Source organism: Akebia trifoliata, chromosome 3 (genome assembly GCF_017979445.1).
Source record: "Akebia trifoliata isolate Shusen 1 chromosome 3, ASM1797944v1, whole genome shotgun sequence".
NCBI lineage: Eukaryota > Viridiplantae > Streptophyta > Magnoliopsida > Ranunculales > Lardizabalaceae > Akebia > Akebia trifoliata.
In genome coordinates, this window is record NC_141377.1 from 52270098 (window position 1) to 52342186 (window position 72089).

At 34.3% G+C, this 72089-nt stretch overlaps 6 protein-coding genes across 11 annotated transcripts in view; 4 read left to right on the plus strand and 2 right to left on the minus strand.

Moving 5' to 3' along the window:
* Positions 1–2613: 2613 nt before the first annotated feature.
* On the minus strand, positions 2614–6167 carry LOC147407869 (metal-nicotianamine transporter YSL3-like). 2 transcript variants are annotated; one of them, XM_086436635.1, is made up of 6 exons: positions 6127–6167; positions 5006–5102; positions 4771–4905; positions 4488–4677; positions 4261–4375; positions 2614–3771 (listed from the first exon to the last, which is right to left on the minus strand). In XM_086436635.1, the coding sequence occupies exons 2-6, from the start codon at positions 5011–5013 to the stop codon at positions 2846–2848; spliced, it is 1374 nt and encodes a 457-aa protein (XP_086292761.1). In that variant the 5' UTR covers positions 5014–5102; positions 6127–6167; the 3' UTR covers positions 2614–2845. The 2 variants fall into 2 exon arrangements, with proteins under 2 accessions (XP_086292761.1, XP_086292760.1); XM_086436634.1 differs by lacking the exons at positions 5006–5102; positions 6127–6167.
* A 13610-nt stretch (positions 6168–19777) lies between these two features.
* Positions 19778–29717, plus strand: LOC147407870 (uncharacterized). 2 transcript variants are annotated; one of them, XM_086436637.1, is made up of 6 exons: positions 19778–20203; positions 23980–24280; positions 25081–25239; positions 27565–27860; positions 29102–29227; positions 29407–29717. In XM_086436637.1, exons 1-6 carry the CDS (start codon positions 20006–20008, stop codon positions 29413–29415), a joined length of 1089 nt encoding a protein of 362 aa, XP_086292763.1. In that variant the 5' UTR covers positions 19778–20005; the 3' UTR covers positions 29416–29717. The 2 variants fall into 2 exon arrangements, with proteins under 2 accessions (XP_086292763.1, XP_086292762.1); XM_086436636.1 differs by having other exon boundaries at positions 29102–29717.
* A 2394-nt stretch (positions 29718–32111) lies between these two features.
* Positions 32112–34407, plus strand: LOC147407871 (uncharacterized). Its single transcript, XM_086436638.1, has one exon. It carries the CDS (start codon positions 32344–32346, stop codon positions 34363–34365), a length of 2022 nt encoding a protein of 673 aa, XP_086292764.1. The 5' UTR covers positions 32112–32343; the 3' UTR covers positions 34366–34407.
* Positions 34408–36905: 2498 nt separating this feature from the next.
* Positions 36906–39402, minus strand: LOC147407872 (homer protein). 2 transcript variants are annotated; one of them, XM_086436639.1, is made up of 3 exons: positions 38957–39402; positions 37342–37708; positions 36906–37242 (listed from the first exon to the last, which is right to left on the minus strand). In XM_086436639.1, exons 1-3 carry the CDS (start codon positions 39314–39316, stop codon positions 37052–37054), a joined length of 918 nt encoding a protein of 305 aa, XP_086292765.1. In that variant the 5' UTR covers positions 39317–39402; the 3' UTR covers positions 36906–37051. The 2 variants fall into 2 exon arrangements, with proteins under 2 accessions (XP_086292765.1, XP_086292767.1); XM_086436641.1 differs by lacking the exon at positions 38957–39402 and adding an exon at positions 38122–38393 and having other exon boundaries at positions 37342–37701.
* Positions 39403–49409: 10007 nt separating this feature from the next.
* LOC147407873 (AAA-ATPase At2g46620-like) lies at positions 49410–51377 on the plus strand. Its single transcript, XM_086436642.1, has one exon. It carries the CDS (start codon positions 49631–49633, stop codon positions 51062–51064), a length of 1434 nt encoding a protein of 477 aa, XP_086292768.1. The 5' UTR covers positions 49410–49630; the 3' UTR covers positions 51065–51377.
* Positions 51378–65698: 14321 nt separating this feature from the next.
* Positions 65699–72089, plus strand: part of LOC147407874 (vacuolar protein sorting-associated protein 26A-like) — an 8051-nt gene continuing 1660 nt past the window's right edge. The window contains exons 1-11 of one of the 3 annotated variants that reach the window (XM_086436644.1): positions 65699–65884; positions 65990–66028; positions 66134–66181; positions 66736–66787; positions 66908–66982; positions 67257–67331; positions 67466–67538; positions 69697–69741; positions 70051–70162; positions 70750–70816; positions 71941–71985. In XM_086436644.1, coding sequence (XP_086292770.1) covers positions 66785–66787; positions 66908–66982; positions 67257–67331; positions 67466–67538; positions 69697–69741; positions 70051–70162; positions 70750–70816; positions 71941–71985 — 495 coding nt within the window. In that variant the 5' untranslated portion in view covers positions 65699–65884; positions 65990–66028; positions 66134–66181; positions 66736–66784. The remainder of the gene's footprint in view (positions 65885–65989; positions 66029–66133; positions 66182–66735; positions 66788–66907; positions 66983–67256; positions 67332–67465; positions 67539–69696; positions 69742–70050; positions 70163–70749; positions 70817–71940; positions 71986–72089) is intronic. The other 2 variants (XM_086436643.1, XM_086436645.1) reach the window with 2 other exon arrangements.

Consider the following 72089-nt stretch of genomic DNA (forward strand, 5'->3'; position numbering starts at 1 on the left):
TCAACTGTAAAAGTCATATATGTAGAAAGAAAAATAATTATTCTATTGTTGGCTATTGTATAAAATATAAAATATAAATATTGAAAAAACATTTTCTTTGATTGCCAATTGTATAACCATGGAGATAGAAGATGGGGTGGGGGGGGAATATTTTAAAACCGTTCGGGTTAGGTTTTGGGCTTAATTTCAATTTGGTCCAGGTTCGATCCAGTTTTACAGGGGTAAAACCCGACTCAAACGATTTATTTCAATTTCAGTTTGATCTAAACCCAATCAGGTTCAATCAACTTTTTCGATTCTACTTTCAGTCCAAGTAACGGGTTTTGGGTAAAATGCACATCCCTATGTATAAATACTTTTTGTTCCTTTGTTATTGAAAGTTCCACCATGGATGAAATTCCAAAGAAACAAAAGTGGGAAGTTAATGGCTACAAATGTTGTGTTCATACCCTCCACTCATTTATAGATTCTACCTTTCCTGTCTAGCAATCAACAAAGAAATTACCAAAAAAAAAAAAAAAAAAAACATCGGAAAACGTTGGAAAGGAAATGCCGAAAGGACAATACGTGATATCAATCATATTTTGTAATTAATTTTTTAAATTTTCATATGATAAATGGTAAAATGATATCGGACCAAGTCCACGACCTTCAAACAGATCTGGCTCAATACAAGTTGAGGCCTAAGGCGAAATCTGAAAAGGAGGATTTTTTAATATGTAATACATTAATATAAATAATTATAATTACATATTTAAATAATAAAAAATATTTAAATTTTATCTTTCTTTTTTTTTTAGATGCAAAATTACTATTAAAATTTTATATGCAAGTTTTCATAAGCAAGAGATCCTACTCAAAATCATTATGACGTAATGTGTTACTAAAAATCTAATCAAAATAAGAATCGAAGTAAGTACGAATGTGCTGTTAGGAAATTTGATGAACCAATAGTATGACGCCAAGTGTATTGGAAATTACTAAATATGCAAACTCCTAACCTCTAAGAAATTATCGCTCAATCAATCCATCACATTTGCTTTTCCAATATACCATGCCATTGGTTCATGAGCTTGGCACAGAAAAAAAAAAAAAAAATTATTATTATTATTATTTTCTAATTTTAATTTGAGTCATGCCAAAGTAACATTGTGGGGATATTTCTGACGTGGATGTGTGTAGGAATCATAGATGCTTTTCATCAAATTACAAAGGAGAGATAAGGATATAATGGTTTATATATATATATATATATATATATAGGTAGCGTTCGACAGCCAACATTGGGAGCCAAAAAAATTTCTATATGGGTTAAAAGTTTCGAATTGAGCTAATATTTTATGAGGACATCCATTAAATTGTAAATCACTTTTGATGTGGTAAGAAGTTTCAGGTTGGACTAATTTTTTGTGAGAGGTTATCCGCACTAAAAATCAACCTAATCCTAAACTTTTAACCCATATAAGACAAACGTGTTGGCTCCTTAATGTTGACTACCGATATATATATATGGAATTCGGCTCACATTCTTAGGTTCATAAAATTTTTGTCTTACGTGGCTTAAAAGTTTCAGTTAGGCTGATTTTTGTGAGGGTGATATCTATGGTGAGGAGATCATTCTCACAAAAAATCAGACAAATTTGAAATTTTTAAGTCCAATAAAACTAGTTTAGAATTGTGAATCGTTGATTATTTAAAAAGCATCTATGATTCTGACACACATCCACGTTAGAAATGCTCCCCGCAGTGTACATTTTAATATTACTTAAAATAAACATTTTTGGATTTTGTTAGTCAAGTGTCACAACTGATGGCTGGCGTTCCATCAAATAGACGGTAGAAAAAAGAGCAAATATAAAATTTTCTGATAGATCAGTTATTATTTTCTAGAGATTAATCTAAATTTTTAGACACATTTTCCTTAGAATCCCTAGCATCTCAACTGTCTGATGGAGAGTGTTTTTCAAATGAAAAATGCTAGACAGACTCACTACAACACTGCCTTCAGCACTGTGCTGACGTAGTGGTGTGCACATAAACATAGATACTTTTCCTTAAGATGTACACTGGAGGGAAAACGATGATTCTCTGCACACAGTGCTGAAGACAATGTAGCACAGCTCTTTTCAAATGATGTCGTGCTAAAAAAACAAAATCATTGATTGGCTAAGCTATTTGTAAGATTACAAGTAGTTGAAAAGCACCCAACAAGTTGATGACTTGTTGGGTGATGATGGGAGAGGGACTTCTCCCACATAGGGCTAGGATGGTGAAGGTGCCCTTTCAGTCCAACTCACCCTTGTCCTCAACCTTCCTTCTAGAATTAGAGGACCACTAGTGTTGACAAATTATAAGCAAAGATGAAAGGTCATAAGTCTTCTCTTGATCAAATCTCAAGCGTCTATTTTTTTTCTTTCAGATACTCCATTTTGTTAATAAAAATTTCAGGAGACGAATAGGAAAAACAGTAAATCGTTTACCCTTTTTTGTGTTCCTGGCATTCCTCATTCTTTCTTTTGGTTTTTTTTTTTTTTTTTCCAAGTAAAATTTTAGTCATAAAAGTTAGACAAAAGTCTAACATAATTTGGATGATTCAAGCTAAACAAATGAAAATTAGACAATGGCTATCTGAATCATTGATCATAAAACAATTCTCCGCTTTATGTCTATTACAAAATCGAATTGTTCCTATATCCATCAAAAACCATTCCTTTCTTCCACCTGAGCTCCTCCGGAATCAATACTACATCGATTTTAATAAGATTTATTTAATTACAATGCTGCAATATTATTTCCGATATAAAGCCTTGTTATTCTTTAGTTTTCTTTTGAGAAAACTTTCATTCTATGTAGCCAAGAATCTCATGCATATGGGAGGATTAACCTTAGCCAAAGCAAGAATCGACGAAGGGAGGATCCACAACCCATCCCCACATATTAAACCCGAAGCAACCGCTGGAATCATCAAATTAGCCTTCTTCTTGTTGAGTTTGTGCCACACAAATACAACCAAGCTCCCAATACACATGTCAATTGCAAAGTTGGCACCAACTAGGAAGGGCACTGCCATAGCCATGGGCAGAGGTACCCATTTACCGATCTTTGGTGGGGAGACATCCCTCAGCAAGTTTGCCGCAACCGCAAAAGAGAAGAAGCCATAACAAAGCTGCAAACAATGATGGGGCAGGGCAGAGAAGCCTTCGACACCCAAAATTGCCATGTTTCGGTAGATTATAGCATACGGGGCCTTGAATTCTCCATTTGGGTTTCCTATGTCGAACGCCTTGTAGAATAAAAAGAAGGTGAAAGGAGCTACCACGCAACCCATGGCCGTCCCAACAGCTTGGCTCAATAGCATTGAGCGAGGAGAAGTTAGAGTTAAATGGGCAGACTTGAAGTCGTGCATTAGATCGGAGGAGATTGAAACGATGGATTTAATCAAGCCACATCCGACAAGCCCCGCAACCACACCATTGTCTTTCCCAGTTAAAGCGGCAAGCACAAAGAGGGCTACTTTCCCATAGTTATATGCCATGTTCATGTCAGTTAAACCTGCTCCATAAGCATTGCAGAAGCCTAGAGACGGGGCTAGAGTGTAGGCTACGACAACATAGTACCATTTCAGCTGAGGAAACATGAGTGGGATCACAATGATGGAAACTATGGAGAAGAGGGCGTATCCAATACATGCAAGCCACATTGGAATGCTTTCTTTCATGAACAGCTCATTTCGATGAAGTTCGTCTAAAGGATAATTCTGATCGTCAGCCACTGCAGAAAAGAAAACATGTTAATCTTGAACCATCGAGACTGTCTCAACCAAAACATTCCAAGACATTTTGAAAATTTAGGGAGCATTTTTTGTTTGGATTCTAGAATTCGATCCTTGGCCATAATCTGACTCTAGAGTCCAGAGTTGCACCAGATAATTAAAATCAGTAATCAGATAAAATCACAAATGGTGCAGGACCCGTTCTTTCAAATTCTAGAATCTGTTTCTTGCATTTTTTTTGTTTTGGACTAATGCGACTTTCGTGCGATTAGATATAGAATATTTCTTAATAACAACTATAGAAACAGGGATGGCAAAAGAAGTGTATGATTTCTAGATTCTAAATTCGGTTTTCTAAAACATTTAGATTCTGACAATTGGAATCATAATCCAACAATCCGAAGCAAATGCCTCAAGGTTTTGGGGTCAATGCTTCATTAATGTCTTGGCCGAAACATTCTAAGATGATACTAAACTTGCTAGTTTACCTTTGTTGAGGTTCTTAACTTTAAATCTGACATGAATACTTTTAGTTGTATAAAACAATATCTTGAGAAAATTGTAGAGTCCATCTCCGAGGATAAGAGCAATGGAGATAAAGACCTGTTCAACACGAGCAATTGAGAAGATGATGGTTTTTGCTAAGTTACCAAGAAATTATAATAGAACAAGGATATCAAAATATAAAAGAAATATCTATTTCACATTTACAGACCTTGTATCCGGTCAAACTTTTCATACTGCTTTCAGATAAATTTGTGGGATACCAATCTCCTTTAAGCCCGTGTATCAATGGCCACATTATCCCCCATGAAAGCACGGCCCCTAGAAGCAAAGACAAGTTCACAAGATGGGAACAAATCATCCCTGCTCCAATGTAAGTCATGCTGAAATCGAAGTAAAATCTGTAAAAACCCAATAATTTGAGTTAACATTCATGAAAAGATCGATCAATGCGAAATATTTTAAAAAAGGAAAAAATAAAAAACCATACGGACGTTTGCTTCCAAGCTTTCAACCCAAAAGTTGGGAATTGTGAGAAACCACATTGGTCTCCTCCAGAGTAAAACCATTGGAAGAAACCCCAAAGAAAACTGAATGAAAAGAACTTTGCAAACCCACGGACTTGCTTCCTGCGAGAATGATCAAGATCATTAAGACCCAACCCAAATTCAAGTAGCAATTATTATAAAGAATTAGAGAAGAAATATAAGAACCAGAAGGAGTACTTACTTGGCCATCTCATCTCCTCGAGGTGTGTGGAAACCATTTATGAGAACTGCAGTTGCGGTGCCGCTTGGGTAAGTTAATTGTAGTCTATGATCATAATCTGTGTAACAATAGAGATTCCATGAGCAAACCACCTCTAGGGAGGTAATCAAATTACAGTATATTACCATGGTTATCTAGAACAAATCAGACACCACTAGAATAGAAATCTATACCCATAACCTTTGCAAATTGATGTAGAACATTCAGATCACAAGATCCAAGCTAAATAAACTTGAAAACCAATAATTACCTTGGTTGATAAAAAATGAAACCGATCACCATTCAAGAAGCCCAATAGAATGATCAGTATAACCAATCTAGTTTACTATAATCTAATCCACAGCTGATTAACCCTTTATAAACCCAACAACGACAACAAATTATATGAGCAAACTGTTGTGTAAATGTCTTGTATTCTTGTTGTACTATGCAGAGCTGCAGGGGTGCAGGGGGCAGCACTCCTGCCGGGGGTCTCGCTGACTGCTCAGTGGGTGGGGTTGAAGGGGGCAGAACCCCAGGTCCAATTTTTTTTAAGGGGTACAAAAGGGGCAATCATGTAATATTTTCTTAGTTTTCTATTTTTTAGGGGTTTCTGTTTTGGGGAATTTTACATGTTTTGGTAACTCTCGATTTTATAAATAGAGATCTCTAGGGCTGTAAAACTTATGAGAAAATAGTGATTGTTCTTGTTCTGTTCCGTGGGCGTAGGCACGCTGCCAAACCACGTAAATCCTTGTGTTTTGTGCAATTGTGTTATCTTTGCTATTCCGTTTCTATCACACAAACCACCACCAAGAAGATAATTGCAGCAAAATTACAGAAAAATTATCATGGTAATTTTTTGCAAATTGAAGAAGAACATTAAAATCACTAGATCCAAACTAAATCAACTTGAAAGCCAATTTAAATCCCTGGCTAAGCACCATTTGAAAATAAAACCAATATCTATTCAAGAAGCCTATAAAATGTCCATTATAACCAATCCAGACCAATAGTAGAATCTAATCCACAACTGATTAACCCATCTCCAAATCATTATACATTCAAATCAACAAGAATAACAAAAGGGTAAGAAAGGTTACCTTCCTAAGAGGAACTAAAGCCAAAAGCCCAACAAAACTTGTAACAAAAAGAAAACCAGTCATCCAACCAATCCCAGGTTCCTTGTAACTCCCTGGAGTGTTCCCCTCTGTATCAATCCCTACTTGTTCATATGTCTTCTTATTCAATCCCAATAGATAAGACCCAAAACCACCTACAATCCAATAGACATAATAAAGATAAATAAGAAAACCCCAAGATCAAAATAAAATTAAAAAAACTTTTCTGAAAAATTTACAAGAATTAGATCTTCCAACCTCCAACAGCAATACTATAACAAGCTACCGCGCACGTCTGAATTACAGTGTTCTCTTGCCGAGTGAATGGAGTTGAGATAATTCCGGCCTTTCGAAGCAACTTTGTCCACGACCGGATGAACACGAATGCGAGAAGCGCAGCGGAGACGTTGAGATTGGGAACGAGACCAGTTGTGAGATTGAGCTTCATTACAATCACACTGTAAATGACCCCAATAAAAAAACTTGCAATAAGTCCCCTTATAGTGATCTGTTCCTTCCATGGAGGAATTTTCTTTGAGTAATCCTCCTGTTCTTGTACTTGATCTTCCAAGTCTGCTCTCTCAATTTCTTTGCTCTCTTCAATGCTCATAACTCCCAATTCAATAGTCCACGACGTCGTTGTCTTCGATCTCTCTTTCTTCATTCAACAGAGGAAACTCCAAAGTAAGTAAAAAAATTGATAAAAAAAAAAAAAAAAAATTTAAGATTTTATCTATATAATCTTACTTGGGTGTTATAGAAAAACAGAGAAAAATCCACAAAGCCTCTGATCGGTGTGTGTTCAAACCTCCAAGAATACTCTCAAATCCTCGAATGGGTTTTTGTTGTCTTCTAAAATGTACTCACCAGAGCCCCCAAAGATCAATCAAAATCTCACAAAACCTCAAATGGGTCTTTCCTCTTCTTCTTTCAGCTACAGATTCAAACCCCAAACAAAAAACATGAAAAAACACAGATTCTCAAATGGGTATTTCTCTTCTTCAAGATTGTCAATAAAACCCCCACAGAAAAATCACAAATGGGTGTCTCAGAAATTCTTAAATATACTCATCTGATATTCCACACTATACAAATTAAGCTCTACAATCTATCCTATATAATACTATAGACAGAGTAAAATACTTATCTAACAAGAGGAAAGATCCAACTTGAGACCTTCACATGTACTGCGGGAAGTACAATTTACGAGTTGTACTACATTAAATACTGCCAATTATTACTCCACAAGAAATTTATAAGAGCTTCGAATGATATTAACCGTCTAATTTGACTCTTTTTCTTTCTTCTTTAATCTGCTCTGTCAAATACCAATCCATCTCTCTTTATCTTTTATTATTTGTCGATGGATGGTGAGTGAAGCATGAAGATTGGACGGGATTGATCGATTCCTCCTTTTAAAAAGTCTTCTGCGTTGGCGTGTGGCGTAAACACGACTCCTCGAAAGAAGATACTTACTTTCTTGAAGCAAGAGAGAGCCAGAGAGGATTGAAACATTAATGGAAAGTTTCGACCATAGAAGTTGACGAAATGGCTAATTTTCAGTGGGAAATTTATGAGCTTGTTGTTTTTGTTTTAGAGTCTTGCTACACTAACTTAATTCAACACAGTGTGAAACTGGTAATCATGGATTTCTTTTCTTCGAGATACCAGTTAAAAATCATTTTTTTTGCACTGCCACGTTGGTAAAGTGTTGAATGCAGTGTCAAAGGAAGTCAGTGCAGCATTTTTCTTTGTTTCAAGGAAACGATGTCTTTTTTTGGGGTGATTGAGATCCTGTATTCCAGGAGTTGGGTAATTGTATCCAACTCTAAAAGCATTACATGACATTTGGCACATTTTTTTTTTACTTTCTTGTGAATCCCTTAATGTTTTGCTAATCCATTTCCTACCTTTCCTAAATCTAAATCCTGAATATCAGATTTGTTAGTGTGAGAGAAGAAAAAGTCAATGAAATCTAGATCAAACATATAAAATCTCGATATATATATAAAACTAGACAAATTTCAATGATCTCGAATGTAATCTTTACACGAGCCAACAATCTCTGCTTACACTTGAGTTCGAAATCAATTTTTAAAAATTTAGTCAATTCTAGAGAATACATGTGTACAAGAACAAAAATAGTTTCACAACCAAATGTGATTTCAGTTATCCAATCTCGATTCCAAAAGTTTCAGTACATGAGCTTGATTAGGGATAGAATCAAGATTTTGCCCCACATAAGAGCAATTAAGTATGGATAAACTTTTGTATAGACAAATAAGAGGGAGAAAATTTTTGTAGGGACAATAGTGGTGGATTTTTTTATCTATCGTGTAAGATGATAGATGCATCGTATTATGATGCATGAGAGACATTGTATCATTATTGATGAATCTCAACACAAAAGGAAAGTAGTAATGGAGAATAAAATATTTAGTAATATCTATTAAGATATTTTATATTAGGAATTATTATAGATAATTGGTATCTCCATATTAGGCTATTTTCTATATTTCGGTTGATGTAATATCTATAAATATCCTAATATTAAGGGTGCAACTTAGTTTGATTTGAGGTCAAATTGGAATCGAAACGACATAGGTCGATTCCACTACATAAGAACCAAAACCAACCCAAACTGAATTAAAGTCAGTTTGGATCGATTCGATTCTACGGATTGCCAATATTCTATAAATTGTAAATAATATTTTTTAATGAAAAAACAAACATAAAATTACATATAATAAATGACAAATCTATTCATAAAAATTCATTAGTTTATTCATAAAAGATCACTAATCTATGTCTTGACTCCTAAAATAATTCATAATAATAATTATTATATATATAGGGAAATGTTCAACACCAAACATTTTGGCAAAACATTTTTCAAAACATGGGTTAGAAGTTTTGGAATGGGTTGATTTTTTGTGAGGATGATCTCTATGGTAAGGAGATGATCATCACCGAAAATCAGTCAATTCCAAAACTTCTAACAAAAAAAAAAAAAAAATGGTTTACAAAAAATGGACGTCCATTTTTACAAGTTGAAAAATCGTGGACCGTCCACTTTTTGTAAACCATTTTTAATGGGGTTAGAAGTTTTGGAATTGGCTGATTTTTGGTGAGGAGGAGATATATATATATATATATATATATATATATATATATATGGGTCCCATTCAGCACCAAACATTTTAGCCAACCATTTTTGTCTTACATGGGTTAGAATTTTGGGAATGGGCTGATTTTTGGTAAGGATGATCTCTACGGTGAGGAGATCATCCTCACAAAAAATCAGCCCATTCCAAAACTTCTAGCCCTATGTTTACAAGTTGAAAAATCGTGGACCGTCTACTTTTTGTAAACCATTTTTGATGGGGTTAGAAGTTTTGGAATGGGCTGATTTTTGGTGAGGATGATCTCTTCGGTGAGGAGATCATCCTCACAAAAAATCAGTCCATTCCAAAACTTTTAACTCATGTTTTGAAAAATGTTTTGCCAAAATATTTGGTGCTAAACATTTCCCATATTATATATATATATATGAGTCATGTTCGCCACCCTAAGCTTTACCCTACACTTTAACAAAAGTGTTTTGTCCTACATGGGTTAGAAGTTTTGGAATAGGTTGATTTTTGGTGAGGAGATCATCCTCATCAAAAATCAGCCCATTCCAAAACTTCTAACCCCATAAAAAATGGTTTACAAAAAATGGACGGTCCACAATTTTTCAACTTGTAAACATGGGGCTACAAATTTTGAAATGGGTTAATTTTTGGTGATGATGATCTTCTAATCATAGAGATCATCCTCATAAAAAATCAGTTCATTCCAAAACTTCTAACCCATGTAGGACAAAACATGTTTGTTAAAGTGTAGGGTAAAGCTTAGCGTGTTGAACATTTCCATATATATATAGGATGGCGTTATTACGACCCCCTTTGCGACACACCATTTTGTCTTATATGAGCAAAATTTTTGGAATGGGCTGATTTTTTGTGAGGATGATCTCTGTGATGAGGGGATCATCCTGGCAAAAAATCATCCCATTCCAAAACTTCTAACCCCATCAAAATTGATTTACAAAAATTGAACGGTCTAAAATTTTTCAACTTGTAAACATGGGGCTAGAAGTTTCATAATGAACTGATTTTTGACAAGGATGATCTACTCACCATAGAGATCATCCTCACAAAAAATCAGTTCATTCCAAACATTTTTGCCCATATAAGATAAAATGGTATGTCGCAAAGGGGGTCGTAATAATCCGACCCATATATATATGAGAGCCATTCAGCAGCCCCATTATAGTGCCCCACATGGTAACACACATTTTTCAATACATGGGTTACAAGCTTTGGAATGAGCTGATTTTTTGTGAGGATGATCTCTATGATGAGGAGATTATCCTTACCAAAAATCAGCCTATTCCAAAACTTCTAACCCCATCAAAAGTGATTTATAAAAATTGGATGGTCCACAATTCTTCAACTTGTAAACTTGGGTTAGAAGTTTCAAAATGAGCTGATTTTTTGTGAGGATGATCTCTTCACCGTAGAGATCATCCTCACAAAAAATAGCCTATTCCAAAACTTGTAACCCATCAAAAGTAATTTACAAAAATGCATGGCACCATAAGGGGCTACTGAACCGGTCCTATATATATAATATATATATATATATATATATATATTTATTACTTTGGGGTTTGGTTTAGTTCTATGCAAGCTTGATCCAAGAATCAAACCAAATTGATTAGTTCTCCATTTTCATAACTCGGAATCGAATAACAACTTGTTCTAAATCGAACCAAACCACCCCAACGCTATCGGTTTGGACCGGAACAAGTTACACCCCTACCTAGTATGGTTCATATAATGATCAGCCAAGAATTCTCCATAAAATATCAAATTTCTACATATTACAATAGCTCATAATTCCTATATAGTTTCAAATTTCTTGTAGGGATAAGTGTCCCCTCGATAAATCTGCTCGTGGGTTTGATTCCATAGACACTCACCCTTTAGTATGGAAGATCACTAACTCCCAATTCTAATGATTGCATAGATGGAAGAAATCCCAACTCAAAACATACAACTTTGGAGAGAAAGCATGATCGACCACTGGCATGATAAAGAAGAGTGACAACTCGCAAATTAAACAATTCACCAATTCCTCGATTTAATCATGCATATTTTTTTCTTTGTCCCAACCTATCCAATGTATTGTAAAAACTAAAAAGGAGTAGGTGAGTCTGTAAATTGATTTTATTGATCAAGTAATTAACATCGTACTTGTTAATTTCATCCAACGTTCAATCTATAAAGTACAATTGATCTTATGAGCCAATCTAATGGCTAGAAATCACAAGGCCTGCCATTCTGGGTGTACTAAAATTCAGTAGTAAGTGAATAGGGAGTGTAAAATGAAAATTAGGCAAGAAGTCGTATAACTACGTAACTACCAGGAGTACAAGATCTCTATTAAGTACACAGGGAGTGTTATGCATAGGGAGTGTTATAACTACTAACTACCAGGAGTACAAGATCTATAGTAAGTGCATAGGGAGTGTTATAACTACCTAACTACCAGGAGTGCGAGATCTCTAGTAAGTAGTAACTGCATGGGGAGTGTAAAATGAAAATGGGACGAGAAGTTGTATAACTACCCAACTACCAGGAGTAGGAGATCTCTATTGTTTCAGATTCTATTTTGCGTCTCGAAGTAGAAAGTGAAAAAGAGTTGGAAACCTGGGTTAAAACTTAAAAGGTGTTGGGTTGCCACTTTATCTACATTCCCTTTACCTGCCACGTGCCAATATATATATATATATATATATGACTATATAATATAAAGAGAGATACCCGACGTAGGTAATTGTTGCATTTTTATAAAACTTGTGGGAACCTTATTTTACAAAGTTTGTTAGCCACCATACCTTTACCTTATAAAATTTGTTAAGACTAAACCTTGGGTCGGGATCTATGTCATAAAAATCCAATGACTATGATTTTTCGACGCCTCTCTGACATATGCCTCCTCTGTCCCCATCACAAAATTGTAGATCATTGGCATCGGGATATGCAAAATTATAAATCTTTTTCTTGTGTGTCCCGAGACAAATAATCTACGTTTTGTGATGGGGGCGTATATCAAATGGGGACGTTAGATTATCACAATTCAATTCAAATTGATGTGATTAATTTGTTATTTTTCTTTTCGGATTATTGTGCTAACCTTACCCTTCGGATGAGATTAATCCCATGGTCACGCGCACCACCCCCTTAGAAAGTCCTACAAGCAATTAATTGAGTTGAGGGTCGATGGACCCTAAGGGGTGGCCCCAATGAATCTATTGTTTTGTGGGGTTTCAAACACTTGACCTACCCTTCTTAAGAAGCATGTCAAGGCTCAAGTTGCCAATAGGTTACCCTCTTGGGGTTCAGATTAATTTGTTACTTAACATATCTTGGAGTGGATCCAAACCACATCAATTTGTGGCATCTTGATGCTACATGGCTATAAGAAATAAAATTCTAATAACTTTGCGAAAAAAAAGTTAATTTTCACAATTGAATTTAATTTTAAATTTGGGAGTTTGGCAACCATTCATTTTCAACACCTTCAATTAAACTCAATATTTTATATTTTATTTTTAATATGAGTTTTCCTATGAAATTTAAAAAGTTGATGTTTTTTATTGCAATTTGATAATCCATATGGGCCCAATGACCCTTACTAAGATTTGAAATCATGCTTGCCTGATTCATAAAGTAAGGTTTGTTTAGTAACAAACATTATAAAGTAAAAGGAGTTTTTGAAATAAAATTGCAAGACACCCCCAAATTTTTTATTTTTCTTCATCACCTCCTTTAATTTTATTGTCTTTCATTTCCTCCTCCTTTTTTATAACATCCTCTAATTTTACTATCTTTTTTTTATCCCCCCTCATCTTTTATCATATATATATTTTTTATCGTTTTAATCGCAAAGAGGATGCTTGTTCTTTAGACGCATGCAAACTCTAGTATATTTTTAAAATCAATCTTATCAACAACAAGAATGGACTTGCAAGCGTACACAAGTAAGAAGTGTTGAAGTGACTTGAAATAATACTCAAGTAGCATTGAGGGTGTACTTGAGTGTGAAAAAAATCGTAGATACCTTTTTTTTCCGTTGAGATATGAGCATTAGATTCGAGGAAAATCGATTATTCTCAACATTCCGTTCTCAATAAGGATGCAATGGGTCGAGTGAGACCTCTACTGACTCCATATCTGAATTGAAACACCCCCCCCCCTCATACCCAACATCTTACACGAATTTTAAAGTAATACCCACATCCAAATTTTAATCAAGTTTTTAGTGGATCACCCAAATTTTTATCCCCTCGTCTAAAATATTTGTTTTACTTTAATAATAAATATTATATAATAAAATCCTAATTATTTACATATATTTAAATATAGAATATGAAATTATAATTTTACCATTGGGTAAACAAGTAGGGTATGACGTATATTTATACCTGATACTACAAAACTTTTGGGTAATCATGTATCAAGTAATATTCTCTGAATTCTTAATTTGATTGAAATACCTAACCCATATCTGATTTATTCGGGGCAGATGACTCAAGTAGACGGGTATTATCCGACTCATTACCAATCCTAGTTCTCAACACAGAGTGTTATTTTAAGTTGCAAGGCTTGTACCAATAAAAAAATTTGACAAAAGAATAATATTAAGCTGACTCAAGAAAGACACTCAAATACTTATACTAAGAGAAAACAATCCATGATTCTATTCACATTGTATTTTTTTCGAGTCCGATTTGCAGGGCTTTTGACAAAATTGATTGAATACGGCTGAGTATTAACCACATCACGGTGAATTTCAGTCAATATGTTTTGAATGTATTTCTTTTTTTTTTTTTTTAGTCAATTTAGTACGGCTGACAAAAAAGGATTGAAGGAAAATGCAGAAGTAACATTGAAATTGACATCCTTACACACATTGCTGACGTAGATGTATACTTAACTATAAAGACTTTTCATTGAGATACGAGTGAGAAACATCTATGATCCTGTGCACCTGTGCACAACAATGTGTGAAATGATGTCAATTTCAATGTTACTCCAGCACGGCTCATGATTGAATACAAATGGTAAATTTCGGTAAATATGTCTTCCCAAAATTGGGTTTATTCAACTCCCTACAGCACATGATCGTGAGTTACTGTGGATTGAGATATGAGTGTATTATAGACGGTTACGATCATTTTATAAGACAGTTGAGATGTGTTGTGGATTAGAGTGTGTGTGGCTGCTGCACAAGGGATAAGCTATCAAAGTTGAGATTTTTTTCGCTTTTTATCTTTTATTTAAAAATGGGATCAAGGGACTTTTCACGAGTGGTCTAAAAAAAAAACCAGTTTTGATTGGGATTCGTTGATAGTGGGTCGTTGGTTTCTACTCTTGGCCGTTGATATTTCCACATTGGAGAGCATTTGTTCTGATCCTACGGTTGTTAGAAGTGGAGTCGTAAGAGCTGAGTTTTGTTGTTTCGTCGTGTTGACACGTGGTGGACGTTCGTTGGTTAAATCCCAAGTGGTTAAATTTCTTCGACAATCTACTTTTTTTTTTTTTTTTTTTGTCCAAAGCTGTGTGGACCCCAGTTAAGTCATATTTTTTCTACATTTTCATTTATTGATCATGGTGGGCCCAATACACGATTGTTGATATTTGAAAGTATACATCACTTGATTGGGCCCACACAAGATCACATCAAAAAATTTTAAATTGATACCTATCATCACTGGAATTTCTTTTTTCGGTAGATTCAACACCCCAGCTAATCATTGTACATGTGGCACTCATCGATAGGTTAGACATAACGTTCTCACTAATTGCAAAAAAGGAATTACATTACAAGCTAAAAAAAATAGCCCCCCCTCAGAGATGATGATTCAATTCAACCAACCAATCTGAAAGCTTTGTTTTGATCTTTGACTTTTGTGATCGAAGAAAAACATGATTCAATGCAGCAATGGGCAACTTATTGTTGTAGTTCGTGCGCTTCTAGATATTTTGCTAGCTGACAATTGTGATGTCAATTAGGCCTGTATCTATCAACTAGGCTCAGCTTTAAAATATAATAAATAAATAAAAACAAAAAACAAAAAGGTGAAAGACTCTAGGCCAGTAGAGGAGGATAAGACTCATTATTTTCAATGAGTCAATTTGATTCGATAATGAGAGCGACAATTTTAGGGAAAATTACTTGAAAGACCCCGGTGGATGGTCTTCTTCCTAGTTGATTTCTAATTTTTAGAGTTTCTCTTAATAATTTATTTAGTAAAACTTTTCTTTTTAATTAGTCCCTCAACGTCGTTCCTCACAATTCTCATGCTTGAATTATCAAATGTGCCCTAACCTTTTGAATTCATCATTTCATATTAAAAAAATAGATTTTTGACATTCGATTTGAATTTAAGAGACTCCATTCTAACGTAAAGGATTTGAAAAAGAAGAAAAAATTATTTTCAAGCATTCTAAAGATGTATGTAGAAAATTAGAACTTTTTTTTTAAAATTTTTAGATGAAAATTGATTAAAGATGGTTATTTTAATTTGAAATCATCTAGATAAGTTGTTATGTAAAATTTTTAATCGATTTTTTCCATGTATTTTACTTGAAAAATGTTGAAAAAAATGGAAATGGGTGGATTTTACAATTTTGAGTTTGACATTTTTAGTTGAATTTGACAATTTAAAAATTAGTAAACTCGAAAATAAATAAAAAATTAATGAGTTTGACAATAAAAATGTTGACCTTGACATTAAGAATTTATTTATTTATTTATTAAACAGACTATAAAATTATCATTTAAAATTTAAGGATTATTAAGAAATAACCCCTTCTCGCCAGGTCCCTAAGTAATTTTCCCAAAGTTTTATATGGCAAGGTAACTAATATACATGCCCTGAAATCATCTTATTCACCGTGACAGAAGACATTCCAACCTACTTACAAATCGATGAAAGTGATGTTGATAAATAAGTTATCTTCTAGAGGGAAAAAAGGCTATAAGGTGAAAATTCGATTTTGCCCCTACTCTAATTGCACATCGGCAAGGGTGTTTAGAAAAGCATGATAATTTAAAGATAAATTCTTATGTTTTGGATGAATATTTGAGATGTTTTCTAATTGATGATATGAGTGTCTTGACCTTAGTCTTTTCTTATTGATTAATATAAAAATTATTCATCTTCAACTTATAATTAAAAACATTTGATTTTTCTTCCTAAAATCAATCATCTTCAAGTTTTTTGACCTTCTTAGTAATTTTTATTTATTTTTATTATATCTATTCAACTTCATCTTCAATCCATCATTTTTTTTACCTGACTTAATCCCTGATTTTTCTAATAATCCAATTAGGGAAGAAGAGAACAAAATTACACGCAATACTCCATCTTCGTAAGGAAGCCTTCTACACCAACCATAATTGAAAGAAAAATAAAATAATTTTCTTATTGAATTTTAATAAATAAAAAAACTGTACTTTTTATTCTCAAACAATCCTATCCCACATAAGGACTCTCTTTAACTATTCTCGAAACAAGATTCCTATCAAACCAAATAACAAAAAATAGAAAATTCTCCATACAAGAATCAATAAAGCTGTGGTCATGTGCATCCCACGCATGCACCTATGCACGTCGTGTGATCTACCCAAAATTTCATTGTTACCTAAATGCCCGCATCTTCAACCTTTGATCAAAAACCCTAAATTTTTTTCTTTCCAAACTAGTCATTGTCAAAGCTCCCATCTTCAATCCATGATTTTCAACCTCAACGAAAATCTTTGTTTATTCTTCCCAAAACTATTCATCTAAAAGTTCATCATTTTATCCACAATTTTCAATCTCATCAACTTAAAAAAAAAACCTTGGTTTTTTTACCCAAACAGTTATCTTCAAGTTCCTTATATTTAATCTATCATTTTCAACCTCACCTTAATTAAAATTCTTCATTGTCTCTTCCCAAAATCAGTCATCTTCGATTCATTATTTTCAACATAATCTTGATGAAAACTCTTATTTTTTTTTATATCCAAAATTACATTGTGTCATTCCACTTCTCCAAAAATCAAATTTTGTTCTTAAAGCTTGAAGGTTTAAGTAGATAAAGTTTTAAAGTTGAAAAAATGGGTAACATATTTTAGCTAGTTGGTCCAAGATGATAGATTTTGGTAAAAAAATAAAAAATAAAAGATAAATAAGTTTTTTAACTAAACATTGAAAGTGAGGGTACTTTATGGTGTTTTCATTAGGAGAAGATTGGGGTCAAGGGATGCATGTCATCAGTTTGAAAACATAGAGATGTATCTGAAATATTCACAACATGTGTGGAGCTATGTCTAAATCACCCTAAAAGTATACTATTTTAAAAAATAAAATGTTTACGACAACAGTAAAAAATATGATTTGGTAATTATTTTGATACGTGTATTATCCTGGTACGTTTGATATCTCTCGCCCATTAGTTGGTAAATTTCCCAATTTTTAAACTATGGTGGTAGTCAATGGCCTGAATCGGGTCGGGCTTGATTGAGCCTTAACCTAATCCTAAAGATGTGGGTTGTACTTTAGCCCAACTTTATATCCAATCGGGCCTAAGTTGGCTAAAATAACTTATATCATTCTTCACAAAAATTATAAAAATAAAATCTGATCAGGTGTATCTGATCAAGGGTGGCCTTAGCAAAAGTTGGTGTGGTAATAGAAGCTCTCTAAATTTTGTCTTCAATTGAGAATTCCAGTGTTTTTATCCTAATATTTGGCCACAAGTCTGATATCCACACGGGCCTATACTCTTAAATGATATAAACACCAGTAAGTATATCCCACAATGGTGCTCTCGATGTTCCCATATTTTTTTAGAGCATATGATTGAGTCTTATATATGTCAGCTTTGATCACTTGAATGGGTGTGAGTTTCAAATGCATTATATGTAAAAATGCAATTATGATCAAGAGACAGAAAATTGGATCCACAAGTTTTCTTTCTTACTACCAATGTTCTTATGTTTTGATCCGTAGCATAATTTTTTGCTCATCATATATATATATGTTATTATTATTATTTTTTAATTTTTTATGATGACAGGTTATCCGGACCGGAGGCCCGACTAGCAAGGGCAACGCAATTCGACTCTCAAAGCACTCAACCTCACCCAAATCCAAGGAGGCAAAACTAGAAAGGAGCCAATGGGGGCAATTTCCTCCCCTGGTTGTCCCCCCTTCCCTTCCCTAAAGTACTTCAACCTATGTAGAAATTTAATTTTAGTCTATTTAACTTTGTCTTCAATCCATCATTTTGAATATTGTCTTAATCCCTTCTATAAAATCTTGGAATTTTCTATTAAAAATCTCATGATCTTCTGCTTCAAAAATCCTATTTTGTTATTTAGATTTGACAGTTAAAGTAGATCTTAAGGTTGAAAATTAGAGTAAATTTTTATCCAAGAGGTTAAAGATGTTTGATTTTGAAAATAAATTGACTTCGAAAGATTTTTTTATTCCAAGTTGAAGAGGGTAATAAAGTCAAATAGATTGTCTATTAGATAAAACAGAGATCGAGAGAACAATTTTTGTGGGTGTTTAAGATAGCTTATGTTTTTGAAGATGACATTGCCCATCAACTTTGGCCTTTTCTCATAGACTAATGAGACATGACATAAATGCCATTTTCTTCAACCTCTAATAAAATAATCTTCAAATTTTCTTTTCAAAACCTTTCATCTTCAAGTTCTTCAATCTCGCCATTAACTATAATTTGCCCCTCTCCCCCTAAAAAAATCCTAATTCTATAATTTACCCAAATCCCCTTCAAGTACATACAATCCCCCACAAACCCCACATACTCAGTAAGTCAGAACAAATCCCTTTATGTGAGCAATGCTGATGCTTGAACTCAATACCTCTCCCTTTTCAGAGGGAGGCCCTGACCACCAAGCTCTACACTTGCTGATTTATTCATATAGTTATCACATGTGAAATTATATATGTAAGACAAACTTGTCCCTATAACCATAAGAAAGCTGGAGGCCTATTGGTAGCATTGTCTTCTGCATAATTCATATTCAATAACAAGTATACTAACTTTTCCTTAATATTAATTACCTCCATTCATGTGTGTGTGAGGCTCTAATCATTCCTTAGCATTGGCACATGGCATGGAAGCAAGTAAATGGAACATAGACCTTCAGAGCTAAACGTAGAGGCAGAGAGCTCATTTGGAGAGTTTATCAAGTAATCTCTAAGAAGGTATTGTCTCCTCAAAGATTATATGGTTCTATGATACAAACAAAGTAGTTAAATGCACTAATACTAAATTCATATGTTCTTTTGGGGAGGGAAATCGAACATATGGAGCTTCTTTTTGTGCATGAAGAAACAAGAAATGAAATCAAGGTGTGTTATTAACACATACAAACCTGTAGGGAGTCGATCAATTTCAAAAGGATTGGTGTGTTATAAGTAAAAGTTAGTTATAACAAACATAAATCGGTCTAAAACGTTTGACTTGTGTAAGGTTTTATATGACTCGAGAGAGTCATCTCGGTACACTTGGGGGCCTAGAAGAGATGACCTGGTTTTAAACCCACGGAGAGAGGAGAGGAGAATTGAAAACGTTGGTCTAGGAAGAGAAGTGAGAAAAAAAAATCGACATTTTCGAGCTCTACCTTCTCTGCAACTTCAAACCCTAGAACCGCAATGATTCGAAGAGAGAATTAATTTTATCTGTGAAGAGGGAATCTAATCTAATCTAAGTCTAAGTAAAAGAGAATGGGCCGCGGTAGAGAGACAAGGTTGGTGCAGGAACTGCTATTGTACGCCGCAAGCGCAGCATTGAGTTCCTTGGTGTTGTTCGTAGGTCTTCGACATCTGGACCCAGATCGCGCTACGAGCAAAAAAGCCCTAGAACAGAAGAAGGAAATCGCCAAACGATTAGGTCGCCCACTCATCAATACCAATCCCTACGAGGTATTAAATATCAATCTCTCTTTATATATATATATATATATATATATATATTTTAAGGAATATTTGGTTTTAAAATTAAAAAAAAAATGATTTCGTGAAGTGGGTTATCCCTAATCCCTATTATATAACGGCGATTGATGCATTGGATACGAATTATATCATTTGGATTCCCAAGTTTCTGCTGTGTTTAATAAAACAAAATTTGATTTTTTAATTTTTTTAGTTTGATATCTGTTGATTTCCTGAAGTGGGTTTTTATTTATGTTGTGTAATTTTGTGAGTTGCAGTGGATACAATTTGTGTGTTTTGGGTTATAAAAGGAAGCCCCTTTTGGCTATTAACACCAGGTTGGGTCCTTTATTACCAATAATGGTTTGTTATTGGTTAGGGCTTAGAATTTGAATTAAAGTTTAGGTTCCAAGTACATAGAATTAAGTGCAACTTCACCCAAGAGAAGTTATAATTTTAGGATAGTTGGCCTTATTGTCAATTACATCGGTTTCTCTATCTAGTTGTTCAGGCAATTGGAAATAGGTCTTTGGGTGGTTGGGCTATTATTTGTTTATGATAAAATGAATAATAATCTAGGATTAATCACGCATAAACCAGAAAAAGTTGAAAGTGTTTTGAAGATGATGATGGTCATGCTTTTGCCTCCATTTCACTTGAGAATGTCATGAACTAGCAATTTTGGTGTTTTGATGGTCATTGTGACATTTTTTTTTTTTGAATTGGTTTAACTGTGAAGGTGATTTTGATCTTAGATCTGTAGTATTACTTCATGCAGACTTTTCCACCTTACTGTGGAATGAGGAATCTGTCAATGTCATATTCTTATTCATTGCAATTTTACGCACAAAATTTGGTCCCATTGTTCATCACTCTTTCATATGTGTTGGTTGTTTCGTAGTTCTCTTATTTCATCATTTCCTTCTTGGAGGATCAATGCTTTTAGCTCTAGAGTGAGGATTCTTTGGTACCTGACACCCCTTTTGTTAAGGGCATATGGAAACAGAAGAATAAGAGGATCTTTGAAGGGAAGGAGCAATCGATTCAAGATGTCATCATTTCAGTGATGAGTTTTATGCATTGGTAGTGTAAGTTGTATGATGAGTTCAATGGTGTATTTTTTTTAAGGATTTTCTCTTTAGGTGGGAGACAGTTTGTATGGGGGTACTTAGTTTTGAACCTGTGTTATCTCACTTTTTTTATCCTTTCCTATCTTTTGTTGCCTTGTATTTGGAGGCCCTCTCGGCCTCCTCCTCTCTTGATATAAATTTTTTCTTAATTTATCAGAGGAAAAGACTTTGCCACCTCACTTAGGTGGTAGTGGCTCCATATCCATTTTACAAATTCAAATCCATCACGACTCTTAAAATAAAAAAAGGAAAATTAATTTTTTTTTGTAAGGTTGAGAAACCTTATTTATGATGACCTGTTTACATGGTTCAACACTTTGAAGCTCAGTGGAGTTTCTAGAAGCAAGGGGAAGGTATCATACTGGCAGGATTTATAACAGAAATGGCCAAACTCTAGAAGATCATAGTGTCAATCAATCCATACCTTCCAAGAATACATTTTGGAGTTTCGGTTTGCCTAAAATGGGAGTGTCTTTAAGACGGTTATAGGATTTATGGAGTTTCGGTAGCAATATCAATCATATCCTTCATTATGGTTGAGGGTTGAATATTTGGACAACTTTTCTTATGTGGTTGATGTGGAAACTTTTTTTGTGTAGATGTTGATGATGATGAACTTCTTCTTCTCCGATAATATTTTCCCGTGCTCTGTTGTTTGCTTTGATTTCTGGGGTGGTACCAGCTAAATATCTTCTGATGATCAAGTCATTTTTTATACTATTGGTAAATAGGGTTGCAGGAAAGTTAAAATATGAAAGCAGAGGGTAGTAAATGAAATGTGTTTCAAACCACTTTTCTTTCGTTTGAACATGTATTTATAGTGTAATAAAGTGACAGGTGTTAATGATTAGCAACAAGTGCCATTTGATTTTGCATGTAATTTTAGTGTGAAATCATTTAATTATGAACCAGTTCTCTGCTATAGCCTATAGGAATGTTCTTGTGGACGATTGCTGATAAGGTTGTTTGTTTGTCAATAAAAGATCATAAGTGCTGATAAGATGTTATTTTTATTAAGGTCCACGGGCCTAACTCAACCTCAAAACCATGGTCATAAGGTTGATATAAACAATTAGCATAAGGTGGTGTCAGAGTATTTTGTTTTGTTTGACGGGTTAAACATATTCCGATTTTTTATGATATTAGTGTTTTTGTACTATTTGGAAAGTTAAAAATATTCCGAGACGTTATAAGTGTTGTTTCTATAACAGTCTTGTCTGATGCATCTCGGTATCTTTTTCTGTTGAGATAACTGTATTTATACTAAAAAAAGTTGTAAATATCATTTAATGTTGAACTAGTTCTCTGCTATAAGAATGTTCTTTTGGACGATTGTTGATAAGCTTGTGTGTTTACAATGAAAGATCATAAATGCTGATAAGATGTTATTCTGATGTTAAGAGTATTTTGTTTTGTTTACATATTCCTAGCTTTTTTATGATATTAGAGGTTTTGTACTCTTTGGTAAGTTAAAAAAATTCCGAGATGTTCGTAGTGTTTTTCCTGAATGATTTCTGTGTGATGTATCTTGGTATGTTTTTATGACGAAATGAATTATACCGAAAAGTTGTTAATATTTGACTGTGCATATAAAGAGATCTTTACTTGGGTATTTTTCTTAATCTTCCATTGAAAATAAGTGTTGGAGTAACATTTTGTTCTTGAACACTTAATCCAAGATGTTTATTTTGAGCAATTTACTTGTCTACTCTTAGAAGAGTTTGACATATTCTTCATTAATGTTATCTAAATTTAGATCTCTTTGCTGATATCCTGAGGAAACACGTGTCATAAATTGAAGAGCTCGGGAAAAATGTAAATTTTTTTTGATAACCAAAATTTTATTAATGGAGGACAAGAAGTCCTCAATGGAGAAAAGAACAGAAACAAAGATACAACAAACAAGAGCAAAGATAAGAAAACAAAAAAGCAAACACCCCAAAAAACAAGCACCACCCTGGCCCAAAAAGGAATCACCCGCTACTAATGAGCTCCCATCTAAACAAGAAGTCCTCAAAGAGGTAACCCCTAAACTCCAAAAACTGCCTACACCAGTTAAAAAACAAACCCACAATACTAAAGATGATCTCCTCCAGAGAATGCTCCTTCCCTTCAAAGATTCAGCCATTCCTTTCTTTCCACAAACCCCAATAGATAGCTCGGAAAAAAAATGTAATCTACAGTTGATATCAACAATATCCTGCATTGTGGTTAAGGTCTGGAATTTTGGAAAGTTTTATTTCTTCATTGCGGGCTGCTAACTAATATGCTGATATTTTGGCAAGGATGATGTAAGTGGATAATTTTTGTATGTAGGGAGTTATACTCTCATATCTTCTTTTATTTTGGTATCTTTGTAGAATTTTTATTTATTTGTATGAAGTTTCAAGGAAAAAAATTTGACATTCGTAATCCTGCATTGAGCCCGATCAATTGTTTCATGTGAAGGTTTACATTTTTTACTTGTTGATTGGATTTTTTCAATGAGGTGCAGTACTTTACTTCACATTGAGAGTGGTCAAATTCGTTAGTGTTCTTGTTGAAAAATTTCAGAAGTGTTTCATATTAAAAAAACTAGAAAGATTGTTCATTTCATTGATTGTTGTGTTGGACTTATTTCTTTTAATGGTCCTACAGGATGTGATAGCCTGCGATGTTGTAAATCCTGACCATATTGACGTAGAATTTGACTCTATTGGAGGCTTGGAAAATGTTAAGCAAGCATTATGCGAATTGGTAATTCTTCCCCTCAGGAGACCTGAATTGTTTGCACGTGGTAAGCTTCTTAGTCCACAAAAGGGAGTACTGTTGTATGGACCACCTGGAACTGGAAAGACAATGCTGGCCAAGGCCATAGCAAAAGAGTCTGGAGCCGTATTCATTAATCTGAGGATATCTAATCTGATGAGCAAATGGTTTGGTGACGCACAAAAACTTGGTAAGAGTGGATTATGTTCATACTCCTGTTGAGTGGCAGATCAAAGTTGTAAGTTTTGTTCAATAAATTGGATGATGTGATTTGTTCTTGTGACAGGAAATTGAAGATTTTAAGGTTCTTTTTTAGTCTATGCTTGTTAATATTTTCCATTTTTTTGCTTGTTTTTAACATATTAGTACAATTATTAGGACTCAGATGCTTGTGTTGGTCATTGACTCATGCTGACGAGTTGGCCACTCTGCAAAATTTAAAATCTTGATTTGGGTTTTTTGAAAACTTCAATTTGCAAGAATAAAAACAAAAAAACCTAGAGACTAGTTTAACGTGTGTTGCGGAGAACGGAAATGATGTGGCTTGAGATAGTAGGAACAGATCTTAAATAAAAAAATTGACATAAGACATGCCTCTATATAGAGTTGAATGGCAAAATAGGATTTATGTTGTCAACCCTAAATCAATCACAAGTTTGAAATCACAATTCACTTTCTGCCTTACAAATCTCATGAAAGTTACATTTTAGAGATTTAAAAACATATTAATTATAACGTTTGTCTCCATCAATGTATTAAATGTTGAATGTAATGAAGTTATGTTAATTATTCTTTGTTTTTGTATGTAATACTATTTAAATTTCATGTGTTAACCAATGATATAGTGATGTTGATTAATTTAGCGTAATAACTTAATTGGCTTATTATAATTTAAGATAATGTGACGACAACATTGACAAGTTGTAACTTTTTTTTATGCCTTAAATCTGCTACTTGGTAGAATATTAACGTTCTTCTACAATTTTGCAGTGGCTGCTGTATTCAGTTTGGCTTATAAGCTCCAGCCTGCTATTATATTCATTGATGAGGTTGATAGTTTTTTGGGACAGCGGCGTACTTCTGACCATGAAGCCTTGACGAACATGAAAACCGAGTTCATGGCTTCATGGGATGGTTTTACCACAGATCGTAAGTAATCTCACTCTCAAATAGAAGTTATTTATTATTGCTTTTTATTTTTCTTCTTCCAATTGTTACTTTAATGATTGCTTTTAAAAGTCTAGCTTATTCTTGTAGCTTTTTTTTTCCGGATTGGTAAAAGGCTTTATTGGAAACATAAAAAGGTGGCCAACCTACAAGACAAAACAGAAACAAAAGAAACAGAAGAACAGAAAAATGCAGTAACACCACTCTCAGCCTGAACACAGATGATGCCACTTAAACTGAAAGCCCTCGGGAAAAAACCCCTCCAAAGTCTTCAGAGATTTTGCTACAACTAAAAATTAGGACCTCATGAAGAGAGTGCTCCTTTCCTTGAAATTCCTTACTATTTTGCTCCAGCCCAATGCCCCAACTTCGGAAAAAAGCAAGAGCTGAAGTTGTAAAACACCATGGGATTTGAAATAATGAGAGAGTGGACCCAAACTTCTCTAGCAAAGGGGCAATGAATGGGCAAATGATTAATTGATTCCCCACTAGATTTACATAGAAAGCAATAATTGAGAAATACCACTTTCAATGATACGACACTACCCATGGTAAGCATTTTCTTAAGGGAGGCCGTCCAAATTTAAATTTTTTTTATTTAGATGTACTTTTGGCCCCCAAATGGCAATTTCAAGGAAGGTAATGATTGGTGAAGAAGAAACAATGGATTTGTAGTAGGATTTTACGGAGAATATGCCATCCTTACTCCCTTCTCATCTTCGCTTGTCCTCGGCCAAATAATTGACATGGACTTTGGAAATGCAATCAACAAAATGAGCCACCTCTTGAATTTCCCAATTGCTAAAGCTTTTCTAAACCCAAAATCCCAGGAAACGCGACTTCCATATTGAAGCATGAAGTACTTTATAGGAGCCTCTTTTATGCGAGTCAGAGAGTATAAATTTGGAAATTTATTTTTCGAGGATGACTCTCCATACCATTGGTCATCCCAAAATCTAACCCTCTACCCCTTTTCCACTCTAAACATGATCCTGCTTCGAAACTCCAAGGAATACTTATATATTCCTTTCCAAGTATGAATATCACAATATCACTTTCCCATTGAAATCGGTCATTTATAATCTCTTTCCAAAGACCATTTATTTCCTCCAACCGTTTCCCTAACAGTGCCATGTTCATCACTCTAATCTTTCTTATGCCATGTTCTCTATTTTTCTCAAGGAGATTTTTTTTTTTTTTTTTTTCACTTAGCAAGGTGAAATTTCTCGTTTCCCATCCAGGCGTTTCACAAAATATATCAACAACTTTTCTAATCTTTTTTTGACACTTCTGGGCTTGGAAAACAAGGATTGGAAGTAGATTAGAATCTTGATAGAGAATTTTTTAGAAGAGTCACCTTTCCCCCTTTTGAAAGGTATTTTGCTTTTCAGGATCCAATTCTCCTTCCTACATGCTCAATAACTGGATCTCAAAAAACCTTACCTTTCCCAAGTACATGGAAATTGCTTAACGCTAAGAATTTTACACTTCCGAAGATTGATGGTTAAAGCGAAACCACCTCAAAGAAAAGTAAGTTACTCCCGAGAAATCTAATCTGATCAACATAATCTTCCAAAAAGATGAGAGTATATGTGAATAAGGATGGGGAATTGATGGACCGTATTCTCATTCATTGCTTTGTGACAACAGATTTTTACTTACATTTATTGTCATTGTTTGGCTTGGTGGGTTGCCTCCCTTTCTTAGTGTGCTCGCCTTTTGAATCTTGCATGTCATGTTGTTGTCTTTTTATGAAGTTGAAGCATATTCTCTTGGTGTCTTTTTTTTTTTTGCCATATGTTGGGGTCTTTGGAAGGACAGAAATAACCGTATCTTTGAAGGAAGGAGCTCCTGCACCTTTGAAGTGTTCCTTATAACACTTGTTCTGGTAGTGATGCTGGAAATGTTTGTATTCTCCAAAAAGCGGGAAAAAAATAAAGTTGGAGGGATATTATTAAAAAGTGTTGAGGTTAAGAGGGTAAAAAATGAAAAACAGTAAAGTGGGTCAAAGAAGAGATATGATAAAATTAAGAGGGAGTGAAGAGGAAAGACAAAAAAGTGTGGTGTAGGTCAATGGGACATACCACAAAATTGTAGCCAAGGGGATGTTTATCCCCACCTCAAAAAACACAAAACTGTAGCAACTCAGTTGTGTTTTATTTTATATATGTACTTTTCAGTTTCCATTTCTTGTTAATCTTTTAAAGCATTCTTTCGTGTTCTGGTCAGAAGCATTGCCAAGTGATGTGTAGATTGGATTTCAAAATTTTGATGTGACAAAATACTCATTTTCTTCTGTTAATATAGAGAATGCTAGGGTGATGGTCCTCGCTGCAACCAACCGACCGTCAGAACTTGATGAGGCAATACTTCGGCGTCTTCCCCAGGCATTTGAGATTGGGATGCCCAATGTCATTGAGCGAGCGAAGATTTTGCAGGTGATTTTGAAGGGTGAGAAGGTAGAAGACAACATCAATTATGACCACATAGCAAACATTTGCGAAGGATACACTGGTTCAGATCTTCTCGAACTCTGCAAGAAAGCAGCCTACCTCCCCGTCAGAGATCTACTACACGACGAGAAGGATGGCAAGCCATCTCATGTCAGTATGCATCTCTTGTTTATGTGCCACTTTTTTTCTGTTATCTTTTATTTATTTATTTGATAAGTAAATATTCATTAATAGGAGTTCGAGATGACCAACCAAAAACACTAACGAAAAAGACATGCAACCCACCCTTAGACAGCCTCAACTCAACGTATATGCAACACTCTGCTATTCCTAATTGAATTGATAAGAACAGATACTACACTTGGTATTTATAATTCTTATTGCAGTTTCATAATTACTACATGAGATGGAAAGATATTCCTAGGAATTCCCTAGAAAAAGTAATCCTTCAGAAGCTTGTACTTACCCCTAGGAAATCTGTGTTTCTTTCCCATCCCTCGTAGGCTTTGACCTGCTTGTTTTGGTAAGACACATTTCCTGGCCAACCACATGAAATGAAAGGTAGCCCCGATTTTCTTGGGAGATGATTAAACTATGGTTGCATGAAGTTTTTTACAACCCCGGTATTCTTTTCCACTTACACGTTGGAAGATGCCTCCTGCTTCTCGTTGGTTTTCGTCCTCTTGCATTCCACTTTTCCAGCCACCTTGTAATTAGGTTTATGCCGAGTTAACTTCTGTGAAGATGGTTGTTGTTCTCATGTAGTTCATATATATATATATGAGGAGTGCTAACGTTCAAGACCTTGTTGGGATATGAGCATTCTCTACCACATTCACTTTCTAATAATCCCCTTACTCATTTTGTCTTTTAATACAAAAGATAAGGGTATGTTGATCTTTTACAAAATAAATTCTTGTTTACATAATAAATGTCATTAGCATTTATGAATTTATTAGCATTCACCACAAACAAGGTATTTAAATCAAAAGACTAAAATACCCTTAGTATTTGTTATAGCATTTATTACAAATAAGACAATTAAATCCGAAGACAAGCATACTTTCATATTTTACATTAAAAGACAAAATGGATGGGAGTATTATTGAAAAGTGAATGTAGGTGTGGTGGAGAATGCTAACCTTCCCATGAGGTTTTTGGATTTTTTGTTGAATAAATGGCCTCTATTTTTTGTTCATCCTTATGAGATCAGGTAAGCTGGTTTTAGTATTTTTATGAACTTTTTGTCCTCGGTAGAGGCATTCAATGAATGTGAAATTCCTGGCTAGGGCTGTGTCTACAAATGTCAAAAGCACGTATGGTCCAGTTGGATGCGAGTTGAAAATACCCAAACATTTCATTGAACTAATCTTTTACGCTGTCTGTTGCAGACAACAAGGCCACTATCACAGTTGGACCTGGAGAAAGTTTTTGCCACATCAAGGAAGACAAGAGTTGCAGCTGGTGAATACAATAGGTCGACATGGTTAAGGAACAGAGAGGATGACGATTATCAGGTCCCAACTGCAATCTCAGAGCTCTCTAAGCTTGTGTTGTCCCATATTATCAACCAACCTCCAGAAGCCCAAGAACCCTAGAAAGTTGCACTTTTTAATCTCCAATTTGAATCCAGTTTGTCGATTTGATGCCCCCAAACACATTTCAAGAGCTCAACTTGTGGATTTTTTACTCACAGGCACTGTAATCTTGCTTGGGAGCATTCAACATTCTCAGTTGTGCCAGAAGAATTCTCGCCTTGATAAAGCTCTGTTGGTTTGAAACAGTGCCGTAACCTTACGATATTATACTTTTTTTTTTTTTTCTTCTCTAAGTTTAATATCAAGGCTAGTGGCCATTTTCTGTGAAACTGGTGGCTAATCTTAAGATAGGTTCAAAAGCATTAGTCTTGAAAATCATTGAGGGAATTGTCATGCAACAGCTGAGATCACACCGGAGGACCGGAGATTGTTGGGTCTATGCCAAAGTTCAGGATGAATTGGAACCATCAACTATTTACTGTGAATCATTTTTGTATTATTTTACATGGAGGCCGACTTTGAAGCGACTAGCTGCTTCAAAATTTTGGAGGAACCCTATCATAAGATGACATAGCCTTTTGTGTTTATTTCCTGCCCTGAATTTTTCGTTAATATTTAGGATACCTCCTTGGAGGCATCACGTGATCTGGAGAGGGTTCCACCGAAAATTTGAAATGGGGTGGGTGCTTCAAAAGGGTTTTTTTTTTCTCCCTTTTACATGGTGAAATTGTCTGCATTGACATTTGTGGTCTGGTTCAAAACTTCAAAGGGGTGGAAGCACAGTGAGGGAAATCTATGTCAAAAATTGCTAAACATTTAAGAGTCGGGGTCAAACAATTTTATGCAAGGAAAAAAAATTGATAAAATTTCATCCCATTTGTACATGTTTGATGAACGGTAGAGATTTCCCTGATATTTGAACTAAGTTTTGGCGGTGAGAGTATTTTGCTTTTTTCAGTTTCTATTAAGAGTAATGATTTTCTGATGCCCCTGACGTGGCATGTGTCAGAAAATAGATTTTTCCTTGGGATATATATTTATGGCTTAAAATCAACCTGACCTTGGGCTTAAAATCCCAACCCAATCGGTTTAATTTATTCCCCATTAATAAAAGCTTATATAAATATAAGTGGTATGTTAAAGAACTTAAAATTTACAATTATTTATCCTCAAAATTTACATACATAAAATTTTAAGAAAATTTAAAAAGACAGAAAATGATGATTAATTAAAGCTACAGTCATGTTTTTAAATAGGACTTGAAAAAAAATAAAAAAATGGACTTTTTCTTTGTTAATATGCTTGCTAATCGTGTATATTGGTCCAGGCTACTTTCGGGGGTGTGGCCAATAGGGGGGGATTGAACTCAAGACGTCTCCCTCCAAACACCCATGGTCATAAATAAATAAATAAAATATTTGCATATCATGTGTGAGAAGTATTTTTTTTTTTTTGAAAGGGTGAAAGAGAGAGAGAGAGAGAGAGAGAGAAGTATTTGATGATCACTTAATAGGTGTTTTCCAGATGTTGGTGGGCCAAACATTTTCAAAAAAATAAAATTAATTGATTGGGTCATTGGGATCATGAGTGCGATACTTTAGTTTTGGTTACATCCCATCAAAGAAGTGGACCCATTCAAAATGATAGCACAGATCACCTGGATGGAAAGGAGGAAAAAAGAAGAAGAATAGTACGGTTTAAAAGATAGGGTTAGCCGACAATTTAATTAATACACATGGTACCATTTGAATACAATAGTACAAGGTTTCAAGCCACTGGGTTAGAGGACTAGATGATCGATCATTAAAGAGGTGTATGATGTAATAATCCTCCTTTGATGATCAAATGGATTGGAGTCACAACGAAGAGCTAATCACATTGGCATTGGCATTGGCAAGCATTTTGTTCTCTAATCACTCACTCACTCAAATGTAGTATGGTGGTGGTTTCACATTTTTAATTACACTTGAGACAAGTGATGATGTCTCATTAATAGTGTAAGAAACAATAATTACCATCACTTTAATCATCACTTCACTTGAGTGAGAAAGGAAGCACTTCCATTCTTTAGATTCCTCTCAACCAACCTCATCATACATGCATGTGTTTTGCTAACAAACAAAGAAACAAACAAGCAAAGACAATAATAATAAATTATAACCAGGTACATGAAAACAACCTATTATCACCCTTTAACATCAAACGTAAGCATATTTTAGGGGTAATTTTGTCATAAACAAAAAAGGTAGTGATGGCTGGTGAAGTATTTACATCAGCAATTAGTGATTTTAGCACACCAAGGATTATGACATCAGAATTCATCATCCTTACAAAAGCAACACATGCAAAAGAGATTGAGACCCCCACCCCTCCCACTAATTAAATCAATAATCGTATGGTTTATAGTGTCTCGGCCGAGACTACGTCTTGATTTCTATTGAGAATTGAGAATGAAAGGAACATTGATCCCAAAATATTCAATGCTTTCAGACTGTCTCAATAGAGACTCATCTTTAGACTACGACAAATGCCTCGAGATGAGATTTTAAACCTTGATGATAACAACAGTAAACAACTGATCCCTAGATTTTTCTAAACCCATCCAAAATAAAGATGATAGGTTTCTTCTCATAATATATATGCTTAAATAGATGGAATACTAACTAAGAGAGCTCACACAGAACAAGTGGCTAACCAGTAACCAAACAACCAACCAACCACTTAATTATGAACTCCTACCATTACCTCTCCTTTTTGTCAAGTTACCCTGATTAACAACCCCACCACAATCAATCCTTTGCTTTTCTCTCTCTCTCTCTCTCTCTCTCTCTCTCTCTAATCAAACTTTACTAACCACTTTCTCACTAACATATTGCAAATACAACTCTACCATCATAACCACATCTCTTGTCCCATCTTTTCTCCTTATCTTCCAAAACCAATATCAGAATGCTTACTTTATACTGCAGTGATATGGGTATTATCTACTCATAACCAAATGAACAAAGGTGAGTGTAGTTCCTTTGCACCATTGGTGGGATCTCAAGTTCAGATGGTGGCAGGGGTAGTGTAGGGGCAACAAAGTCTGATAAGACATGGAAGCCATAAGTAACGCTCAAGAAGAGGATTTGTTCTCAAGAAATTTGCAGAAGAGATACAATGGGCTAGTAATGGTTAGGACAAGGGCCATTAGAGGTAAAGGGGCTTGGTATTGGTCTCATCTAGAGCCCATACTCTACCAAAACCAAGAGACGGGCACGGCTAAAGCCCTTAAACTTCGGTGTGGCCTCTGCAGCGCCCACTTCTCTGCTTCCAATCCTTCTAGAACTGCATCCGAGCATCTTAAACGGGGAACGTGCCCCAACTTCAGAAACATCGATGCCGGTTCAAATACCTTCACCCCTAAGTTCAGAAGACGCAATCAGCTAGCACTGCCACCACCACCTCCACTTGCCCTAATTCCTGCCTCGTTTTCCATTCCAATGCTCCCTAGCCCTCCCACCGGACCACAACTTACTCAAGCCCAAATAGAAACTGCTTACGATCTGTTAGCAGAATGGTTCTATGAATCTTGTGGCTATGTTTCTCTCTCCACCATCAAACACCCCAAATTCAGAGATTTTCTTCACCACGTTGGGCTCCCACCTGTGAACGAAAGTTACATCTTAGGCACAAGACTCGATACCAAGTACATGGAAGCTAAGTTCGAGTTCGAGGACAAATTCAGAGACGCCATGTTTTTTCAACTATCCACCAATGGATGGAAGAAAGAAAAGGAGAGTAACAACTCTAGTGACATGAATGATTTTGTGAATGTTACGTTGAACCTTCCCAATGGAAGCAGTCTCTTCCACAGAGTGTTACTCCTCGGGTCCATCAACCCTAGCTCTGATTACATCAGGGAAGTACTGTGCTCAACAGTCAAGGAAGTTTCTGGCACTGATGTTTTCCGATGTGCTGGAATAGTTGCCGATATTGGAAATATTAACTGCAAAGCTCTGCAAGAAATGGAAATCCACCACCATTGGATGGTGAACCTCACATGCCAATCAAAGGCGCTCCGAATGCTTCTCAAAGACTTCTTCAAACGACTTCCATTGTTTGCATCTACTGCGTCTCTTTGTCATAAAATCGTCCGAATTTTCAAATCTCACCACCTTAATGACATTAATATCTGCCTTAACCACCATCAGTCCCTTTCCCTTGACCACACCTCCGCTGCCATATCTGCCGTAGAGAATGTCGCTCGGTTTTCGAGCGCATTGAGCCAGGCCTTTGCCAACAAAGCCATCTCCAATGACCCATTAGACCAGGAAATATTAGATGCAATTCGAGATCAAAAGTTCTGGGAAGAACTAGAGTCCGTTGTTTCTCTAACAAAGTTAATAAATACTTTAGTGCTGGAGATAGAAGATGAGAGACCATGTTTAGCCCAGTGCCTTCCCTTATGGGAAGAAGTGAAGAGTAGAATAAAGGGTTGGTGCAAAAGTTCATCTATTGAAGAAAAACCTGTTATGGATTTGGTGAACAGGAGATTTTTCAAGAACTATCATCAAGCTTGGGCAGCGAGCTATGTTTTGGATCCTATGAATCTGATCGAAGACAGCTGTGGGAGGTATTTACCGCCTTTTAAGTTTCTTACTTCTGAGCAAAACAAAGATGTAGTGAAAATAATTACAAGGCTGACACAGAATGAAGAGGCTCATATTGCTTTAATGGAGTTGATGAAATGGAGGACTGAAGGATTAGACCCTATTTATGCACAAGCGGTCCAGGCAAAAGAGAGAGACCCGGTTACTGGAAAGACAAAAGTGGTGAACCCTCGTGGAAGTAGATTGATTTGGGAAACTTATCTGACTGAATTCAAGGTGTTGAGAAAGGTAGCAGTACGGTTGATTTTTCTTCAAGTGACAACAGGGAGATTGAAATGGAACCAACCATTTTTTAGTTGGTTTTGTTCTAACAGTAAATCAAGCAATGATGTTGAAAGAGCTCAGAAGGTTTTGTTTGTGTGTTTGCATCAGAGGTTGGTGAGAAAGGAGCCTACAGATGAAGAAGAGAAAGATTCAGAGTTGCTTGCTTGTACGAACGGCGAGGTTTATGCATCTGTTAGTTAAAGTAATAAATGCTTTTAATGCAGGCAATTCAGGTTTTGAATTGATGGTTCTTTCTTTTTCTTTTTCTTTCTTTTTTTCCCTTTTAGATGTTTTCTTTTCTAAACACGAGTTCTATATTTCAAACACAAACGTGCAACTTTCATCTCAAAGGCGCCTGGTTTAACTCTTTTTGGGGTTGAACCCAATGAGGCAGCCCTTGAATAGGTTACTTGAGGAATTTGTTCCTGAATCTACTGAGGTTTCCGGAACACCAAGTGGATAGCACACCTCCTTAACCAAAAAAATAAAGGAAAGAGGAGGAAGAAATCACTGAAATCCTAAAAACGCATCTAATCCACTAATGAATATATGTTTAAAAAGGTAAACACTCTAATAAAGGAAAAAAAGACAAAATTATCCCAAAAATCTATCCCCTTATCTTCCACTAGTTCCTTTCATGTTTAGTCTAGCACGGGATAAAGAATTTCCAAGCAGTTGTGACAATGGAACATTATTTTTCAAGGCTAGTCATGAGCAATTATGCTATTTGAAATGCATTCTTTGTGGTTTTGAAGCAGTTTATGAAATTTGTATCAATCTTGGCAAAGCGAGGTCATTAGACTAGGAAATATGAATGTTGATAGGCTTGCTAGGGTGTTAGGATGCAAGGTCATCGACGTATTTTGGCCTTTCTATAGCTGCTAATTATAGGTCGTTAGCCTTATGGATCCAATGATCAAGCGTTTCAACTTGGAAGAAAGGCAATTTTCTAAAGGTGGCAAGTTTACTCTCATAGGAAGCACTTTATCCTCACTTCTGGCATACTTCCTGTTTATATTCTTTATCCCCACCTCAATGACTAAGTGGATTAAAATACTGGAGAGAGCCTTTCCTTGGAGTGGTAAAGATGAAAAGACGTACCAAGTTGCTTGAAACATGTTTGTAGCCCAAGGAGGGAAGGAATCATTAAGTATATGGAAGATTCATTGGGGGTTAAATATGGGAATCATACCAGGGGATGTCAAGTTGATGTCGCAAACTCTCTTATAGTGTTATCAGTTAAGAGAAGAATAACAAACTTAAATGAATAATTTTATGAAGGTTATAGTGGAGGACAAAGTCAGATGAAGATTTATGGTGTGGTGATTCAACTCTTTGATCATCCTTTATTTAAGAGAGAGCAGGTGGTCAAGTAGTGTGACACCCTTTATTTAAGAGACACTTGAACAACTGACCGTTGGTTAATTTGACCTGATTATCACTTGCCTAGGGGAAATTCTATGTTCAGATTCTTCAGAGGACAAAATGGAAGTCAAATAGCTCTCTCTTATGGGTTCAATTGGTTCTTTTCCTCCAACATCTTTCCTATGGAAATATAGCTCCATCCAAGATTATTTTTCTTTGGACAGCTTTTTTCTAGAAAATCTTTACGGTGGATCTTCTGATTGATCATGAAATGCTTCCTTTGTAAAAGTAGTAGCAAAGATAAATCATCTTACCCATTAAGAAATCACTTCTTGGGATTGGTAACTCTTTCCAAACATTCAGCATATGTTGATTACTCCTAGAAACTTAATTGACCTCATTCCAGGATGATAATCAATCGTTGTCAAGTTCCAGGTCATAGCAGCTTCTGTATTTTCCTGTTTGCTGGAGTGTAGAATGAAAGAAATAGCAAGATTTTCTTAGTAAAGTACCAATGCCACAAGTACATCCGCAGGAAAGATGAGTTGTTGTTCTGGTGTTTAGTTTATAAAGAATTTAGGGGATAGGTTTTTTTTTGTGGCTTTGAATTATGGGTCTTTCATGATGTGAATTATGAAGGGGTTGATAGTGTAAACTCTTGGCTTTGTTTCTCTTTCTTAGAGGACCATTGCTCTATTTTATTTCCATTTGTATTTATTTTGCAGTGGTTTTCTCCCCTCTTAATGAAATTATCTTCACTAATAAAGTAAAAAATTAATGCAGTGATTTAAGGCCAATTTTCTGCAACTGATTTTGAATCCTACTTTGTGTATAAGGTATCAGGGCTCTACCAATCCCTTAAACATGAGACATGTACATGCCCAAGTATTTGCACATAATGTAAGTATCTAAGCAGGATTGAAGCATATTAAGATGCAATAATAAAAGCAAACGATGCAGCAGTCACACAGTCAAAGAATTTCAATATTGTGATGCAGATTTCATTTTGGTCTCTACCAAAGTTCCTCTATTGGTCCTTTTGGAAATAAAATAGAGAACCATTTCTCTATTTTATTTCCATTTGTATTTATTTTGCCATGGTTTTCTCCCCTCTTAATGAAATTACCTTCACTAATAAAGTAAAGAATTAATGCAGTGATTTAAGGCCAATTTTCTGCAACTGATTTTGAATCCTACTTCGTGAATAAGGTATCAAGGCTCTACCAATCCCTTAAACATGAGACACGTACATACATGCCCAAGTATTTGCACATAATGTAAGTATCAAAGCAGGATTGAAGCATATTAAGATGCAATAATAAAAGCAAACGATGCAGCAGTCACACAGTCAAAGAATTTCAATTTTGTGACGCAGATTTCATTTTGGGCTCTACCAAAGTTCCTCTATTGGTCCTTTAAATTACTAGTCTGAATTCTGAAATTGAATATTTACATAATGTATATCACCAGGACCATCTTTAGAAAAATCAAATATGGCATTCAGAATAAATGCGCCTTCACCTTATTTGTCGAACTGTTTTTTAATGGGGAATGGACTCAAAAGCCTGGTCTTAAAGCAGTAATCGAGACCAACAGCAGCAAAAAAGAATATAAAAAAATTCTCAGATACATACACAGCACCATCAACAGCATGTGACAAGAAGCTCGCATAATCTAATTCCAGAGGTGGTCCTTCCCCCAGTACAGAGAGGCCTGCATTTACAAGAAAACACAATTTTCATTTAAAGTCCTAAATTTGCAAATCATTTTAGTCAAACAATTATATACAGATTATACATCAAATAACAATACCTTTAATAAAACCAAAAGCTGCAGATGTCCCAGTTTTAAGCTGAACATTGTCCAAGTCTCTTCTTATTGTGTATCGAAATGTAACTCCAAACAAAGCACAACTAATGAAGGTGATCGCTAAAGGGAGTATTAATTGGACACCACTTGTCCCCTGAGAGAATGAAAAGGGGAGTCCTGCAAGTGTGCCAACTATTGCAGAAACTGATGCCGCTTTAATGGACTCCCACCTCTCTTCATCTATATCACTTTGCTCGCTCTCTTGTAAAACATTTCCGGAGCCAAATCCATCCAAATTTAGTGTCAGAGAGGATTCAGCCTCTTCAACCATGGATCTTGCTTCTAATATTTCTTTTTGGCATTCTGCAATCTTGAGTGGTCACACAAACCAATATCATAAGTACCGCTCCTTGTTATTTTTTTTGGAAAGGTAATGTCATCATAAGCACTAAATGTCTTGACCAAAAATCATGAAGGCTACAAAGCAATTCAGAAACAAAGAAATAATGACAGTTCGTAAAAGAAACCCCATACTGTAAACGCACCCCTTTGGGGCCTACAATGAAAGTAATCCACTTATTTGGGTCTATCTCTATTTAACATGTCAGAGCAAGTTCTCTTGTGGAGCCACTCGACCACTTCATGTATTTTACTTCTTTATGTGGGAATTGAATTGCATTATAGGAATCCTATAACAAAAGTATGAAACTACTAATTCACAACTAAATTACTCAAAACCAAGGTGTCCATTATAGCATAATAACGGTGGGCTAGTGTTCTGACCGTTATTAACGCTCATTCATGCTTGGGTTCCACTCTGTTGCTAGCCTTGGGCCTCTGTCGTTCCCACTAGCTCACTCAACAAAAACTCAGCAACAGTGTTTCAAAAAGAAAAGGAAAATGAAAACAAAGTATAGGAGCATTTAAAATTAAAATTTCCAAAAAAATAAAATAATAATAACTGTTATAACACCACTATAATAGACATTATTCAAAAGAAAATTTAGGAACACCATTTTCTCACATTCAAAACCATTATATTTTCAAAATCTTATACTTAAAGAAGATTTAGAAAAATATTCCACCATTTTTTAAATAGCCATTATTTCCACACACACATAAATGCCGTTATAAACAGTAAAAGAAGTGTTACATGGAAGTGCTTCATAATTTATATATAACTTAATAGGATCAGATCATTACCATTATTATGGTCGTAATGAGGGTGTCATGCACCTTTTTTTCTAAACCTCGCTCAAAATCAAGATTCTAGCATTAAAAAAAACTTATTTTTTGTGTGACATTCATAATTCCTTGCCCCCACCCCCATCCCCTAAAAAAAAACAAAAACAAAAACAAAAACAAAAAATTCTAATTTGAAAAAATCGTTCATATTATTAAGGTTTGTGCATTCTTCTTCGATTTCTTTCAGGTAAGTATGCTGGAATCAGACCTGCCCCTCAAGATTACAATCAGTATTGTTTGTCCAATTCATGCTTAGGGTTTAGGGTTTCTTAATTAAGTTTTGATTCTCAATTTAACGAAACAAAATTTACACTACAATGAACTCGAAACTAAAACCAAGGAAAAAAGGGCTAAATTGGTGGTAATAACAGACCTCGGATGCTCTGATTTCGAGATGATTAATGTAATTCCTCAACTGGGTAGCTTCAATTTCCTGTCTTTCGATGTCTTCGAGTTCCTTCTTCGCTATCTCTACTCTTCGACTTGCCTTCTCCAACCCATCCAACAAAACCCTATTTTCTTCTCTGTTCAGCAACTCTTCTACTCTCTTATCCACCATACCAGATAAAACATCCTTCAAACCTTCGTTATCTCTCTGTTCTGAACTACATTTCACAATGAGGGATCGAGATGTCGAAGGAGATCTCTTGAAAGTTTGAATAGAGAAGTGTTTCGTGAGGAGAATTTTAGGGTTAAGAGTTGGAATCAAAGTCAAATTGATTAGGGTTTTCATGGTTTGGGTCGCAGAGATTGTTGGGGGAAGAGATTGCAGGAATGGTTGGATGGATGTTGGACGCTTGGTTTACATATCTTTTACCCCATAAAAGGACAAATGTTAAATAGGTAGTTTTAAGTGTTCTTAAGAGGATATTTTGGTCATTTCCGTTATGTTAACTGTCACTAAGTTAGTTGAAGTAGTTAGTCTCAAAAGGTGAGGGTCAATCTTAATACTCATACTCCTAGGGCATGAAATGGGTCAATCCAGATCCAATAATTTATGGTGATCCCTGCATCAAATTCAAGGACCTATTTGGATCTATAAAACCTGATCCATGTTGGAACCACAATAGAAACTACCCAACCATTGAATAATATCGATACCTAACAATGCAACAAGATCAAGGATTTGATTCAAAACCTATACATGGATCTAATTATTCATCGGATGTGCAAATGTGACTGAAATTTAAGGTTGATCCAGCATAGTTGACTCAAATCCAAGGAGGAATCCATATTGGATCCAAACCCGTTAAAATGGGAAGTACGGGACCTGAGAAAAATAATCCAAAGCTGAGCATTCAGGTACTAGAGCATAGTGTTCTTAGCTTGGATTCAGCATTCGAAGTCCAAAGCACTACTAACAAAGGACCTCTAGCGTAATGGAAAAACCTAATAGGGAAGAGAAACTTTCATGAGTTATTATTGGACAAACTCATAAGTAGATAACGTCAACACAACTTTGCCATGGAGTAGTTGACATACCCCAAGCATGCATTCAAACGCTAACAGACAACCTCGCCCTGATGTAAAATGATTGACCAACTAAGCTAGTTAACATGTATAGGATCATTCGTATTGATCACACATTGACAAATGCTCATGTCATCTAGACATGGGCTGATAAGACTTAGTATAATTAGACATCTGTCAGTATCTCCGAACATAATATTAATTGAAGGATTAACGATACATTCAAGTATTTGTAACTCTATAAATACAAGATTGTGGGGGTTAAGGCATACAATTTTTGCGAACTTATGCCCTTATTCTTCTGAAATCCATATTGATTGTGACTGTCGGAATTCAATCATAGATCCCCGGCAACAAAAGTAACGAGCAATCGATCTTGATTTAATTGGAACAAGGAAGTTACAAAGATTGAGGTAAGATAGGAACACTTTGCACCCACATGAAGTATCGGGTTTGACCTATTTATTTCATTTCTTGGGTACATAAGACTCAAAATTTCCATTATCATGCACAATAATACCCACTAATATGCATTGTTGATAATTTCAATCAATTCATTTCAGATTCAAAGACCCATACCCTAGACAATATCCCAACCATCCAAGATACAACACACTGAATTGGTGCCTCAATCTACAACCATCCGAGTGTATCTCACTGGGACAACTTGCCATAACTAAATCCTATATACGTGGGGAACGATATTTTCATATCCCACGAATCTACAGAGAAGATTGTGTGATAAGAGGAGTTATGGAAGGAAAACCACCTATAAATAAGTGGGGAAGGAAATAAGGAAGGGACTTTTGGACGAGTGGAGGTGAAGAAATCATGTTGGTGAAATCATGTTGAGTGTCAAAAGAATGGTGCTCCACTTAGTATCCAAATTTAGGTCAATATTACAAAAACATATCTGTACAAGTTCCTAGCTCCATGCCAAATGTGTCTAGGAAAAAAATAAACAAACAAATGAAATATACCCAAAAGTGAATCAAACTCCACAAAAGGAGGAATGAACATTAATTAAAGTTATTATTTAAGATAGGAATTTGCTCCACAAAAGACCTCTTCAATAATAATAAAAGTACATATGAACTCATTTTCAATAACCAAAAACTTCACTGTGAATGAATTGGAATGCAGGAATTAGTATTTTTAGGTTGACTCCAAATCTTTGAGATAAGACTTTATTGTTAATGATTTTTAGTGGGTACCAAGACAAGACAAATAAAAACTTGGCGTTGAAAACCATGTAATTCAAAAAATGCATCTCCTCAAGTATCTCAATTAGAAACATATTTTTTGTAAAATTCCAATTTAAAATTTTACTTTATAAATGAAAAACTCTAAGCCTACCAAATAGTAAGGCACTACCCTGATTAATCTAACACTATTAATTGAGGTCCAGTAAAAGTGTAATAAATACACATGGGGAATTGGATTTTATACAGAAAATGCTCTTTAAAAAAATATTTTTTACCAAAATATGCTTGGATTCCAATTTCCAATGTGTATTTATTACACTTTAATGTGTGCCCTTAAGGCAGACGTTAACAACATCCTATTAGTTGTGTTAAAGTGTGCATGTATCTGACCTAAGGTGTATGTTGATGGACCTTCGGAAAAGATATTCATGACATCGGGATTGGTGACTATCAACTTTAATATGCCCAACCTAAGAAATAACTTTTGAGATGATGATGCCAACGATGAGAATGGCAATAAACAAGTTTGTGAATCGAAACACTAATACCATGTCAACTTGAAATTGAATAGAGTAGAATCAACTCGACAAGTATTAAAACGAGTCCGACTTTGAAGTGGCCAACCCACTTCAAATTTTGAAGGAACCCTCCTCATTACAAAACACATGGCATTTTGTATTTATCTTATGCCCTTACATGTTTATTAATATTTAAAATACCTCTTTAGAAATATCACTTGTAAAGCAAAGGAGAGGGTTCCTTCAAAATTTTGAAGCAAGATGACTAATTCAAAGTTTTTTCCTTTTAAAACACAGGTTGGTAGAGACAATATTGGATAGATAAGCAAGTGTAGAAACCCAATCTTAACCTCATTAAATGCATTCTTAAGCACAAGGCTTGTAAACAAATCCAACACCACAAGCACATTATTTAACACAAACATTCTATCCTAATTATGTCAATAAGTCGTATGGTAGTACTCTTTAACCTCATATTTATCAGTTTCTTAGTTAAGTTTGCATGACATGTAGGGTTATCAATAGATTGGTTAGATCCTCGATTAAAATCCAAAATCTGATTTGTTCTACTCCGATAACTTTGGATCTAGACCAATGATTTGGGATTCTATTTGATAACCTATAGGATTGGCTCTAGATTTAGATTTTGGATATCAAACTTGATTTGATCCGATTCAAAAGATCCTAATAAAGAGATAGGATGAAAACCCAATCAAATACTTTTGAGATTGGTCCCATATCAACCCGATCCATTGACAACCCTATCGGCGCCAGCATCGATACATGTTATTTATTTGAATGAGACCAGTACATTGATTTGAGGGGAAGGGGGACCATTTAAGCTTTAAAGTGCTTTATTACAACTCTACCTAGCCCTAAAGCATTTATTTAGGTCTTTTAAGTTTTATACCAATTAGTTATCATTGTTAGCTGAGCTTATATCAATGAGGATCATAGAAAGAAAAAAGTAAAAGTAATGGAGAAATTAAGCTTTGGGGAGACAGATGGAGCATTCTTTAATAAGCCCAGCTGGTGGTGCTATTATTATGATAGCCTGTTACAAGCCTGGCAAAGGGGTTGCAACAACTACGAATCACTTAAGACCCTTTAAGACAAGGCTAATTATGAAGTAGTACCACTTAGGTTTGGTGAAAATTAAAGATAGCTCTCATGAGTTTTCAAACTTGTTAGATTTCTTGACTGTAGTCTTCCATGAGAGACTAACTGAAAATAGTGGGATTAGAAGTTTTAGAATGGTCTGGTTTTTATGGGGATGATCTCCTCATCATAGACATCATCCTCAAATATATGTTTTTGAAACATTTTAGAGCAAATTTAGGTCACTTGCATTATGTGAAACATCCATTTGAGTTTCCAAATTTAGTCTATCAAATGGTACCATGGGCCAAGCAAAAGAGCCTTGATGATGCACCACAAGTTCTTTTGTTGGTGTGATTGGTTGACCAACTACAACCCAAGACCATATGTTGTTTTACAATAACTTAGTGTTAGGTCATGAGTTGACGTTTGAGAGATTAACAAAAATGACATAAATGCTATTATCTTCAACTTTTAGTCAAAACCTCTATATCTCTTCCTCCTGCCACCTGTCATCTTCGACCTTGAGATCCCAAGCCCTTAAATATTCAAACCTCAAGAATAATATAGGTGATTTTGAAAAATGGGGAGATAGTGGATTTTTTTGATAGAAAAATTAAGGGTTTTTAGTTACACATTGAAGACGTAATTGCAATGGAAGAATTTTTTATTTTATTTTTTATGACGAGGCTATCCGAACTTACATCTGACTAGTGAGATCGGGTGAGCCAAGACTTGGACCAAGACATATGGGTCTCTCCCCCGGACACGTGTAACACCCGCACATCACACACACCAAGTAAGTGAGGGTATGCCATTGCGTGTGGCCTCAAGGAGCCATTGCTCATACTGGGTATCGAACATAACCAATGAACTCTCACCACTTATTGGATTCGAAATTGCCATCGAGCCAATCCATTTGAGGTCGTGATGAAAGAATTGAAGGATTCACATCTTTTCGATTAGTCTTACTTGAAAATTGCATAAGTGATCGTCACGAAAACACAAGACTATTTCAAAAAAAAACCCAAACGAGGGAGTCTCAAATATTCACCCAAACGAGAGAGGGTACATCTAAATCACCTAAATTAGAAGGAAAGTTGAGTTGCATTTGACATTACCTACTTGGATGGAGAACATATCATTATGATATTTAGATGCCGTAGGAACAAAGTCAGTGGGAGTTGATGTAGTAACAAAACTTTGGAATAAAGTTAGAGTTGAAACTTTCAACTTGGCAAGTGTCAACATGGAAATAAAATGTCTACTACGCTCCTCGGAGCATCGAGATTGATACTTGTATTGCCCCTGCCAATCATTTTTCTACACTTGTTCAAATCAAGATTTAAAAGAGACCATTACTAATAATTAGGTTCTTATTTGAGTTATAATGATATCTTAGGAGCCCCTCTTCTCATTATAATCACAAGTAGTTGGCAGGTGCAAATGCACTTGTCTGTGAAGGGCTTACTTGTAATTCAAAATATTAGTTAAAGAATGATTTTTAAGATTACATAGTGAAAAAGATATATATATATATATATATATATATATAATTTAAAAAAATAATCATCGCGACTTTGGGATGCAGGATTGCAATTTTCTTATTTTTGACCAAAATAACCTTGATTATGTTAAGTTTAAATATTAAGATGAGGGTATTTTTGGAATCCAAATTCTGGTGTCAATCTACCTGTACTCCCCCTTCTCACGTTATAATAATAAAGATATAGAAATGCATTAATGGGTCTATAAAATCAATATATGTAAGCAATTTAAAGTTTTATTTAATGTAAATTTGCATCAACAATACATACACATTCTCTCGTCATAACTGAAATTATTATTCTAAATATGATCAACTTATTTTGGTTTCGAAATCAAAATCATTGTATATATAATTAATTTCAATTGGCATCACTATTATAACAATATTAATAGAAGTTCAAAAATGAGGGTTCACTATTGAATGGCATGGAAAATCAGACCAATCAGACATCTAATTGTCCCCCTATGTGGACCCTGTTCTAGTTGTTCAAATTTTATATCTATAGAGGTAGATAGGTCCCATTTTTAATGATTAAATTGGTGGATGTTTGCTTATGAGGGTCAAGCTACACTTTTACAAATATACCCTTCACCTGTTAAGAAATTGGAGTTAAAATTGAAGGGCTAATTGGTCCCTTGGAAATTCAAAGAACGTTTCTTGTTCAAACTACAAATAAATATTTTTTAAGAAAAAAATTTCTTTTGGTTTAACTTTTCCTACGTTGGACACGGAGTAAACACGAACTTAGAATTGGATTCTTCTGTTTGGAATGGACCATAGAATTGAGTGCCACGTCACCTTGTTAAAAGTATTTTTGGGGGCTTTTGCTTTTGTAAGCTCAAACAACGTGTGACGAACAGAGTTAAACATAAGTTTGAAAAGGGTATTAAATATGGATTTTCAAGGGATCGGTAAGTTTTTGAGTTGACTCGGTTGAACTTTGTTGACTAACATGCTAATTCAAATGAGTTCTAGTATCAAGTTACTCAACTATGGATCGAGTTATAGATGAGAAGATCACGTTTCGGAAGCTGAATTTAAAATAAGAGTTGCTATTGCCACACCAATTTTCACTAATGCCACACCAACTTTGTGCAAATCTTTGATGAAAATATATAGGAATTGGTGGGGTATTAGTAAAAGTTGGTGTGTTAATAGTAGATCTCTAAAATAAGGTGAGACGAAATTAAAATGGTTGATGGCTCTTGCCGAAGAAGAATAGCCAAATGTGAATATGGTACTTTAAGGCACTTTATAATCTACTTCATTAACAATAAATAATATAATGGTTTTGTTGGAAAAAATAATATAATTTTGATTTAATATCTTGAAATAATTTAATATATTAACAAATAGTCAACTTGTGATTGATTCATCAAGTTGAATGAACTCGGAGGTTATTTGAGTTAAGTCCATTTTTGGAGTTCTAAAATATTGGTTCAAACAAGGAGTGTTTGATATGATTGCATAGAAAACTCTAAGAAAAATAATTTGCCATGGAAAACTTTAATTTAAGAGTGTTTGAATGCAAAACAAAAATAAAAAGAGAAGAAAATGTTTTTTTCAAGCACATCAGATTTGACTCTTGAGGCAGTAAACATTTTCTCATTCTCCCCTCTAAGAAAATGATTTGCACATGGCATCAAATTTGGATTTCATAAATACCCTTGTTTTTTATGTTTAAACTTGATTTAAAATAAGGTTATTTCATAAAAATCAATAAAATTGAAACCACCAATCTTATAATCACGGTGGTTAGTTTTCAAAATTACAAAAGTACCTTATTTTTAATCAGGATTTTAAATTACAAATAAATCTTTTTGATACATGTACATTTTCTCATTCTCCCCTCTAAGAAAATGATTTGCCACATGGCATCAAATTTGGATTTCATAAATACCCTTGTTTTTTATGTTTAAACTTGATTTAAAATAAGGTTATTTCATAAAAATCAATAAAATTGAAACCACCAATTTTATAATCACGGTGGTTAGTTTTCAAAATTACAAAAGTACCTTATTTTTAATCAGGATTTTAAATTACAAATAAATCTTTTTGATACATGTACATTTTCTCATACTACCTTCTAATTTAATTAAAAAAGAGAAAGAAATACTTTCCTTATTAACTCAGTAAATTTTCAAATCTTATTAAGTGTTGTTGAATTCAAATGTTTACCAAATTGACAATCCAATACTATAGCTGACTTCCTCTAGTTTTCTTTTAAAAAACTCACATCTAGAAGAAGAAAAAAATAATAAGACAAAAAATTATGTTTTTCAGACTTAATCCGAGATTTTCAAAAGGATGGCTATTGAACTCCCATTGAACTCCAAAATTTAAAATAAATTTAAGATCCTTTTGCATTTTCTTGAGTAGCTCCCTATGAGTGCTCTGTCGTGTTCTTGTGAGTATATACTAATGCTCAAGTCAATAAACAATATAGCAATGTAACAATAAGAGTCGGAAACAGTACAAACATTTGGTTACGGTGCACTTTTTTTGTATTTATAGATTTCTCCTTAGGGTTTCCTTCCAATTTAGGCTCCTACTCCATCGGTAGGTTCTTTTCCTTATTTTATCGAGATGTCGCCTTCTCTTTGCCACATGAATTGTAACAATTCTAACACATTTTCAATTCGTTAAGATTGGGATAGTTTCCTACAACCTTCTAAAATGTGGAAGTGTGAGGTTCGAGATTTTGATCATGTGGACTCACTAGTATGTTAGATTTGATCCTTCCCCTACTCCCATTTGTTTTCTTTCCCTACTCCTTTGAGTTGGGTTTTACTTTACTTTGAAATGGTATTTTTATCTTGCCCTTACAATTTGAATTGTTAATCTTAATAATTTGAATCATCAATCTCACTAATTGAAAAGGAGGTGAGGAGACATGAGAAAGAAAACATTTACTAAATGAACTATCAAGTTATCACAAAAAATTTATGTGGGGGTGGGGGTGGGGGTGTTTAGAAACAAATCCCTTCGTGGTTCATTAAGTCAACTTTCCTATTTTTTTTAAATAGTAAATAAATTTAAATTTAATTTAAAATATTAAAAATAATTATATCATAATAGTAGGAAAATGCTGAACTGATTTCGTGGGACACTGTGTCGACGTGGCAGTCATGGAGAACTATAGAATTTTTTAGTTGTATCTCAAGGAAATGAATCTATGGTTATTTGTGCATTGCCACGTTTACGCAATATCGAAGACAATGTCAAACGAAGTCACTATAGCACGACTCATAATAGTAATATATTTTTAAAAGACTTAAATGAGCTCTAGATCAAATCAAAAGTTTGAATTTTTCTATGAGTAGTTCTATGTTGACTTCCTACAACGTTATGGTTAATACTACATTGGCGTTGAGGTGTGCACAAAATCATATATGCTTTCTTTGAGATACGAGTGAAAGGTATCTATGATTTTGTGCACATCTCTAGTGTTGGGCGAAGTCTTGTAGGAAGTCAATTTAGCATTTTTCTCTTTCTATGTGATTCTAACCATAGTTCTAAAACTCTTCGAGTTTACTCAAGCTAGTTACAATGGAAGCATTAAAATAAAAAATAAAAAATAAAAATAAAAGATTAATGATAAAATGATTCCCCTTCTGAAAAATGACCCCCAAACTCTCCTAATGTGGCTGTGCATTGAACCATATAGTTTAGGGGGAGTTAGAAAATCACGACTCCAAACGAAGTGATACAGATTCGTAGTCATTTTTTCAAGAATTCCCAGGAATATCTTCCCTAACGCCGATGACATAAGTAATAAGAGAGAAATTTTCTCTCTCCTGTCCGCACATCCAGTGTCCAGAAATCCTAATTTTTAAATTTCAAACCTTAGAAAGTATATATATATATGATTCATGGAATTTCATGCTCTACAATATTCTTGTATTGGATCATGTTTTTGATTGCCACAAAGCAATCTAATAAGGTTTTTTTTCCCACTATGGATAAAAAAGAGAAAAGCTCTCCATGTATTACGTATGTCATCAATGCCACATGTCAAAATTGTGAGAGGGGGAGTAAGAAAATCGCAACTCAAAACAAAACATAGATTTCCCAAAAGAGTGATGCTAAATACAAGTTATTTTTACCCAATGCCCCTAACGCCCTTTCCTTTTTCTTGTCCATAATGAAAATAAAAAGAAGCAAACTTTCTGATTTGATCACCTTGTGACATTTAAAAACATGATCCATACAATGGAGTTGTAGAGGACAAAATTATATGAACTTTAAAAAGAAAATAATAATAATTTTTTACCGTTGAATTTTATTTTTAAAGTTGGATGCACAGCAACCATCCATTTTTTTTTTAATTTTTAATATTATTTTTTAATATAAATATTTTAATGAAATCTAAAAGCCTGTGATGTTGGATTGTCAATGTTATAATCAATAAAATTTAAAATCTAAAACAATAAATAGATCGGACCAGGGAGAGTGCCACATATCTAGCATTTGTTGGGCTGTGAGCCATCACGTCATACAGATTTTTTAGCGTTGGCCAAAATTGGCATCCATTTTAGCATTTCTCTTCCCGAAAATAAATCCATGGATTTTCGAAAAGTGATATAGATTCTCATTTATTTTTTTCAAGAATTACAGCTGAGTCATTAAGGCTTGATCGAGTTACGGAGTTTTCAAGTTCAAACCTAGTTATTAAAAGAACCATAAAGAAAGGACTTTTACATGGATTTTCCAAAAGTGATATAGATTCTCAATGTTTTTTTTTCAAGAATTCAGAGGAATACCTTCCCATCACAGCTGAGTCATTAAGGCTTGATCGAGTTAGCGAGTTTTCAAGTTCATACACTAGTTATTAAAAGAAACAATAAAGAAAGGACTTTTATTTAATTTTACGAGTGTTTGATACGAGCGTCAAACGTTGTTTGAAAATAGTGCTTTTTTTTTTTTCTCCCAAAAAGCGAATAAATTCATTCATGAGTTTTATAGGTATAAAAACGAGAACTTTCTTTCATACTTCTCTCCTCAAGTCTCAAACCTCTCTTCTTCTCCAAATAGATTTTCTGAAATCTCGTTCGGAATAATCAGCTCTCTCTCTCTCTCTCTCTCTCAGCTTCAATTTCTCCATTAAACCTCAACTGAAGATGATCTCCTTTTCCTCTTCGAAGAGGAAAAAAGATCTGTAATCAAAGCTTCTTCTCTTATTCAATCAGAATCTGATCCTCGAAATCATGATTCCATTTAACCTAGTCATTCTTCTCTCCGTGATCGCCTCTATTTTTGCTATTCTCCGAATGATTTTATCTAATACTGGTCTGTTATATCTCTTAGTAAAATGGTGGAGATCGATCGAAGATCGATTTCACGTCTACCAATTCTACAAAGTTCCAGAGTACAACGAAAGCTTCCAAGATAATCAACTTTACAAAAAAGTTTTCACCTACATGAGCTCCTTATCTTCAATCGAAGATTCCGATTTCGCAAACTTGTTCTCTGCAAAAAAATCGAACGAAATCTCTGTCCAGCTTGATTCGAACCAGATCGTGCAGGACACCTTCCTTGGAGCTAGAATTTCGTGGAAAAATGAAGAAAAAAGCGAGAGAAACAGTTGCAGAACTTTTGTTTTGAAGATCAAGAAGAAAGACAAGCGTCGGATCCTTCGTCCGTATCTCCAACACATCCACTCTGTTTCAGATGAGATCGAACTGAGAAGGAAAGAAGTGAAGCTTTATACGAACACAGAAACTGAACATTGCGGGAGCAGAAGATGGAGATCTGTTCCGTTTTCTCATCCTTCCATTCTCGAAACTGTAGCCATGGATTCCGATCTCAAAAACAAGGTAAAATCCGATCTCGAATCGTTCCTCAAATCGAAACAATATTATCATCGACTCGGCCGAGTTTGGAAGCGGAGCTATCTTTTGTACGGTCCATCCGGAACTGGAAAATCGAGTTTCGTCGCTGCGATGGCGAAGTTCCTCTGTTACGATGTATACGACTTTGATCTATCCAAAGTCTCTGATGATTCGGATCTGAAATCGCTTCTTTTACAAACGACTACTAGATCTGTGATTGTTGTTGAAGATCTTGATCGATTCTTGAACGAGAAATCAACGGCTGTGAGTTTATCAGGAGTTTTGAATTTCATGGATGGGATCTTCTCGTGTTGTGGAGAAGAACGAGTGATGATCTTCACCATGAATAGTAAAGAACGCATCGATCTCTCTATATTGAGGCCTGGAAGGATCGATGTACAGATACATTTCCCTCTTTGCGATTTCTCTGCGTTTAAGACTCTTGCGAATAGTTATTTAGGGCTTAAAGATCACAAACTCTTCCCTCAAGTAGAAGAGATTTTCCAAAACGGTGCGACACTGAGTCCAGCTGAAATCGGTGAGATAATGATGGTGAATCGGAGTTCACCGAGTCGAGCATTGAAATCGGTTATCACAGCTTTGCAAATCGATGGTAATGGGAAGGGGTCAGCGAAGATTGTACGGCCATTGAGCAATAGCTTGCCCGGGAATGAACGGGCAGGGGACGAGTCAGCTGACCGAAGCGGAGTGATTTGCAGAGAGAGCGTTCACACAGTGAGGGAGTTTCGGAAACTCTATGGTCTCCTGAGGATGAAGGGCATGGGAGAAAGGGGAGCAAATTCGAGATGAGTTCAAGGGAACGGATACGTATCGGGAAATTTTGTGAAGAATTCGCATCGTGTTACATACGATACGTTTCAAATTTTTCAGAAGGTTTTTTGTTGGGACTTTTCTAGGCACTGATGACGTCGTCCAAGTAACAGACTACGAGGAAAATTAGATATTTCACAAGAAATATCTTTGCATCTCAGCCGTTCGTTGGAGGTTATAAATTTTCTTTTGGGGTGGGATTTGGGATACACGAATGATTTGAAATTATAGGGTCCTCGTGAATTTGTATATTTTATCCTTTAAATTAAATTTTCGTGGGTTTATTCCGAAATCGAATTTCTTACTTAAAATCTTAGAACAAAGAATGGGAGTTGGTTGGTGTGATTTTCGCCTGAAATAGTTTTAATTCTAAACCACAACATGGCCACGTTGACATGGCCCCTTGACCTTGGTTTGGTGTGATAGACTAACATAAAATGGCCTAAATGGCCTTATGTTTAACCTCTTTCCAAAACCCTGAGGAAATCTCCCTACTTTTATCTATCAATAGTCAATTCATGTATAAAACACTTGACTTTTCTATCTAAAGTTCCATCATGGTTCTTCAAATTGTTTTTGAGATTTGAAGATTGGAGGCGATATAATGTAAAAGATTGAAGAAAACTCTTTTATATCATTTCTTCTATTTTCACAAAAATTCTAACATATTTTTGAGGAATGAAAGTTGAATAAGATGGAATTCAACTGTTGAAAAAGAGAGTAAAATATAAGTTGAAGATTTTGCCGATTTAAGTAGAAAATCAAGGGATATTTGACTAGTGGTTGAAGATGAGGAAATGTAAGCCATTTATATTAATTTTAGAGAAGAGGAATTAGGTGAAGGGGGCCGTGTCATCATCAATATAATTGAACAGATAGGGAAACTCTAACCCCTATCTCTAATCAAAACATGGAAAGGGTATCGGCATTAGGTGTGTGAAGGACTGAATTATGGGTTTGTTCCACATATACCTAGAGAACCACAACCTAAATAAAATCTCGATTTCGATTATGAGATCCTTGGAACTAGAATCAACCCTACAAATACCTGACAACTGTCAAGTACCCATTAGGATTAGATTATATCTTTTCAAATGAAAAAAAAAAGATGAATATATGATAAAATAAATAATTACTATAAATGTAACAATTAAATTAGTAATTCCTCAATTGAAAGGTAGGACCAATAATCAATTCTTCGAGAAAATCAAACTTTAGAGAATAAAATAAGAGAAAATTATTGAATGGAACACTTATTTGTTGTTGAAATTTTATTATAAAAATTGTGGAAAATGAATGAACGCTCATGATAAATTAAAGTCTTTACATTCTCCTTATATTTTAATTTTAGTTCAAATAGACTTCAAGATATCAATTTGTTAGAATTTAATTAGACTACTAATTTTATTATAAATATAATAAAATTATTTCATGGATACTCGATTCTTAACGGGTCCTTAACATAGCTACCCAAACCTGGACTAAAAAATGATATGATTCGTAATAATAGTCTCAAAACCGACTAATTGATTTTGGGTACATTGGGTACCCATTGACACCCTTAATCTATGTCATCCATAGAAGAGAAATCAGTTTATTTGTGCTTTTTAGTCGTTTATCTATATAATAAAACACAACATTTTTATCTTTCCCCAATGTTTATCTCTCACAAAAAATGGTTCAAAATCAATCTCACATATAGCTATTGAACTTCCACCGAACTTAGAAATTTAAAATAACAATTCAATGGGGGAAATTTTCAATTTTTTTTTTAAATGAAAAAAATTCAAAGTTCATAGAATTTTGTCCTCTACAACCTTGTAGAATCGGATCATGTTTTTGGATGTCACAAGGTGAGCTCGAGAACCCTTATTAAGATTTGAAATCTTACTAAATAAGGTTTCTCTTACTTTTCTAAGAATACTCCTTCAACTTTATTATATTTTCTCTTTTAAAAGTAATTCTAACACACGACCTATGCCACCCCCCATCCCTTATAAACTGTCATTTTGAGTCATGAAATCTACAACTGGAGTCTCCAACGAACAACCCACTATTCATTTTGGTTCATGGGATTTTCACGACAAAAAATGGGTAGCTTCACATGATTTCTCCATTTTTTTTAGGGAAATAAATTCAAATAGTTGGCTGAAAAATATTAAAATTTCAAATTGTTTGGAATTTGGGTTGAATTAAAAAAAAATATTCAAATATTTATGGATAACCATTTTTAAGTATTATGGTCGGAGTGTATACCCCATGAATATGGGTATCCCAGTTGGAGTTTCTCTAATACCCCTTCAACTTCATTCTCGTTCCTCTTCCCTCTTTCCCTCCCTCTTTCAATAAAATCACTCATAACTTTATTGTCTTTATCTTTCTTCATTTTTTTCTCAATAATACCCATATAATTAGGATAAACTATTGCTAGTGTATATATACCAAAAAATTCTTTCTTTTACTTTGTAAAATTTTAAGCCTTATCAAGGGTCGTGTTGCTCAAATGGATTATCACATTGGCAATCCAACATCTCAGTCCTCTAGATTTCATGGAAAAACTCAAATTTAAACAAAATTAAAAAACAATTACATTTGGGCTGACCCAAAGTTTTGAAAATGTATAGCTACCCAGCTTCCACTTCTCCCAAATTCAAAATTTAACATTTTTAAAGGATTTTTTTTTTTTGGGTCATAATTCACATAATTTTGTCCTCAACAACACTGAAGCATCGTATCATACTTTTGGATGCCAAAAATTGTGCCCAAGGACTATACCAAAAAGAACAAATAAAGGAAGCAGCCAAAAGAAGGAACAAAAGCAGAGATGATTTTGCTGAACTGATTTTTATTGCTCAATGGAGATATATTTAAACCTACAATTACAGACTTTATAAATACTAAAGAATTTCCTAAAATATCTCAACCAACACCAAGTGTTCTCTGAGTTTTATTTGCCTAATTAAAAGCCACTAACTCCTAAATAAAAGGAAGACTGAAAACAACCTAGACTTATTCAGCAAAGACTAATTCAACAACTTCTAACTATCCATAATGTGACAGTAAGTTTCACTAATTTGTAACAAGGACCCTTAGTAAAGGTGAAAACCTTACTAACTTAGTAAGGCTAATCCGATTCAAATTGGTATGCTAATCCAGTAGTCTGAATTTTGAATTAAGGGAATTGTAGCAAATAAATACACAAGATTGGATTCTTCGGCCAACTGCCTCGTTTTCAATCTAAGTATATCAAACCAATCATTTTGCTACAGTAATGTAAGAATTTTTACCAAAATACCCCTGATCCCATTGCACGCACGAATTACTTACCCTCTTATCTCTCCATCCCTTCTTTCTTTATGAAGTTAAAAAGAAAAAAAAAAAGTCGTGAATCATCTTCTACCCTAACTTTATGCAGTGACATCGTCTTCAGCTCTAACCCTCTGCAATCGCATCATCTTCTCTCACCTCTGAAACCCTAACCTCTGCACAAATCTTCCTTTTCTTTAGCAAATAATTTCGCAGGCTTCTTTAGCAGCAAACTCTTCCTAACCTTTGGAAAACTCTCCCTAATCGGTAATATTTACTACAATCAATGTCAAAAAAGAGAAGGAAACAAGCTTAAGATCACCAAACATTTAAGGTTAGTATGTTTTTTAATCCAAAGCTCCCAGGAGCCTTGATTTTATGTTCAACCGAAATCACTATGGAAGCCAAACAAATATCTAGATTCCTAATAGCTAAAATGATTTCTACTAATTGAAGGGTGTAATGGCTTCCCAATGCCCAGAGTTGACTCTCCTCCATGGGCACCCTAGATGGTTCGTCACCAATACTAACTCCAAAATGATTATCCATAAATATTTTTTTATTCACTCATCTTCAACCAATAGCCAAATATACCACACCAATAATTACTTAACTCTCTCTCTCTCTCTAAGAGATCATCCTCACCAAAAATCAGTTCCATAAAAAACTTTTAGCCCACATAAGACAAAACACGTTGTAGATATATAAGTAGATATGTGTGTACACGGATCCTAATCCATATAGGGTCGGGTTCCGTGTACACACATATCTACTCATATATCTACAATGTGTTTTGTCCTACGTGGGCTAAAAGTTTCTGATTGAGCTGATTTTGGTGAGGATGATCTCTAATCATAGAGATCATCCTCACTAAGAATTAGCTCAATCAGAAACTTTTAGCCCACGTAGGACAAAACACATTGTAGATATATGAGTAGATATGTGTGTACCGGATTCTGATCCATATATATATATATATATATATATATATATATATATATATATATATGGATTAGGATCCGTATAAACATAAAGCTACATCGTGTTTTATCTTATATGAGATGACTTTTTGCAAGGATGATCCCCTCACCATAGGGTAAGGATCCGTAGACACATAAAGCTACAACGCTTTTGTCTTATATGGGCAAAAAAATTCAGAATGGGCTGATTTTTTGTAAGGATGATCTCTATGGTGAGGGGATTATCCTTGCAAAAAATCAGCCAATTCCAAAACTTCTAACCCTATGAAAAGTGATTTACAAAAAATGGACGGTCCAAAATTCTTCAAGTTGTAAACATGGGACTAGAAGTTTCAAAATGGGCTGATTTTTGGCAAGGATGATCTCCTCACCATAGAGATTATCCTCACAAAAAATCGACCCATTCCAAACCTTTTTGCCCATATAAGACAAAACACGTTGTAGCTTTATGTGTATATGGATCCTGATCCATATATATATAATCTTTAAAAACAAGATTACCAAGTGGCAGCACCAACTTTAAGCAACTGATTTGATTCTAATTGAAGCGATTTTGAGACCAATCCAATATAAGCCTTGTGGAGGGATATATTCTCCAACCTATAAGGGAACGTCGCGTGTCAGTTTAAAATAATAAAAAAATTCGTTGGCTTATCCTCTTTCGACCATACCTGAGTAATAGTTCAGTATTTAAGCGATAATATTAGGATCATAAGTTCGAAAGTTCACGAATAAAAAGGAATTGATCATTGAGATTGCGGGATTTGGATGTTAGAGTCTTAGAAATAAGATGTGGTACGATTCGAATCCCTTGAAAAAGGAGATATTGTTATAACCCTTTCTCTATAAATGGAATGAATCTCCATAAAAAAGATACGCAATCTTTCTACGAAAACTCTATTTTTCTAAAGATTCACACTAAATCTAAATTAAGCATCGGAAACTCTGTATAACAAAGAACGGAGGAGTTTTCTAGGAATATCAGGCACCATACGAAGAAGGAGATATCTCAAGGAAATTACAAGAAACGCCTTTACAAGCCTTATGTATTTACTCTGTACTGATCTACTCCTTGTAATCCAAATAGGAAATTCTTGAACAAAATAACAATATAGATCAAAACACAATGCATGGACATGGAAACTCAATTGAATTTCACCAATGATTATGGATGGATATGATACCCATGTTCAATCCACCAAATTCTCAAGTTAGCCTTTCATTAATGAATTTTTGTGTGCTTGACATACGGTTGTATACACCCCTTGTGTTTCAAACTTTGGGGCTAGAATAATGATTTCTATTATTTTTATGTATGGAGTTTTCTGTATTCAATGTGTTCTTTTTCCAATCTTATCAAAAAATTTAGATGTCGAATATGAAATTTTTTTGCAAGTGAAGGTTTCACAGTTGTGTTCCTTCTAAGAAGACAAAGATTTATCAAAAGGATAGAATTGAGGGTTTCATCGGCCATTCATGGAGTTGAGAGGTGAGGGTTTTGGCTTGTGTCGTTGTGAAGTGAAGGATATGAAAGGAGAGAGAAGAAGACGATGTGATACATTGCTTGCTTTAATTGTATATATATATCTGATTTTTGAACTCAACCATGGGACTCAAAATTTATCGACGTGGCATGAGCAAACAATCATAAATTCTATCGTAATAGACAACTGACCTGCCATCTGTAATTGTGTATCCCAAGATATAATTTTGTATCTCGAGTGAAAGAATCTACGATTCTTTGCACATGACACATCAATGAATCTTTGAGTCTGGGTGTCAAATCGAGTTAAAAAATCATCAGTCTTTTTTTTTTTTTTTTTTTTTAAAGAGAGAGAGAGAGAGTTAAGTACTTCGTGGTGTGATTGGTCAGGTGTATTTCGGTCAAAAACCTTGGGTTATTCTAGCAAAACGACTGATTTGCTTTATTATGTTGAAAGCAAGGCAATTTTCTAAAGATTCGAATCTTGTGAATTTATTTGTTAAAATTACCTTAATCAATAACTAGACTAATACTTGATTGATGTGTCCTTAGTACAACTTTGGTTTGATGGTCCCGAACGACTGTGCCCCTCTCGTCATTTAGTACTGTCCTCTGTAATTCAAACACCATGATGGTGTGTAGTTTTAATCATGACAAATCAGTGCATCAGATGGTTGCGTTTCCTGAGATTGGTGGATTAAATTTCTTAATCATGCAAACGTCATGGTGAATCATTAGATCCCCCAATTGCCGCCTTGAGTTTAGATCATATATCACTTATGAGTTGACAGCTATCCACGTGGCAATCAGGAAGGAAACGATCACACCATCGATAAATGGATTTGGTTTCTTGTTATAGGTTTTTCAAACAGTTCTGTGGTTCGATTCCAAGCCCATGATGAAAGATATCGACCCAATATCAGGGCTATTAATGAATATAGAGGGGTCTGATCGAGTCAGATTGATATGTTATCAATCCTTTAAAGATAAAATCGAACCCAAAACTGATCTGATCGGATCCTTATTGATTTGGATTTTATCAGATCCAATTGGTCAAATTAGACTGATATACGAAAAGAGTACTAAATTATCATTTTCGTTAGCTGAATTTGACGGATTTATAATTATGTTTTATTATTCATTTTAATTATTAAAACGTGAACGATAATGAATTCTATGATTTTTAAAGTGACTATTTCATAAGTTTTAGATGACTATCTCGTTAAAAATAGTGAAACTTGCGAGATAGTCATTTAAAATATCTCTATACAAGGAAATCTAAATAGAACGTTTTGTATTTAAATACAATCGCATATTTTCTCACATTATTGATTTTGGTGCTTTTTTTTTTTTTTTTTTTGGATATAAGAATGTATAGGGACATTTGATTTGGATAGATTTAACTGTTGGATTATTTTAATAGATTACAGAAAATAATTTTTAGAATTTTTGCTTGTATACATGATTTTTAGAGATGAAGCTTAGACTCTACCATTAAAATCTCCTTTTTGTTGACCATGTTTCCACAACTATATTGTGCCAAGAAATATAATCCAATAACGGCATTAGTTGAAATCCTTTCATTGGATGAACTTGGGAGTGTTGATGGAGTTTGAAAACAAGACCTTCCTTGAACATTGAGACATTGAAGTCAAACACTTCCCCGATGAAAGTAGGACTTTGAGGCAAGGTGGTCGTTTAATTTATCCTTGTTCTTTTTTATTATTGTAGAAAAAACCTTAAGCGACAGTTATTTGATCCAATTTCTAATTTTAATTTTGGAAGAATCTTTTTTTTTTTTTTCATATCATAGCTAAATGTAAAATGATTTCTAGAAGTGGAATATGGTCAAGAATCTGATTCTATATCCAAATGAAAGGATATGGTATTAATGCCCACAAACTTTACCAAGCAAGTTCGTTGGCACCTAAGTTATGTGGTCGAGGTCATTGATTTTTTTTTGGGGAAAATTATTTAAAGGACCTAGGGGAGGGCCTTCTTTCTTAATAGTCCATTTAGTAAAAAAAAATGTCTTTCTAAGTAGTTCTTGGACCTCATTTCTCACAATTGAATGCCTCAAACTCATTATTTTCAAGAAAAAAAGTTGATTTTTGACATCTCGATTGAGTTTTGGAGACTCAATTATGTCTCGAAGGATTTAAGAAGGAAGAATAAGTCATTTTCAAGGGGATTTTCAAATATTTCGAAGATATATGTAAAAAACTAAAATTTTTTTTTTTTTTTTTTTAAGTTTTTGGATGAAAATTGATCAAGAATGATTATTTTGGATTCAAATCATCTAAACAAGTCGTTATCTCAAGTTTTTAGTTGATCTTTTCATATATTTTAGTTGGAAATGGAAAATGGGTTGGTCTTATCAGTGTTGAGTTCACCACTTTTTTATTTAAAAAAGTGGTGAACTCGACAACAATTAATAGTGAGTTCACAATAAAAATTATGAACTCGACACTCAATAAATAAAAAGTGGTGAATTTGACAATGATTAATAGTGAGTTTGACAATAAAAATTGTGAACTTGACATTCAATAAATCAAAAGTGGTGAACTCGACAACAATTAATAGTGAGTTCAACAATAAAAATTGTGAACTCGACACTCAATAAATAAAAAGTGGTGAACTTGACAATAAAAAAACTGTGAACTCGACACTCACTAAAAAGACAATAAAAATTGTGAACTCAATTGTAATGAGGGATCATTAAGAAAGAAAAGAATTTACTAAATGTCCTATCAAATTATCACGTAAAATTTAGGGACTAATTACTAAGAAATCCTTCCACAAGGGTTTTTTAAAGTAATTTTTCCTTTTTTTTGAAAAAAAAAATCTATGGTGCTACACAGTTCCATGCCAATGAATGACTTTTTTGAGTCAGTTTAGAATGATTCGAAATCAAAGCCAACTCAGATTTAAAAGAATTTTTTTTTTTTAAATATGTATTTTGAGCCTCCAAAATCTTAAAAATAAAAATTTAACAGTAAAATTGAAGTTTTTTTTTTAAATTTTTTTTGAAAGTTGTTAAATTTTGTCACGTAGATCTTTTTGGCATTTAATCATTGATTTTACGGTCACGGAATTATCTATCCTTACCGAGTAAAGTGTTTTTCTGACCAGAAGACCCTAATGTTTTATAAACAAAGATAGAGTTTTGACAGTTGAGGTATTATTTGTGTCGTACGCTGTGGAAGTGTGGATCCCATTCCCACCAATACACAGATCTCCATAAGCTGTTTCGGTCACGGGGGCCTTTTCCAGCAGCGCATAGTCTCAGAGAGATGCACTCAGATACTCTCTCTCTCTCTCTCACACATATTTTGCTTTTGCAGTGTGGGCCCACCATTTTGTTATGTAATCATTGGTGATGATCAATTTTAGACTTTTACCGCAGATGGGATGGTTGATATTTCTTTTTTTCTTATTGAATCGAGATCTCATACGGTGTCAGTGTTCTGCTTCTAGAGATAGTAGATAGATTTACTGTTGCAATTTTATTACCCAAAAAAACACTCGTGACCAACCTTACTTTGTAAATAAGGCTAACATGACTAACTTAGATTTCAAATCTTTCTAGTGTCGTTGGGCCATATGTATTATCAAATTGTCAATCTAAACCCATCGTCTTTTGGATTTCATGGAAAAACTTAAGAGTAAAAATAATTTTTTTTTTTAAATCTCTTTAAATTTTATGGAAGCTGTTGAAAGTGAATGGTTGTCGAATTCCCAATTAAAATTAAAATTCAATGGTGAAATTTATTTATTTATTTATTTTGTTATTGTCAAAGTTCTTAAAATTTTGTCCCATGTAACCCTATCGCATCAGATCATGCTTTTGGATACCACAATTTGATTCGGTTAGGATCCACTCCTAAGTATGTTAAGTAACAATTTAACCTTATCAATTTCAATTTTGTGATGTGGAACCCCAACGACGTTAACAAACTTTATAAAATAAGATTTGGTAGGTAACAATCATCATGTGGTAAGGTTCCCTTGGAGTTGTCTAAATTCCAAGAGAGTTTTTGTAATAAAAAATGCAACAATTAGATCTGTCAGGTAAATCTCTCTAGATAATAACAGTGTATACATGGCAAAATTTGATTAAAAAATAAATGCATTGGGCTACATGAATGGCTTGGTTTGAAGTCGACGTTGGGAACGGATCCTCTGAAGTACTTTTTTCCTGTAGTTCTCTATAATGAATTTTGACGGATGAGAGACAAATAATGTCTGGGAACAATGCTTTTCAAACCCATAAATCATGCTTAAAAAATATATTTTTTTTACTCATTCTTTGTTAAGATCTGATCTACAACATGATCCTTACATGACTGTGACATTAGATCTCCTTACGGATAACTTTAAGAAAATGGACTACAGAGGATCCTCTCCCATTTTAAACAGCAACTAAAGATGCCACGTAGACACTTATCTTATTTTATAGGAATGGGAAACCGTATTGGATCCTAAGTCTTTCCGATTTTGAATTTTTTTTGTAATGTTGATTTTCATTTCTATATGCACCTTCCATGATTACGACATACTCGTTGGGGGCACATTGACATAATCATGGTTGGTCCATATCTTTAAAGACTTACCCATATGTTAGTGTCATTGATTAGAATTAATGGGGCTGTCCATGGCTCCATGAATCAAGCTGAAACAGATCTGATGCTTATTGGAATGGGTCCTTATCTGACTCGATTTTTTCGAATCATGGTATTTGGATCTTAATCTGGTCCAAATGACAATAGGATTGGGTCCAAATCTCATCAAAAATGTTAAATATGCATACCTTATATCTAAAAAGCATCTTGAATCTGACCTCGATTTTAAGGGATCACAGTATTTGGATCCTAATATGATTGGATGACAATAAGATTGGGTCCACATCTCACCAAATATGTTATATATGTGTATCACACAGCTAAGAAGTATTTATATTATATTATAAAACACAACAGTGGATTCTATCCATTTGTCTTAAGATTTATACCATAAACAAGATATCTTCAGGACGGTGGTCCCTCCTCCTTTGTCTTCTCTCTTCTTCCTAATCCTAAGAATACCTCTGACTTTATTGTCTTTTCTCTTGCTCTCGTTTTTAAAAATATATGTACAATTTTTTACTTTATTTTTTCTCTTTTATCTATTTTCAATAATACCTGTCTAATTGTATTGTTTTTTCTCTTTCACACCCTAAATCCTAAAGAGGATGCTCATACCCTTCCAAGTAGTTCAAAAGTCTATTCTATGAGGAGCTGTACATGGTAGAAATGCACCAAAAGATTTAGTTTGATGGGCAATTTGGAGATGTAACTGTGAGAAAAATATATCAAATGAATATGAATAAATGATGGAAAATATTTGAACCCAACTACAATAAAGGGTTACTAAAAAGAAAACACTGATGTTAAGGTGACACAAGATTATTTACTATGATTCTCACAATTCTAACGTGGACGTGTGCATATAATCGTAGATGTGTTTCATCGTGATATGAGAAAAAATTGTCTACGGTTATGTGCGCACCTCCACGTCAGAATTGTAATAAATCCTGTGTGTCACCTTAGCATGACTCAAAAGAAAATTATCTACTTTATTGGGGATTGAGTTTGATGCGAAGGCTTCCTATAAAATGGATCACATCTCATAAGCCTTGGAAACTACCAGTCCATGTTTTGGAAAGTATTTCTGATACTTTAATAGAAATTGGTTGGAGTACGCTCGTATTCAACCAATAGACAAAATCACGTGGTCTTTCCCTTCTCTCAAACTAGTCATCTCTGAAACTAACGACCTTCAACCTTGGGATTATTTCAACTCTAACATCCAAAGGTCAATTGAAGATAACATTTTTGGGGCAATGGATAATGATAAAATTTGGGGTAGAAAATCAAGATTTTTCTATGAAGGGTTAGGGATAGATTGAAAACTATGGACTTGGTGTGAAGATAAGGTTGAATAGATTAAAAATAATTATTATAAGAGTCGTGATAATATGATGCTCCTTTTTGACAAATGCTCCCATCACAGAATTGTAGATCATTTGCATTGAGATATGTAGAATCATAAATATTTTTCTTGTGTATCTCAAAGCAAAAGATCTACGATTTTATGATCAATGGCGGCGTTTGTTAAAGGGGAGTGCATATTATCACAGTTCTTATTTGAAGAAAATAATAGAATTTTGGATAGAAAAAGCTAGGACTTTCTAAAAATGTGTTAAGACTAAGTTAAAAATGATAGATTAAAGTAAGGATGAATAGATTTAAAAAATTAATCATGAATATGACTGATTTTGTGAAGAAAAATCATGATTTATGGCTAAAGGTTGAAGATACTAGAAATGCAATTTTAGTTATCTACCTCAAGATCTCACACACAAATCATAAAGAAATAAAATAAAATGGAGAAGATAAAGAATTTTTTATGTGATTTGACAAATATGTCTACATCTATGGACTTGGGGAGTCATTCTACTATATTAAATCTCCCTGTTACATGATTTCCTCCTCTTCTTCTTTTTTCATCCATTCTTTACCTCTGCCTATAAAATTACATTTAACCCTTTTAAATAGAAAAACTCTAACCCTAATTTCAATTAAATTTTAAATGTCATTTTTACCCTTATCAAATGAAGTAATTGTATTAAAGGAGAGAATTCCCTCCACATAATGCCACATGTCCGTCTCGAAATATGCATCGATTGGTGCGAATGAACGATTCAAATGAGAGTGGATTTTATCCCTCCATAGATATGAATATTTAATCATTTACAATCAGGTATGGTTAATTCGGCATGCATCGCTTCATATTAAATCTACATTGCAAAGACTTTGCACCAAACTTGATCCCCTTTCTTGGCTACGTTTTCTTTCTGTGGTAGATGATGAAGATAATCTTATTCTTACATGTTCAAAATAGTGTAATATTTATAATGTCATAAATATGGTAATCATTAATACCATAAAATTTATTAACTTTGCAAAATGCTTGAACTTAAAATTCATCCCTTCGATCATCTTTTGCACAATTTTTGTATAATGCATCTTCTCATTGTTGGTTTATGACCCTAACTTGAATTTTTTGGGAGTATCCTTGTAATTAGGGGTGTGAGGGCATTTTCGCAATTAAAAATATGTGTTATTTCCTTAGGATGCCATATATATATTTAAAGTTCAGAAACCCTAAAAGTTGTATTGTATTTTCGCAGTTCTCATCAACAAAGAATTCTCATTGCTTCCCGTGGGCATAGATAATTTTGCTGAACCACGTAAACTCTTGTGTTATTTGTTTTATCTGATTTTGTCTTCGTAATTGATCAATTTTGATTGGTCGAAGGGAGTTTTTCCACAACACTTATTGCACTGCCTTTCATGAATAGAAACCTGGTTGATTTGAATCTTATTTTTTCCAATCGGACACTAGATAAATTTTGATTAATTGTCAGTCTTAGTTTTCCAAGTTTCATAAAACCTAGTCTCAAACATTATACGTTTTAACATTATGGCTAATCAAAATATAGAAACCCGGTCGATGATTCCCTTTAACCATTATATATGGTCTAACCTACCTCATCTATCATCCATAATTTATTATTATAATGACAAAAAATTGAATAGTTGTTTGTTTAAACCAAAATCACCCCTACTTTTACATTTAACATCACTATTATAAAGGTCATTTTCGTAAAAAATAATAGAATTTCAATCCCACGACATTCTATAACTACATTAATTATTAGCAACATTTTAAAAATAAAAAGGGTAAGCAAACCAAATTTTGTCTCAAATGGTCAAAATGGGGTTCGATCGGAGTTCAATTCATTTGGACCGATTCGTATTAAATTTTTTTTTAATATACAAAAATAAAAATCAAATAAAAGAAAAGAAACAAAAGAATAATGTATTTTCTCGTGAATAGATGTAAAAATACAAAAAGGTTAATTTTTTTTCCTGAAATCATTTGATTTTCTTCAAATCTACGATGACTTTCTACTTATGTTCTTTAAGTTGGTTTTCAAATAACCAACGATTCTTGATAAAATATAGGTTCAAATTTCGAAGTCAACTGGACCAATACTTTTTAAATCCTATAGAACCCAATTAGAACATCAATTCGATCTGATTTTTAAAACACTGCTTATTAGTTTTCTAAAATTATAAAGTATCCATTTTATTTTATTATTTATAACTAGGAAATCACCTTAGTTAATAATTTACATTAAATAAATCAATTATAATATATTAATGATAAAATATGATGTGGAATTAGATTTTCAATTTTAAAAATTTTAAAATCAGCATTTGCACATGCTACCTTTAGTAATATTTTAAATATAATTGAATTTATATTTGTTGAGTCCAAATTTATTTATTCTCTCGTTTATAAACGTTTTCTTATTTATTATTATTATTTATTGGGTTGGTAGATGTCACGTTAATTATTTGAGAATTTATTAGTACTCTTTGGTTACTGTTTTTATATGGAAAATATATAGTTACTATTGCCACACCAACTTTTACTAATGCTACACCAATAGTGAACATAGGAATTGGTGTGGCATTAGTAACGTTGGTGTGATAATAGTAGTTCTCTAAATATATTCTAGGAAAATGTAACAATTGGAAAGATTACACTAATCCCTAGAAATCTCGGGGGAATTAGCAATGTTTTTCCTTTAATCTTAACTGTCTATTTCATGGGAAGTTTACTTCATCCAACCGTTCGTGTTTAATTGGAAGGAAAGAATGTTTTGTTTAATAAAAAATACCCATTTAATAAATTTACCTTTTTTGTCCTCCAAATATTCGCATTTTTCACCTTTTTTTTTTAACTCTTTGTTGCAGAAGCAACCTTAGTCTTCTCTCCCTTTTCTCCAAATGTGCTATTCTGCTCTAATTAGGGGCAAAAAAATTGGTCAAAACTTCACATTCTAGTTTTGATCTCATGCTTTAAGATTAGGGTATTGGGTTTGAGTTCTTTGAAACAATCTCTCTCTCGAACTGTAAGGTATGGTGTTTCCCCGATCTCTTGGGGCGATCTAAATTTCAGTTGATTTCATCGTTTTATGCCCTGAAAATCGATTTATTTATTTTTTGTCTTTTTTTGTTTTAGGGCTCATGAATTGGGTTTCTTGAAGAATTGAATCACAAGGTGTGTTTTTAAACCCAAATTTCTCTTGATTGTAGAATTTTTTTCGTTTTATGATCCGTCATTGATCCGAATTTTATGTGTCTCAATATGGGTTTTGATTTATAGCTTGATGGTTTGAATTATTGGAAGAAAGCTTGCAGTTAGGTTTATAAGGCATGTTTTCTGAATTATGATCTTGTTAGGGGAATTTTTAGTGGACAACTATTTGTCTGAGTGAAGCACAGATAATTATGTTTTGAGCCAATAATTATGTTTTGAATGTTGAGTAGCTGATCTCAATAATTATGTTTCAGAGGCAGCCGATGTTAATTGGAATAGCGTTTTATTGTTGTTGAATAGCGTTTTATGAACTATTGTCACTTTGCAAACTGACTAGAAGGTTTGAGCAAATTCAAAGCTTATATAGTTTCCCACTAATCTTAAATCAAGCACAAAATAGTGCCTTTAACAGTGCAAATGTGATCAAAGAGTCTATAATACAAATTATACTTTTAGTTCGTTTGGGTTTATTTTTAGATGCATCTGTCTAAGGGAAGGTGAAGGGCAGGAATGTTCATGAATTTACATATTAACTATTATTTCTAGCTTTCTCTAGCTTACAAGATGTGGGCCATGAATGTTCGTGGTTTTGAACTTTGGTACATTGGTCCGCACAAGCCATATACTTTTGACTTGGAATAGATGTTTAATTACTTTTATATTTGTAGGTTGTTTTAAGCCAAATACGGTGTTGAACTACATTGTAATCGTCAAAGCATGGTAAGGTCTCAAGACCCTTTGATCATTACTGTAATTCTTTTGTTTGGGGTTTCCAACCTTCTTTCAATTGGAAGCATTTAATAACGGTTAAGAATTTATCTCCTTTCTTCTTTTTTCCAGAATTATCTTATTGGAGCTTTCAAGTCACCATGCCACATTTCAATAACATTTGTTGATGGAAAAACTCGCAAACAGGTATCCGATTGAACTATTTTGTGTATGGTATTCTAATCTTATCTTTAGCAAACTCTTGATGCCCTCTAATGGATTTTTTTTTGTTTTTTGCATATCTAATAATGACCGATGAATGCTTATCTCAAGATAACATTAGAAAATAAATAAATGAATAGAAGAGCAGCAAAAATACTCGTTCTTTTATGGCAGCAAACACAACATAGCCAACTTGAAAGCTCTTGGTATGTTATCTACTTTACTTTTTGCCCTGTTAACTCTATATATGTTTCCACAGGTTCCATTAAAGAAGGAAAATGGTCAAATGGCAACGGTTCCTCTTTTTCAAAGTCAAGAGAACATTTTCGGGGAGGTATCCCACTTGACGTTATGGTTATGCAATTGGTTATTTTCAAGTATATGAATGGTATTCAAGATTTTTTGTGGATATTTTGAATTTGCTACTGTAATGACGATAAACTTCTTTTAATGTGATGTAATGTGCAGGTCTCTATAGACCCTATTCAAGGGAAGAAGGTTGAACATACTGGTGTAAAAATTGAGCTCCTTGGCCAAATAGGTGTGCTTCATTTGCTTTGAGTTTTCATTTTTTACAACTACATGATATTTATTTTATTTTTCTTGAGGTTCTTGCATTTATTGTCATTGGGAAATTTTTATGTGTTTAAGGACATACAAATTGGGTTTAAATGGTTTTTGCTGGGTGGGATTAGGTAGAATCAGACCCAATCATTAATAAATGAGCCAGATGCAATTATTAATGGGCAGGTTTGGGCCAGAATCATTGGTCCCTGTTTATTAGATGGAATGAGTCTAGACTGTCGGAGTTTAAACTCATCCCATTTCATTAATGGTCGGTATTGGGTTGGTCCATCTGAAATTTGCATGCACTAGTATGATTTAAAAGCTCTCCATCTCTCCCATTCACACTCCTGAGGAAACCCTAACCACAAAACCAATCACTGTTATGGTGTCTTTGTAACCATTACAGATCAGAAATGCTTTAGAGCTTCCTTTGCACAAACAACTCATCTCCTGGAAAAGCTCTGGCTTTGATCCATCTCCAAGACCAAACCTAAACTAAGATCCAAATCAATAATATCTTCAACAATGAACCGATCTTGGTTACATTTTACTGGATAAACACCTTGGTAATGCGATTCATATCCGTGAGATTTTACAACAGAATCAAACACAAATTGCAGAGAATCGAGATGATTCTTGAGAACATCAGGAAATCAAACAATTAGAGGGAGGGTAAACCTAATCCGCCGTAGCCCATTGGGTCTAATCATCCCATTGACATCCTATATTTGGACTGCATTTAATGCCCCTTTGATCTCCTTAGCCAATTTCATTTATTTACTAAGATAAAGGTTGTATCTATTATCTTGTTAGATGAGTTCATTATTTTTTACCCTTTTTTCTATGCACATGCATTTCTTGTGGTCCAATCAGTTTCTTGTGTTTCCGTTGCATGTAGTTTTTTTTTTGTTTTTTTGTTGATAAGTATAAAATATATTGAAGAAAGGAGAGGAACAAAATACAAGAAGAGAAGGCCAAGGTAGCCCCTTAAAGAAAAGCAAAAACGAACGAAAAAATTCCAAAACATCAATGATTACACAAGGAATTCCAATTAAAAATAAAGTCATCAAAAGTAGTTCCCGCAAATTCTATGTTTAGATTTGACCAAAGGTACAAAAAGCCCAAGATCTCTAAAAAAACACCATGAGAGCTTCTCGCCTTACTTTTGAACACCCTGTTATTTCTCTCGTTCTACAACCCCCAAGCAATAGCCAAGAGAAGCATAGTCTAGAGGTATCTTTTTCTGGAGGAGAAAGTATTATTGGTCTATTCTACTAACAATAAGAAGAACTTCCGAGGTAAGACCCAATTAATACGGAAAAGCCCAAGGAAAAGGGATCAAATATCATGGGAAAAAGAGCAGTGAATCAAAATATGGTTAACCGATTCCCTATCCCTCAAACAAAGGGGATATTAGTTAGGAGTGATCTAACCCCGTGCAATCAAATTGTCCATCGTAAGTATCCTCCCTAAGGAAGCCAACCAAACAAAAAAGAAGATTTTAGAAAGAACTAACTTGGACTAAATGATGGACTCCGAGAAGATTGCTCAACGAAAGGGATTGGCCACTTGTGAAAAAAGCGGATAGAGAATCTTAGATCTTTTGTCTTCGTCCATTCTCACCTATACTGATCGCTTTCGTTGAGGTGAAAAGAATACAAAAGATCAAGGAAAGATGTCACCTTTGTTAGCTCTCAATCATTAAAGTTTCTCCTGAACCCCAAATCCCAGAAGTGGAGTTGTTGTGAATCAAACACTGCTGGATCGAACAGTTCTTCTTCAGAGAACAGGTGTACAAGGACGGAAATTGAGTTGCCAGAGACAATGTGCCACACCAAATATCTTCCCAGAATCTGATTTTGTCCATTGTGCCCGCTCTGAATCTAATCCCACTCTCAAAGTCCTCGCTCACTTTAAGAATACCCTTCCACACACTGTACCAGATCAAACTTTATTTCTCCTCGTTCCATCCATGGGTTGTTTATTTTCTTTTTGCTGGTCTGCGTTTCATGGCTTGGATTCAATTTTGGACTCATGTTTCACTTTTTTGGTAATTATATTACATTTCTGCAGTTTGTAGGACTTTTGGCTTTTTTTGTATTTTATACCGATATTTTGATTTCTCTTTGCAGAAATGTACTTTGACAAAGGCAACTTTTATGACTTTACCTCCCTTGGTGAGTGTAACTTCAGTATGGATTCCATTACTTAGAATAACCGATAAATTATCTCATCACATCGAAATTCATCTAATGAAAATACATTTTAATTTATTCTTTCCCTTTTGTCCTTTCTGTCAATTATTGTTCATGTAGTTTTTGTTGTTGTCTCTGTTATTATTGTTCCTAACATCTATTGTATGCTGACCTTCATTCTCAATATATAATGTCATTTCTGGGGTGTGGTAACAGATTTTTCCCATTGAACCATTATCAATGAGTATCTGGTATTTAATTGACCCTAACTTTTACTATTCTCTTGTGCAGTACGTGAACTAGATGTTCCTGGTGATATATACGAAAGAAAAACATATCCATTTGAATTCTCTACTGTTGAGATGCCGTATGAGTCATACAATGGAGTGAATGTAAGGCTTAGGTAGGCTATCCATCCATATTTAAGTTTGCTATACTAGAATCTGTTTATTATATATATAAATATTTATATATTCTTTCATACTGCTCATTGCTTTAGGGCTTTTGTATTGAAATTGTGCATCCTGATTCATTGAGATATTTTTTGGTTTATGTGAATTTGATTATTTTTTAGATCTTTTACTCCCTCTAATGTCATCAGTCGTTGGTTCATGGTCTTATTGCAAGCTATTCTGGTTGGACTGAATGCAGTTGGTTTCCCTGTACTATCATTTCAATCAACCTATACATACTGTTCAGCTACAGTTCCATCCCAAAAGGGATGTGGGATATCCAAAAAACCAAAAAAATAACCACATAAATTCAGAGATTAATCAAATTTTCAAAAAAAAAAAAAAAAAAAAAAAAGGATTTTTAGACGTTATGTTCTATTAACTTATAAAGGAAATTGGCTGACATTAAATGCATAGATGTGGCTAGGTATGAAACTTTAAAAAATTGGCAACGTTATGGAATTCCTCAAAGACTTGTAATTCGATATATGTGATGCAATTAATTGACAACTCAAAAGTTTTCCTTGTAAACTTGCAGGTATATTTTGAAAGTGACAATTAGTCGTAACTATGTCAGCAACATTGTGGAATACCAGGATTTTGTGGTAATTTGTCTTAATCTTAGCATCACTTTATGCAGGATTACTTTAGTGAATTACTAGAGCTGACAAAATTGACTACACCATATTCTGCCATTAGTACAACTCAAATTCACCCTTACTGTTCTTGAGAAAGAAATTTATGCTATACCGTTGGTAAATGATTAACAGAGTGCACTGGACTTTTCAGAGTTGGAGATGCATTCATCCATATCCCTGAAAGGGACTTATGCCCTCTACTTGTCGGGTAAAGTGGCTAGGTCCAAGGATCTCTCTCCAATATAATTGGAGTACCTTCCACTTTAGGAAACTTACTAGAAGACTTGTACATCTTAAGTCGCCTCTCATTTGAGTGAATCATCCAGCCGTGTTTGGAATAAATGTATGTTTTCGTGAATCAGTTTGAGAAAATGGATCTCGTTGAGTTGTTGTTGAATAGTTGGAGAAGCAAGTGTGTACCCTTACTACCAGTGGAACTTTTCGATCGAGTTGCTAGATATGGTGTCATCATGTCCAAAGAAAGTGTTCATGCGCAAAATATAACAATAACAACCTTAGTCACTTATCTGTGACTAAAGGCAAAGATACATATTTTAATTGCCTATTCTATTATCGTGCCCCTTTCATTTGTTGCTTTTTTTTGTTGTTATTTGTGACATATGAGTCCTTATTTATACTACATTTTCTACTTATCCTTTTTATTTCCTTTCTCAACATATTTGTGACCTTTATAGTGGCATTATCGTTATGCATATTTTAGTTTGTTCTTTTGTTTTGTTTTTCTTTTTTTATTGGGATAATTGCCAAAAAATTGCTTTCCAGAAACAGATTTTATATCTGTAATCATAAAAAAAAGAAGATTTTGTATCTGATCACTTAATCAGTATCATTTTCCTTGTCACATGTTTCATTCATATTTACTTGAAACATTTAACAGAAAGAATGTTCTTCAGTGCTCATCAACATATTAATAAAGATTTTGTATCTGATCACTTAATCAGCATCATTTTCCTTGTCACATGTTTCATTCATATTTACTTGAAACATTGAACAGTAGGAATGTTCTTCAGTGCACATCAACATATTACTACTGTACGGATTCCTATTTGTCGTCTTTTTTTTCCTGTCAGGTACGCAACTTTACACCTTCTCCACCAATGAACAACAGCATTAAGGTCAGTAGAGTTATTGTTAAATTTATGATATCACCTAGTTTATAGCTCGTAATGAGTTTATGGCTAATGTTCATACTAGGGATTTGATTGTTTAATGGTATTGC

What these genes read in the sequence shown, in the direction of transcription:
- LOC147407872 (XM_086436639.1), bottom strand. Translation starts at nt 39,316, where the DNA reads ATGAAAACCCTAATCAATTTGACTTTGATTCCAACTCTTAACCCTAAA. An exon ending in TCGAAATCAGAGCATCCGAG is followed by an intron (nt 37,709 to 38,956) that starts GTCTGTTATTAC and finishes TGACCACTCAAG; the next exon opens with ATTGCAGAATGCCAAAAAGA. An exon ending in AGCTTTTGGTTTTATTAAAG is followed by an intron (nt 37,243 to 37,341) that starts GTATTGTTATTT and finishes TTGTAAATGCAG; the next exon opens with GCCTCTCTGTACTGGGGGAA.
- LOC147407873 (XM_086436642.1), top strand. Translation starts at nt 49,631, where the DNA reads ATGATTCCATTTAACCTAGTCATTCTTCTCTCCGTGATCGCCTCTATT.
- LOC147407871 (XM_086436638.1), top strand. Translation starts at nt 32,344, where the DNA reads ATGGAAGCCATAAGTAACGCTCAAGAAGAGGATTTGTTCTCAAGAAAT.
- LOC147407869 (XM_086436635.1), bottom strand. An exon ending in TTGAAAGCTTGGAAGCAAAC is followed by an intron (nt 4,678 to 4,770) that starts GTCCGTATGGTT and finishes GGGTTTTTACAG; the next exon opens with ATTTTACTTCGATTTCAGCA. An exon ending in AGTTAAGAACCTCAACAAAG is followed by an intron (nt 3,772 to 4,260) that starts GTAAACTAGCAA and finishes TCTTTTCTGCAG; the next exon opens with TGGCTGACGATCAGAATTAT.
- LOC147407870 (XM_086436636.1), top strand. Translation starts at nt 20,006, where the DNA reads ATGGGCCGCGGTAGAGAGACAAGGTTGGTGCAGGAACTGCTATTGTAC. An exon ending in TGGTGACGCACAAAAACTTG is followed by an intron (nt 24,281 to 25,080) that starts GTAAGAGTGGAT and finishes ACAATTTTGCAG; the next exon opens with TGGCTGCTGTATTCAGTTTG. An exon ending in AGGATGGCAAGCCATCTCAT is followed by an intron (nt 27,861 to 29,101) that starts GTCAGTATGCAT and finishes TGTCTGTTGCAG; the next exon opens with ACAACAAGGCCACTATCACA.